The sequence below is a fragment of the Impatiens glandulifera genome, chromosome 8 (assembly GCF_907164915.1).
Source record: "Impatiens glandulifera chromosome 8, dImpGla2.1, whole genome shotgun sequence".
NCBI lineage: Eukaryota > Viridiplantae > Streptophyta > Magnoliopsida > Ericales > Balsaminaceae > Impatiens > Impatiens glandulifera.
In genome coordinates this window covers 20,641,944-20,714,032 of record NC_061869.1, presented here as the reverse complement: position 1 = coordinate 20,714,032, position 72,089 = coordinate 20,641,944, and the positions used below count along the sequence as shown (strand labels likewise).

The 72,089-nt window shown below is 30.7% G+C and overlaps 3 protein-coding genes across 5 annotated transcripts; 2 read left to right on the top strand and 1 right to left on the bottom strand.

Moving 5' to 3' along the window:
• The first annotated feature begins 18,072 nt into the window (after positions 1-18,072).
• Positions 18,073-20,033, top strand: LOC124912530 (formin-like protein 8). The gene is made up of 2 exons (XM_047453166.1): positions 18,073-18,831; positions 18,902-20,033. The coding sequence occupies exons 1-2, from the start codon at positions 18,239-18,241 to the stop codon at positions 20,031-20,033; spliced, it is 1,725 nt and encodes a 574-aa protein (XP_047309122.1). The 5' UTR covers positions 18,073-18,238.
• A 6,767-nt stretch (positions 20,034-26,800) lies between these two features.
• LOC124912659 (paired amphipathic helix protein Sin3-like 4) lies at positions 26,801-42,237 on the bottom strand. Of its 3 annotated transcripts, none has more exons than XM_047453307.1 (23): positions 42,000-42,237; positions 41,682-41,799; positions 41,121-41,329; positions 40,850-41,036; positions 40,672-40,770; positions 40,421-40,549; positions 40,021-40,321; positions 38,882-39,018; positions 38,015-38,090; positions 37,881-37,916; positions 37,475-37,743; positions 37,233-37,387; positions 36,743-36,870; positions 36,410-36,664; positions 30,333-30,950; positions 30,157-30,248; positions 28,797-29,417; positions 28,611-28,711; positions 28,393-28,531; positions 27,775-27,927; positions 27,508-27,671; positions 27,306-27,417; positions 26,801-27,125 (listed from the first exon to the last, which is right to left on the bottom strand). In XM_047453307.1, the coding sequence occupies exons 3-23, from the start codon at positions 41,255-41,257 to the stop codon at positions 27,000-27,002; spliced, it is 4,035 nt and encodes a 1,344-aa protein (XP_047309263.1). In that variant the 5' UTR covers positions 41,258-41,329; positions 41,682-41,799; positions 42,000-42,237; the 3' UTR covers positions 26,801-26,999. The 3 variants fall into 3 exon arrangements, with proteins under 3 accessions (XP_047309263.1, XP_047309261.1, XP_047309262.1); XM_047453305.1 differs by having other exon boundaries at positions 41,121-41,276; XM_047453306.1 differs by having other exon boundaries at positions 28,797-29,414; positions 41,121-41,276.
• A 22,293-nt stretch (positions 42,238-64,530) lies between these two features.
• LOC124911734 (probable inactive receptor kinase At1g27190) lies at positions 64,531-66,681 on the top strand. The gene has a single exon (XM_047452241.1). It carries the CDS (start codon positions 64,654-64,656, stop codon positions 66,472-66,474), a length of 1,821 nt encoding a protein of 606 aa, XP_047308197.1. The 5' UTR covers positions 64,531-64,653; the 3' UTR covers positions 66,475-66,681.
• Positions 66,682-72,089: the final 5,408 nt, after the last annotated feature.

The following is a 72,089-nucleotide window of genomic DNA, read 5'->3' as shown; positions in this document are numbered from 1 at the left end:
TTGAAAAATATAATTATTTGCTAAATAATATATTTAGCATCACCTAAAAAACATCAATAATCTATAAAATTAAAACACACACAAAACCTAAGAAAAGTGTTATGCATAAAACATCTTTTTTATTTTTAATGAAACATTATTGGAAATTATTTGCTTACGTGTTAAGAAATAAAAAGATATGTCGTTAAAGTATAACGACAAAAACATTTACATTGAAAGAAACTTAAATGAAAAAATCATGTCGTTAAAGTATAACGACAAAAACATTTACATTGAAAGAAACTTAAATGAAAAAATCGACCTAGTCCATCATTTTAGAAAGAAAACCAAATAAGATAAAGAAAGCCCCATAAAATTACCGTCTAAATCTTACAAACTTTTGATATGCATAGAACTATACATCTAAAACCATACATCAAATGCCAGACAAAACCGACATCACATTAAAAATTATAAGTCAACAAAAAATTTATAATTTTGTTTCCTCTCCTTAAGAACACTATCTAATTAACATTCCTTGATTTTCTTCCTTTATCTTAATTATGATAACTTCTCTAATATTTTCTTAAACAGTATCCAGATTCAATATTCCTTTAATATAATTTCTCTTGTCTTTATCTATTGTATTCGTTCATACTTAGAATCTTAGATGATTTAAAGCAATCTCATGATATTTGCCTAAAACCTATCTCAAGATAATTGCCTAAAATACCTACAATTTAACTTTTTTAGCACATGCAAAAAGATTAAAATATCTTGATCAACAAGTGAACCATACATTAAGTAAAAGTTACAACCTTTTCTAGGGTTCAACATGTCCAAAACGTCCCACAAATTCTTCCATCTACTCCCAGTCTGGTCTGAAAAACTCGACCTAACTCGTGACTAATAAATTAGCTGAAACTGTAAATTAAGGCGTAACTAGTTTACAACCCTAAAATTCAGCTATAAATAAAACATGACTTTATAACAAATATGCACTTAAATCCAAGTCAATTCAATCATCGAATTGTTATCAATCAACATGTAAATCTATCACAACATTACTTAAATTGACCATAAATGTCATCTCAACTTTTCCTATATATTATGCATTCATAACCAATCCAAATCTGAGAGCAAGGAAAATCAACATTCACTTAGATTTAAGATTTATTCATTACTTATAATCAGATAAACCAAGATAGAAATCAAGCATTCCTTTTTATTAAGATTCCAAAAATAAGAAACAACATTAATTCAAAATAAAACTCATTGAAAAAGGAAATACAAGGATGTTATAATCTCGATGAAACTTTGTCCTATAATCATTAGTTCATCAATATGTTTTTTTATAAGAAATTAAATCAAATAAGGTGTTACATATAGAACATTAATTTGTAAATAAAAGAAAATAACATCTAAAAAATCAAATCTAGATACTACATAATATAAATTTACAAAGATTAAGATTCTAATGAAACTGATACTGGAATTGGGAAACCCCTAGAAGTCAAAGAGATAAGATCAAATTAATGAAGTGTGGTGGAATTCAAATAGTCACTTTTGGAAATCGACCATCATAATATTTAATTATCTAGTATTAAAGTTTATTTACTTCTTTTTGGGGAGTTGTTCCAAATTCCTAGTATTAAAGTTTATTTACGTTTTTTTGGAGAGTTGTTCCAACTTCTTAGTTTTGCCAGGCCTTTTTGTAATCGTGAAAGACAACTCATTTTTTAATAATAATTACTTTGAGCTCTTAATCTTGTTTAGAATTTTATCTTTTATTTATCTTTCTCTAAACTCTTTTGGTGGATTCCTAGAGTGAAGAGTGTCGAGTGACTTCTTGGGTTATTTCATATCTCTCTAATTTCTCAGTGTCAAAGTGGTATCAAAGCTTTGGTCTATAATGGCTGGTCGGAGAAGAAGAGGACCAAACGATGATGATCCTAAACCTCATCAAAGAGACCTTCATGATATTGAGTTAGAAGATTTAAGGAGACAAGTGCAGCAACTCGAGCAACGCCTTGCGCGTGGCGAACATCGTGAACATGATGTTGATGGTCATGATTCAGATGATGATTCTAGAAATAATGATGAGAATTTCAACTAATTTTATGATGATAATGACACAAGTGACCGTGTATCTCGTGGTCAACGGTTCCAAAGAAACAATGTCCGCCATAGGTTTTTGGATTTTAAAGTTGATATTCCAGATTTTGAAGGAAGAAATAATCCTGACGAATTCATTGACTGGCTCAATACCGTTGATAGAATTTTTGAGTTCAAAGATGTTCAAGAAGATAACAATGTGAAGTTAGTGGTTATCAAATTAAAAAAAATATGCGTCCATTTGGTGGGAACACCTTAAGAAGCAATGTGTGCGTGATGGCAAGAAAAAGATCAGAACATGGGACAAAATGAAGAAAGAGTTAAGGAGGAAATTTTTGCCGAATAATTATCGCTAAGATGCTTTTCTCAAATATCACAACTTCAGGCAGAAGGATCTATCTGTGGAAGACTACGTGGCTGAATTTGAAAATCTTATGATGCGATGCAATGTTTTGGAGCCGGAAGAACAAACTATTGCTCGTTTTCTTGGAGGGCTACGATATGAAATTGAAAATGTGGTCCAATTGCAGTAATATTTGACATATAATCATGTATGTCATTTGTCTATCAAAGTTGAAAAACAAAAAAAAATCGAGTCATTTTGGGGGATGTTTCTCATCGGGTGGTGGTGCCTATAACCGAGGAAGTGTTTCTACTTCCAAGAACAGTCCAACTGTAAAAGACATAGAATAGAAATCCTTTACAAGTAAGGATGGTGGTGCTAGTTTTGAAAAATCAAGTGGTCCGACTAATCAAAAAACTTGTTTCAAGTGCAAAGGGTTCGGACATTTTTCCGTTGATTGTCCAAATCGAAGAATCATTACTCTCGTTGAGGAAGAGTATGAAGAAGAGAATGAGGAGACAACACCAATTTACGATGAATGTAACGAGAAGGGAGATATCACTTATGAAGATCATGGGGAAGCTTTAGTAATACGGTGTATCCTCAACACCACTTATGTTCCAGATGATTCATGGCTTCGTAATAATATTTTTCACACTATATGCACGTCAAATGGTAAGGTGTGTGACATCATTGTCAATGGAGGAAGCTGCGAAAATGTTGTGGCTACAGCTATGGTGGAGAAGCTGCAATTAAAAACCGAAAATCATCCTCGACCTTACAAATTATCATGGCTTTGGAAAGGTAATGAAGTAAATGAAAATAATCGATGTCTCGTTCAATTTTCTATTGGAGACAAGTACAAAGATGAAGTTTGGTGTGATATTATCCCTATGGATGTTTGTCATTTTCTTCTTGTAAGACCTTGGAAATTTGATAGGAAAACACAACATGATGGATTCAAAAATACCTATACTTTTGTAAAAGATGGCGAGAAAATAATTTTGGAACCTTCAGGAATGAAGGACATTGTTAAACCATCAAAGGAAGAAGGAAATAATTTGCTCGCCAAATCACAATTTGAGGATGTAATGAATGAATCCTTGGGGGCGTTTGCATTGGTGGTTTTGGAAGAAAACAAGGAAGATGATATCATTCCTCTACAAGTGCGGCCTCTTTTACAAGAATTTGTTGATGTCGTACCTGAAGAGATTCCTACGGGCCTTCCTCTCATGCGAAACATTCAACATTGTGTTGATCTAATCCCTGGTGTGTCAATCCCAAATAAAGCTGCTTATAGAATGAATCCTAAGGAATATGAAGAGTTGCAGTGACAAGTTGAAGACTTGCTGGAAAGAGGTCTTATACAAGAAAGTAAGAGTCCTTGTGTCATACCAGCATTTCTTGTGCCAAAAAAAGATGGTTCGTGGAGTATGTGTGTTGATAGTAGGGTGGTGAATAAAATCATGATCAAATACCGTTTTCATATTCCTCGCCTCGATGATCTCTTTGATTAACTTCACGGCTTCAAAATTGGTTTTAAAATTGATTTATGGAGTGACTATCATCAAATTCGAATGCGGACTGAAGATGAGTGGAAAACCGTTTTCAAGACCAGAGATGGTCTTTACGAGTGGCTGGTTATGTCATTTAGACTTTCTAATGCACCCTCTACATTTATGCGACATATTAATCACATGTTTAAACCATTTATTGGGAATTTTGTTGTTGTCTATTTTGACGGTATTCTTGTGTACAGCTCCAGTCCAGAAGAGCATTTAAATCATCTTTGACAAGTTTTCAGGGTTCTAAGAGAATAGAATTTATATGCCAATTTAAAGAAATGTCACTTCTTCACTAACAGCCTCGTCTTTTTGGGCTACAATATTTCTTCTGATGGTATGAAGATGGATCAAGACAAGATTGAAGTTATCTTAAGTTGGCCAATTCCTAAGACTATTCATGATATTCGGAGTTTTCATGGCTTGGCTTCATTTTACTGCAGGTTTATCAAAAAATTTAGCACTATCATTGCTCCTATAACTGAATGTTTGAAAGGTGGCAGTTTCAAATGGACGGAGGAAGCATTAATAATCTTTGAACTTCTCAAGAAAAAATCACAGAAGCTCCAATTTTGCAACTTCCAAATTTCGGAAGGGTATTCGAAGTAGATTGTGATGCTTCTAACGTGGGGATCGGAGGAGTTCTTAGCCAAGAAGGTAGACCCATTGCTTTCTTTAGTGAGATGATGAATAACTCTCGACGCAATTATTATACATACGACAAGGAGTTCTTTGCCCTTGTTCGTACCTTGGATCATTGGCAACATTATCTACTACATAAGGAGTTTGTTCTCTTCTCAGATCATGAAGCTTTTAAGTACTTGAACTCACAACAAAAGTTGAACCCGCGACATGGAAAATGGGTCGAGTTTCTGCAAGTATTCAATTTTGTGATCAAGCACAAGTCTGGCGTGCTAAATTGAGTGGCAGATGCTCTTAGTAGAAGACATTCTTTGTTGTCTACATTGCGATTACAAGTGCTTGGATTTGAGGTGATAAAAGATCTCTACAAAGATGATTTGTACTTCGGTAGAATTATGGAGGAATCTTCAAAAGCTCCATTCAAGTTTTTCTTGATTGATGATGATTATCTCTTTAAAGGTACATTATTATGTATTCCAGATTGTTCATTAAGGCTAACAATTATCGACGAGGCACATAACGGAGGTCTTGCGGGACACTTTGGAAGAGAAAAGACTCTTACACTCGTACAAGAAAATTTGTATTGGCCACGTATGGATCGAGATGTCAAGAAGTACGTGGAGAGGTGTAGAGTGTGTCATATTACTAAAAGTCTTGAGAAAAATACGGGTTTGTACACTCCTTTACCAGTACCATTATGTCCATGGGAAAATGTGAGTATGGACTTTGTTGTTAGGCTTCCACGCACTCAAAGGAATGAATATTTGATTATGGTGGTCGTTGATCGGTTTTCAAAAATGGCGCACTTTATTCCTTGCATCAAAACAAAGGATGCCACTCACGTGGTTGTTCTTTATTTTAAATAGATTGTGAGGCTTCATGGCATTCCAAAGACAATAACCTCTGATCGGGATTCTAAATTTATGAGTCATTTATGAGGAACGCTTTGGAAGAAACTTGGAACTAAACTTCAATTTAGTTCTTCTCACCATCCACAAACTGATGGACAGACAGAGGTTGTGAATCGGAGCTTGGGAAACTTTTTGAGAAGTTTGATTGGAAAGAATCCTCGCCAATGGGATGAGGTTTTGGCTCAAGCAGAGTTTGCTTACAATCGATCATCGAGTCAAACTATCGGGTCAAGTCCGTTCGAGGTTGTTTATGGTAAGAATCTCATCACTCCCGTAGATCTAGCTCCAATACCTATTACTCATCATATAAGCAAGGATGGAGAAGATCGTGCTAAGGATATTAAGCAATTGCATGCGAAAGTTCGTCAAGAATGTATATAGCACAATGAGAAATATCAAAGGGTGGCGAACAAGCATAGAAAGCATTATGTTTTCAATGAAGGAGACTTGGTCTGGATTCACTTAAGAAAGGAGTGTTTTCCCCGAGGTCGGCATGGAAAATTACAGCCTAGAGATGATGGTCCTTTTAGGATTTTGAAGAAGATTGGTGATAATGCTTACAAGGTGGAGTTACTAGGAAACTATGATGTCTCAACTACGTTCAATATTTCTGATCTTTCACCATACATTGACGACGAACATGTTCCAGATTCGATGTCGAATCTTCTCCAACCCGGGGAGAATGATGCTGGAATTGGGAAACCCCTAGAAGTCAAAGAGATAAGATCAAATTAATGAAGTGTGGTGGAATTCAAATAGTCACTTTTGGAGATCGATCGTCATAATATTTAATTATCTAGTATTAAAGTTTATTTACTTCTTTTTGGGGAGTTCTTCCAACTTCCTAGTATTAAAGCTTATTTACGTTTTTTTGGAGAGTTGTTCCAACTTCTTAGTTTTGCCTATTTATAGGCCTTTTTGTAATCGTGAAAGACAACTCATTTTTTAATAATAATTACTTTGAGCTCTTAAGCTTGTTTAGAAGTTTATCTTCTATTTATCTTGCTCTAAACTCTTTTGGTGGATTCCTAAAGTGAAGAGTGTCGAGTGACTTCTTGTGTTACTTCATATCTCTCTAATTTCTCGGTGTTAGAAACTAATCCACCAATCACACGTTTTTTCAGAGAAACTTTAAAGACGAACTTATTTAAATTCAATAACAATGAGTAATGAAGGAGAGCAAATCGAACAAACCAATTAAGCGGTATCGAAAGAATCTTTACCCGAAATTCTGAACGGCAGTAAAATTTATCTTTGTCCGAGGTTGGTAACCAACGCTGAAAAAAGTTCTGCCAAATGATAACTGACAATTTATACAAATATGGTTAAAATAATGAGAAACCTATCGAAATCATTATAAGATACTTGTAAAGGGGTCTTCAGATGAAAGATTAATTCCAAAAACTGCTTAAAAAAATAAAAAAGAATTCCAGATCTGACAACACCATCTCCTTTGCTGCAAAGAAGGAGATGAGTATAGACTATAGAAATGGTAATTAACACAATTTGAGGGTACGAGCAGCAAACGACCCACCAAAGATTTTGAGTATTATTCGGATTACAAAAATCTGAGTTGACAAATCTGATCCGGATAAATAGATTGTTATACCAAACAAAACATAACACCAACTCAAATTTGAGTGGTGGAAATAAAAACAAGGCACCTTGCAATGTTAAAAAAGCCACATGAGGAATCATGAGTAACATAACTTTTCAACTTTCTAAGAAACAAAATTTCTAACTATCAAGATGCTATGCAACTTAAGTTAAAAGTTATATCAATGTCAATCATGTTTCCGTAGTATGGACGTGACACTTTATAAAAATATATAAATTATCAGCATAATTCCATAAACACACGCTCCAAATGTTAGATAATTCGTTATTTTAATAGGTTTATGTCAAAAAAAGTGTATAAATTTCACTATACTTAAATCACTACAACAAAAATAACTTTTATTGACACATAAAATAGTATTTTTAAGTGCATATATGTGACACTAAAGTTTTTACCGGTACATAATTAGCGCACTAGTAAAAGAATAGTACTCAATAACAACGAAATTAACGACAATATGTTGTTACGGTCGATGTTGGTCTAATAATATTGAATAATGCCAATTTTTTATTATCTAAACTTATAATATTAAATCTTAAATTTCATAAACTTAAAAGTGTTCTTAAATTCATTACCTAGTTATCAAATTTGATAGTTAGGAGAGGGGAGTACTAAAATAACTAAAACTTAAAATTAATAAAATAGCTAAAAAAAATTAAATATGTTCCAATTACCAATTTCAACTTGTAAAAAAAAACTATACCAAACACAAAAATTGAACAAAAATTCATTACCCACTTCAACAAATCAAAATGAAACCATACCGATTTTAATTTTTCAATAATTGAACAAAAAAATCCAGTTAACAAACATCAATTAAACTAAAAAATAAAAATATTAAAATTAAAACAAGCACTATAAAACTGTTATCAAATAATAGATAATATTAAATAGAAATAGAGTTGATAAAATGATGAAAGTATTACTGAATCTATTATTATCAAATTATTAAACTTGAGACTTTGTGAAGCTCACTTTTCTGAAAACCCAGAAAATTACAGAAGCCAAATGAGAGAAATAAATAGACGGAGATTCGATGAAGAGATTATAGTGAGATCGAGAGAGGAAAATAGAGGAGGAGATAGAAGATATTAAGAACGCAAAAGAAGGAACTCCGTAGATCTCCATTAGAGATAAAACTTAATTAAACTCCGACACAGCAACTAATGAATATATATTATCTTTCTCTTTACATAGTATTTGAAAACTTTTCTGCCTTAATAGAGCAATCCACGAAGAAGAAGGTGACGAGTTTCTTTGTCATTTTCGAAGAGTTTATCCTTAAAATGAATGAAGAAGGAGAGGCCCTCTACTAGACTGCTACTATTTTAGTGCTTTTCTCTCATCTTATTGGATAAAAAAATGAATCATAAACCCAAATTATAATATTCCGGTTCGGTCAGTGGTCTTGTTTAGCTAGAAGAAGATGGTAGAGACTCAAACCGAGAAGAAGGTTAAAAATCTCCGAACAGATAACGATTTAGATTACCTAGGAGAGGAGTTCAATTAGTTTATCAAGGAAGAAGGGATGGTTCGTCACAGAACTGTCTGACAGACACCGCAATAGAATGGCTTGGTGGAGAGAATGAACAAAATGTTATTTGAGTGTGTCTGGTGTGTGTTATTTGAGATCGGTCTATTGGAGCGGTTTTTGGGTGAGGTGGTTAACATTGTGGCTTATCTTATCAATTGTTGTCCATCGACGATATTGGAATGCAAGACATTGGAAGAAGTTTGGAATGACACTCCTCCAAAACTCGACAACCTGAAGGTATTTGGGTGTGTGACTTACATGCACCAATGGGATAGAAAGATTGATCCGAGAGTGAAGACGTGTATGTTCATTGGATACCCTGAGAGTAAAGGGATAGTAACTGTTTTACAATGATGGAGAGACGACCAAGTGCATCATTAGTCATGATGTGGTCTTTAGGAAAACTGAATCCTATTATGGAGCAACACAGTCAGTCAAAGTTGACAAAATCGCTAAAGAGAAAACCGAATTTAAGGAGGAGTTCTTAGGAGGGATTACTAAAGAATTGGTAGACACTAGGGAGGCTAGTGAAGAGGATGAAACAGACAAACATGTAGAGAAGGAAGGTACATATCTATAAAAGAACCTTAGCTCCTACCAAATAGCGCGAGAGACTGTAAGACAACCCGAGCTCCGGAGAGATTTGGTTACTCCGATTTGGAGGCATTTTCATTTATTGTGGTAGATGAGGTATAAGATTCAGAACCGAGATCGTTAGGAGAAGCGATGAAGAACAATGAGAGAACCGAATGGAAGCGTGATGGCATTGCTTGACAAAAACAAGGCGTGGGAATTGGTGGACAAACTCAAGAATCAGTGGGTGGTTAGTTTTAAGTGGGTATTCAAGTGCAAAGAATGTGTAACAAGACAAGGTTTAAGGTGATATTGGTATATAAGGGCTTCACACAACGCGAAGGGGTCAACTTTAACGAGATTTACTCCCCGATATGAATCACACGTCCATTCGTGTGTTTCTCACTCTAGTGAATCAGTTTGACTTGGACCTCTAGCAAATGGACGTGAAGACGATATATCTTCATGGGAACTTGAAGGAGAAGATCTTCACATGACACAACCCAAGGGGTTCGTCAAACCCGGAGATGAAGGCAATGTATATCTCCTTCAAAGCTCTATTTATGGTTTATAACAATCCTTAAACAATGGTATTTGTGCTTTGATGAGTTCATGGTTCGTAATGATTTCGTGAGGATTAATTTTGATAGTTGTGTCTATGTCAAGTGGGTTGATGGTTGTGGGGTCTTCTTATTGTTATACGAGGATGATATGTTGATTGCATTGGGAAACAAGAAAAGAGATTCGCAAGGTTAATAGTTTTCTAGGGAGTGAGTTCGAGATGAAGAATATGAGACCAAAAAAGTTTATTTTGGGGATGGTGATTGAGCGGAATCGAGAGAAAGACTCTTTGTTCGTATCTCAAAGAGACTACCTCCGAAAAGTGGTCTCCAAGTTTGGAATGTCTAACGCTAAGGCAGTTTAAAGACCATTAGCTACTCAATTCAAGCTCTCCTCAAAGATGTCACTGAATACCGAGGAGGAAAATGTAATAATGATAAACACCCCATATGTGAGTGTCATCAGGAGCCTAATATATTCCATAATATGTACGTGACCCGATCTTGCTCACACGGTCAGTCTTGTTAGTCGCTTTATGGTGAACCCGAGAAAAGAATATTGGGAGGCGACGAAGTGGGTTCTCTGTTACGTTGGGAGATCCTTAGATTTCAGTCTTTATTTTAAACGGTCGAGTATATGTGATGATAAGTTGAGAGGATGTGTTGATGCTTATTTTGCAGGTGAATTGGACAAGAAAATGTCCCTAATGGGATATGTGTTTATCCTATTTGGATGCTCGGTAAGTTGGAAGGCACAATTACAATCCGTAATTGCCCTTTAAACAACAAAGGCCGAGTATATTAATGTGATAGAGGGCGTTAAGAAGGCCCTTTGTTTGAAAGGTCTCGTGGGTGAATTTAAGGCAAAGTACGATAAAATGGAGTTGTTTTGCGATAATCAAAGCGACATACACTTGTCCAAGAACTTGAAGTTTTGCTAGTACACAAAGCACATCGACATTCGACTTCACTGCATTCGAGATGTCATAGCAAGTGAAGCAGTAGTTGTGGAGAAGGTTCACACAGATGAAAATCCTATAGATATAACCACGAAGGTAGTGACGGGAATCAAGTTTCAGAAATTTTGTGACTTGATTTACGTCACAAAGGTTGGAACGTAATCGAAGAAGTAAGAGGATCAGTTTTAGGATTTCTTTGATTGCACAACCGTGAATGATTTGTTGCTAGTTTTGTGCTCAAATTTCATAACTAAACTTTTAAAGTTTCACTTATATTAATCTTGCAATTATGTCAAATTCAGAATATATCGTACTTTAATTAGTTTTCTAATTATTGTGTAAATCGTAGTCAATTTTTACGAGTTCAAAGTTCGCAGTCTTCAATGCAATGGTTGGTTGGAAGTTCGCAGTCTTCAATGCAATGGTCAAGTAATTAGACTACGATATATATATATATATATATACTGAATTTGACATAACAGTAAGATTAATAGATCAATAGCATTTTTAGTAAAAACTAACTTCAACTTTTAATGTCTAATTCAAGATTTTTTCCAATATTAAATTATTTGAATTGTTATAATAAATTTTATGTAAAATATTTATGAGATAAATTGATTATGAGAATATTTATAATAATAAGTATACTCAAGCCTTTGAAGTCCATTAGTTTATCATTTTCTTTGATAAAATAACTGTATAAAAAAACTTATGAACAAAAATTCATAAATATAACCACTTAGGCACTTAATATATAAAACAAAAACAACAGTAATTCACAATATTTTTAATCCTGAACTTATTTAACTCTAAAGAATTTAATAAAGAAGTGAGAGAATTCAAGAACAAGAAGAATCGTGTATTCATTGTAATTCAATATTAAATAGGTTAGAAAAGGAAAGATAATCCTAATTATAAGGAATATAATAACTATCTCCTAATTATAAGAAATATATTAACTATATCCTAATTATAAAGAATATAATAACTATATCCTATTTATTTTAATTATTGATGTAGATATTATTTAATATCTTTAATATCCTCCCACAAGCGAAACGGGATGGCACACACTATGAGCTTATCACGAAGGGAAGCAAACCTTGATGACAACAAACCCTTAGTAAGAATATCTGCAATTTAATCTTCAGTTGCGACGTACTGAATGATAAGAAATTTCTTAGCGACTCGTTCCCGAACAAAATGAAAGTCATTTTCAATATGTTTTGTACGAGCATGAAAGATTGGGTTGGCAGCAAGAAATATTGCACCGATGTTATCGCACCATAAGATAGGTGGAGTAGAAAGAGAAATCCGAAGTTCACCAAGAAGTGATTGAAGCCAACCAAGTTCAGCAGTAGCATTAGCAAGTGCCTATATTCTAATTCGGTGCTTGGTCTTACAACAACGTGCTGTTTTTTGGAATTCCATGGTATGAGGTTGTTACCTAAGAAAACACAATAACCGGTAGTGGAACGACGATCGTATGGACATCCGGCCCAATCAACATCAGAATACGCAGTTAGTGTAAAGTTTGTGATTGGACATATTTGTAGACCATGACGAGGAGTGTGACGAAGATAGCATAAGATACGTTTGACAGCTGCCCAATGTATGGTAGTTGGTGTTTGCATAAATTGACAGGCTCGATTGATAACAAAAACTAGTTCTGGACGTGTGAGTGTAAAAAAATGAAGAGCGCCAACAATACTACAATAAATAATGGGATCACTTAGAGGGTCACCATCATGGCGAGATAAAGAAGACCCCGAAGCTACTGGAGTGTGTAAGGGTTTGGATTGATGCATGTCAGCACGTGTGAGTATTTCTTCTATATATTTGTTTTGAGAAAGAAAGAGACCACTTGATGTACGAGTAGCTTCCAAGCCGAGAAAATAGTGTAGTGGATGTCCCAAGTCTTTGATCGAAAAAGTATCCTTGAGGCATGTGATTGTTTTAGATATAAAAGATGAAGAATTGCTAGTAAAAATAATATCATCAACATAGACCAAAATATAGGCAGTAACATTTTCCAAGTGATATAAGAATAGAGAAGTATCAGACTTAAATTTCGAAAAACCTAGAGAGTGGAGTGATGCTTGAAGTGTAGAATGTCATGCATGTGGGGCTTGTTTAAGACCATAAATTGTTTTATGAAGATGACATACATGATCTGGAAATTTAGAATGCACGAACCCAGAAGGTTGTTCCATGTATACTTCCTCATTAAGATGTCCATGAAGGAAAGCATTGCTAACAACGAGTTGATGTATAGACCATTTATAAGTAATAACTAATGATAGAATGATGCGGATTGTAGTTGGTTTGACTACTAGACTAAAAGTATCACTATAATTAATGTCAGATTGTTGATGAAACCTTTAGCAACAAGGCGAGCTTTATATATTTCAATTGAATCGTCTGCTTTTCGTTTGATCCAACAATATTGCGTTGAGATGATCTCAGGACAAGTGACCATGTATGATTATCTATGAGAGAATTAAATTCCGAAGGCATAGCCTAACGCCAATTATAATCTTTATGGGATGAGGAAAAACATGTTGGTTCAATAGCGGAAGCAATAATAGAGTTGGTCACTAGTGCCTCAGATCGCGCTCGAGAACGTGTTAACATATGGTTTGTTAAGCATGTCGGAGCACTTTGTAGAGAATTCGATACAATGTATATTCCTGTCGATAGAGGTGTATGTGTTATGTTATCTGGTGATGATGCAGGGGGTGGTACCATTGAAGTAAGATGTGTCATCACTTGAGAAGGGGGTATTATTATTGGAGTAGGATTTGGTACTACCGGATGATTCACCTCAAGTGGTATTTGTGAATGATTCTTTATATTAGAGAATGATGAAGCAAATATTGGAGTAAATAATGTAGATGGTGGTGTTGATCTAGTTGATGAAGCAAATGGGTATACAGATTCATTGAATGTAACATGAAGAGAAATATATACGCGACCTGAAGGAATATGTAAGCACTTGTATCCTTTGTGAACAAGGTTATAACCCAAGAAAATGCATAATGTAGATCCGAAATCCAACTTGTGTTGATTATAAGGACGTGTGAGTGGATAACACGCACATCCAAACGTCTTAAGAGGTGCATAATCCGGTAGCTTATTAAATAAAACCTCAAAAGGTGATTGTTTATTTAAAACAGGAGTGGGAATCCTATTAATAAGATAAGTTGCTGTCAAAAATGCATCATCCCAATAAGTGCAAGGTATGCTCGCATGAGCTAAAAGGGTAAGAATTGTTTCAGTTATATGACGAATTTTGCGTTCAGCAACACCATTTTGTTCACTTGTGTGTGGACATGAAAAATGATGGTGAATTCTATAAAGTTCTGTCAAATTAGTGAGATTCCGATATTCACCACCTCCATCTGTTTGTAATGTTTTAATTTTTCGATTAAACTGATTTTCAACTAAATTTTTAAATTTAGTAAAACTATTTAGTACATAAGATTTTCTAGCTATTGGATAAATCCACGTATATATACTGTAATCATCCACAAAATGAACAAAAAATCGATAACCCAATTAAGTAGTTACCGGGGCAGGTCCCCAAACATCAGAATATATCAATTCAAGAGGAGACGTAGTTTTGGAAAATGATGTAGAAAATGGTAATTTGTGAGCTTTTCTAACATGATAAACTTCACAAAACGTAAATGTATTACTACCAAATAAAGGTAAATAAAAACGATAAATAACGTAAGAAGATGTCATAGATGAAGGATGTCCCAAGCGTTGGTGCCAAATAGTAGTTGGTGAACGAACACTTGTGAAAACTTGAATTTGATGATGAGAATATGATGGTGGTACAAGACAATATAGACCTCCTCTTAATGTCCCACGAATTAACTCATTCTTCGTATCACGGTCCTTAACAACACAATAAGTTGGGTAAAACTCAAAAATTATATTATTATCAGCCAAAAAACGAGAAATATTTAACAGTTTCTTAGTGGTGCCAGGTACATGAAGAATATTTTGAAGTTTTAGTGTTCTCACATTACTAGGAATGAAAGATTCTCCAATATTATAAATAGATAAGGTCATACCATTTCCAAAAGTAATATTTTTCATACCTTGATAAGGAGAATGAGTATGAAGATTGTTTAAGTCAGCTATCAAATGCTTCGATGCACCAGAGTCTGGATACTATGAGGTCTAATATAGTGGCAGACGACGCTATCATTGCTAATGGAGTAGATTGTTTTGGTTCATACCGATGATAACAATCATTTGCTTGATGGCCATGACGATTGCAAATTTGATAAATAAGATAATATCTGCAGTTTTTAGCTATATGACCTGTTTTTTCACAATTCGTACACTTTGATCGATTTCCACCATTTCGGTTTCCTTGAAAATTTCCATCAGATTTTTGTTTGTTATTTATTTGGGTTAAATTATGTGACCCAAATGAGTTCTGATATTCTTTGGCCAACTGTTACCATATGACCCATTACTAACATTTGGCCCATTGCCATTAGGTTTATCTTTCTCAAAAGAGGAAGAGATATTATGAATCTTACCTCCAAAAGAAGATTATGTGGATGAAAGATGTGGAGCATGGAAACTAGTAGGTGTTTGATTATTGTTTTGATTCCTATTACCGTGATTTTGAAGATCATGTGCTACGTTAGCCACTGGAGCACCAAACGATGTGGACTCAATGTATCTTTGTTCGTGAGTCAATAGGTGGCCAATGAATTCATCAACCTATATTGGTTCAATTCGAGTGGTTAGGGCGACAATCAGGTTTTCATATTCAGGTCCTAGTCCTCCGAGAATATGGGCTACAAGATGATGATCTGGAATCGTTTCACCAGTTAATGCAAGAGAATCTACAGTATTCTTCTTCATCTGTAGATAATCGTTCATCCCATTGTTTCCTTTCTTTCCTGTCTGTAATTGCATTCTTAATTGCATAAGTCTCGCTTGAGATTGAGAAGCCTACCTTTTCTCTAACGTTATCCACAATTTGTGCGTTGTGTCTATATTGGGGCCGACGATTTGTGTGAGAATTGAATCTGATAGTGTTGATTGAAGCCAAGAGAGTATTCTCTGATCTTGTTCTTCCCAACCTTCAAATTCAGGATTGTCAATTTGTTCACCATTGCTGTCAAAGATTTTCTTCATCGGAATCTTTGATTCTTGAATAAATTTGCAAAATTTATAACCTTGATTATTGGCATGATTTGAGATCGCCATATCATGTAGTTTTGTTGATCCAACTTTAACGATGCAATCTGCGGAAAGTTAATAATAGTTGGAGGATTCGCTATAGAATCGATTCAGAGAGTTTTCCCTTTTTATTTACTCTGATACCATGAAGAATTTAATAAAGAAGTGGGAGTATTCAAAAACAAGAAGAATAGTTTATTCATTATATTTAATATTAAAAGAAATATATTAATTATATCCTAATTATAAAAAATATAATAACTATATCCTATTTATTTTAATTATTGATGTAGATATTATTTAATATCTTTAATAAACCCCGATAATAGATAGATAAATAAATAAAAAGGTTGAACGTAATTATTATTGAATTAAAACATGTTGAAACAAACCAATGTCCCTTTTCTGACCGTATTGATTGAATTAAAACATGCTTTTAAAATTGAGATAAATGGGGTAATCAAATCACGTTATTCACATAGAAAAATGAATGTGTTCTCTAGTCTTCCAGGCCGCAAGAGTGTAGAATCTATAGCCGGAGGTGGGCAAGCGACTGGCTGACGAAGACGAATGTTGAGAGAAAAACTCTAGCCTTTCAGGTCGCGAGAGAGTAGAAACGTAGAGAAGACAATTTTGTAGACGAAGACGACTATTGTTGAGATTTCTTGTAACCCTAACTTTGAGGCTCTTTTAGCATAAATGTATTATGTTCTTTCCAGGTTTTGTGGGATTGTTTTAGATGGAGAGAAGAAATAGAGGGTCGTGCAAAAATATTTTCTTTTATAATTAAACTTATTAAAAGATATCGTTTTAAAATGACACAGATACATCTAAAGAAACATATCAAATAAATCTTGTCACTCACCGCCTTCTAAACTAATCACTTTCGAATTTTTACTCACTTGTATATTATGCAATTACAAGTGTTTTTCTTACTATTGGATAACTTACTTCTGATTATTGTTATAGGTTGAGTTTAATACACTAAAATCAATCATTATTATTTACATCTAATTATATAGTTTCAAGGTCTAAGACTCCAAACCAATGAAATAGTGTTAAAAAAATCCTTATCAAAATATTTTGAACGACATTTAAATTTATCCTTAATCGATGGTTGAAACGAAAAATACTATATCAAATGAATCATCTACATATATATTCGAAATAGTGAAAAACTCATACAAATCATGAAATAACACATGTAAGAGAGCGACTATAAGATTTGTTCAATAACTTTTTATTAAAAAAAAGAAAAAAAAATATCTCCAAATCCGATAATTTCTTATCTTTTTCGATTAAAAACTAAACGTACACAGACTTTTGAAGGATTACCAACACAATTAAAGAGTATGAACAGTAAACGACCCATTAATGGTTCAAATAGGACCGCCCGAGTAAGGCAACATACGAAGTTGCATAGAGCTTCACCTTTATATGTCCCTAATTTTTAATATTTAATAGTATTATATTTATTAATCTTTTTTTTCTTTAATATTAAATATATATTATACAATATATATATATATATATATATATTTCTATTTTAATCTCTTATTTCCATATTATAATATATTAATTATTTATATTTTATTTTTTCAATATTTTAGGGTCCCAAAATTTAAATTTGCATTGACCCCAAATTCTCAAGAAATTTGCATTGATCCAAATTACAAGACCGACCCTGGATTCTACGACAAAATATTCTATCACTAAATAATACTTCGAACCAAACAAAATTAATACAAACTTAAATCTCAATTATGTAAATAAGCCACCCTAATTTTTTTTATTAATTTTTTTTTAGAGAGGCAATTATCTTACCTTATATTAGTATACATTACTATTAATCAATATATATCTTAATTTTGACTAAGTGTACAGCTCCGATATTAATTAATATCAAGGCTGAATTAATATATTACCCAACTCCCTATTTTATACCTCAACCAAATTCCAATATAATTTTATAACATGTTCAATGTTTATCTCTTGCCGTTCCACCATTGCCAAGCAAAAAGACAACAATACTGTCGAAATCCCAGAATACCCTTAGGTTGTCCTGTACAGACGCCGGCCGGTGACCGGTCCGAGGGTATTATAGTCATTACGCAACCATCTCTCTCTTCCTCATCATATCCCTTCCATTCCCAATCCGCCATGGCTGCAAAACCTCGGTTTTTGTAACTCTCTTCTCCATCATTTTGCCCATTTCCATCTCCATTTCTGATATGGGTTGGCCTCAAAACATCGAAACTTCTTATCCATTCATACTTCCAATTTCTCTATCTCCTCCGGCGCCGGAACCAGCTGTGAATCATCTATCTTCAGTAAATACAAAAGTTGTAAAAGTTCTATCAATGGCTTCAGCCATAATATTCGCAGTAATCATGACTCTATTTTTCATCAAGTTATACAACAATAGGAAAAAACAGAAACTTTCTACCGATAAGTATCCCCGTCTCCGGCGAGTCCCAAGGGAGCTAAACATTGCTAAATTCAATGACAATGATGAAGAAAAACAACGGATCAAGATGATTAACAATCCTCCAATTCAAGAATGTCCTTTAATTAGATCAAGATCTTCAATTTCCTTCTCTTCGGAAGAGATAGAATTGCAGCCGCCACCGCCGCCGAAGTCTCAGGCGCCGCCACCACCTCCACCGTCCAAGGTAGTTGCTCCGACATTATCGTTAAAGCCACCGCCTTCAATGAGATCAACGGGAGAACAAATTAAGTTGAAGCCTCTTCATTGGGACAAGGTGAATCCAAACAATGTTGATTATTCAATGGTCTGGCATAGAATGAACAACGGATCTTTCGAGTAAGAAAATGATTTCTCTTTTTCATTAAATTTCACAAAAGCTAACATCTTTGTCTGAATCTTGATACAGAGTTAATGACGAACTAATGGGAGCTCTATTTGGATATGTAGCAACCAACAAAAGATCATTTGAAAAAGATCAAGACATAATGAATAAGAAATCAAATCAAATCTTGATTCTAGACCCACGTAAATCCCAAAACATAGCAATCGTTCTCCGATCACTCCCCGTTTCTAGAGAACAAATCATCACATCCCTCATCGCCGGTCATGGTTTAAACGCAGAAACTCTTGAAAGTCTAAAAAGAATTACACCCACAATTGAAGAACAATCTAAAATCCTTTCATTTAACGGCGACCCAAAAACTCTAGCAGATTCAGAATCATTTCTATACCATGTTCTAAATTCAATCCCATCAGCTTTTCCCCGTATAAACGTCATGCTTTTCCGATCAACTTTCCCGTTGGAAGTTCATTTCTTGAGAGAATCATTACAAACGATTGAACTAGCATGTGGGGAACTAAGAAACCGTGGTCTTTTCTCAAAGCTTCTAGAAGCAATCTTAAAAGCAGGGAATCGAATGAACTTGGGTACATCAAGAGGAAATGCTCAAGCTTTCAGCTTAACTTCACTTAAGAAGCTTTCTGATGTTAAAAGTATTGATGGAAAAACAACTCTTCTTTATTTCGTTGTTGAAGAAGTCATTCGTGGAGAAGGAAAACGGCTTCGTATTAACACAAACCAATGGTCAAATGAAGACATTATGCTTGGACTTCCGGTTGTTATCGAAGGCCTTAAAACCGGGCTTGAGAGTGTGAAGAAATCAGCTTGCATGGATTTCAACGGCATAACCAAAACGTGGCCGGCTCTGGCTGCCGGACTTGATGAGGTCCAGAGGGTTATAGAAAATAGTGAAGAGGGAGTGTTTGAAAAGGAGATGAGAAGTTTTGTTGAATCTGGTGAAGAAGAACTTAGAAGGGTAAAAGATGATCAAGAGAAAGTGATGGAGCTTGTGAAGATGACAACAAATTATTACCAAGATGGAAGATTGGATTCAAGGGGGAAATTAGAGGATAACCCACTTCAGATTTTTGGGATTGTTAGAGATTTCTTGAATATGGTTGATCAAACTTGCATTAATATTTCCATGAATATGCAAAAGAGGAAGAAAAGTAATTTGTATATTAATGTTGGTGAATAAAAGAAGTAGAGTTCATAATAGTTTTAACTATCCTTAATATTTAGTTACAAGTACTTAGGAGTAGGTTTAATAAAAATAACCAAATTTTGAATAAGGGGTTGATCAGGAGAAGAATTGGGGATATTAAAATACACAATGCTGGAAAGAGTGCTACAAGAAAAAGAAAATTTTATTGATTTAAAAAATTATTTTTTATTATTTATTTTTTACTTTAAAATATTTTATCTAATTCAATCACATCTTTTATGTTACATTTAAAATAAAATCACTTACATTTGAATTAACAATTTTCAAAATGATTAAGATTGTGAAGTTGAAGATGACAAAATACTAGTTTTACTTGAAAATTAGAATTATGTCATCCTCTCTTCTAATTTACTTTTTTTTGTGAAAATTTGATAAATAAGAATTTTTGATAAATTTTTAATCAAAAATAAAAAACAAAAAAAAAAAAAAAGAAAAAAAAGTTGATCACAATCATTTCAAACAAATATGATTATTATGACAAAATGGATTTTTTTTTTCTTTTAACAAATAAGTATAATTGATTTTACAATTGTTCTTGATAAAGAAGGATTGTTATGTGAAATGAGAATATTTTGGAAAATTTTATTCTTTAAAATTTAACATTTTTCCAACTAATTGAGTATAAGAGATGAGTAAAATATAATGAAATTGAAATGACAATGCAAGACAAATTTAGTATGGAAAAACATCTCTTCAAATCGAAAGTAAAAACCCACGGGACCTTAATAAGTCACTTAACAATCGACTATCATCAACAAGATTATATGTAAGGGTTCACTAGATATAACCAAACTAGAGTCTAATCAATTGCATCAAGATCACACAACAATATTGGAAAATAACAACAAAGACAAGAAAGAGAAAGATCAACCAACCTTATTAATTCTAGAATTCTAGTTTCTTTTAGATTGACTTAGAAACTTTAGAAAATAGATTTTCACCGTTCAGAACGTAGTCCCAGAAATAACCAATAGGCTATCAACGTTTGAAGTCGATCAAACGGTGCAAACTCCGACAAACGAAAATCTTCTTTAGTTGCTACCTCAAACTCCTAAATTTGTTTTTGTTCTACTCTCTCTCTCTATTGTTGTTCTGTAAAACTCATTGAAAATCTAAGTAAAAAATAATGTGCATTCACATTATATACTCTATGATTAAATAAAGTCCACACCAAAATTGGTCTCTCTAACTAGGAGGACAAAGCCAACAAACGCTATCTAGAATTACTGGAAAGGTAGAAACAAGACCCCGATCAACTAGTTGGAGGGCAATGTCAACTCGACAACCGAGCAACATAACTCAAACTTGTTTCGTGACAACACATTTGTCATCATATCTGATTCATTATCATATTTTCTTTGCAACAAACTTTTACAACCAACCAAGCATTATATCTAGGATATCAATTATGTTCACCTTGCTTCAACCGATAAAATTATTGATTTTTCAAAGCCTTATTGGCTTAGACAGTTTTGTTAGCTTAAAAGTTTTATTTACACGAAGATATTGCATTTAATCTTCACTAGCATTCATCCATTCCTTTCTATTTTCACTTTTCAATTCTTCTTCAAAAACTCTCAAGTTCTCCTTCATTAGTGAAAAGCACATACTTATTTTTTAGGTATTTAACTAAAAAAGGACGTCTCTCTCAAGTTGACCGTCTTGGTTCATTAGAAGAAATTGACTCATCAACATTTTCTTGTTGATTGTCAATATCAGCATTAGCTTCACTTTTAAAAGTCGACATTAAAAAATTATTAGTATTTAAAGGATTACCATCATGTAAATTCATACCTTAATTTTTAGTTTAATCGTTGTTGGTGCTTATTGAGTTAGGAGCAACTAGAATTGAATTCATTTCAAACATCTACTCATTACTTAAGTGAGAACAACATCATCTACCCTGTCGATATCTTCAATGGTATAATCTTCCATAAATACAGCATCGTGATTACGAATAAACTTCTTATTAATCGGCTCAAAGAACCGATATTGAAACTCATCTAGTCCATAACCGACAAACACACACTTTTTGGTATTGTCTTTCAACTTTGACCTCTCATATTTTAGAACATGCACGAAAATCATACACCCAAATACTCGAAGATGATCATAAGAGACATTTTACCACTCCAAACATGGTTCAACACATCAAAGTTCACAGGAACATATGGTATGTACCAATATACTCAATCCTTCACCCCAAAAGTATTTTGGCAATTTTTATTGTGAAAGCACACATCTCACCATTTCCAATTATTCATTCTTCCAGTCAACTCATTCAACTGCGGTGTTTTTAGAGGAGATTTTTTTGTGACGAATACCTTGTTGTCGGCAATAGTCATCAATAGTCCCAATGTAATCTCCCCGTTATTTGTTCGAGTACACTTCATTTTTTTCTAGTTTCCCACTCAACGGAGGCTTGAAACACTTTGAATGTATCTAACACTTGATCTTTCGTCTTTAATGTATATGCCCAAACCTTTCGAGAATGGTCATCAATGAATGTTTCAAAGTAGTATGCATCACCAAGTGATCTTGACTTCATTGGCCCATACATCAGAATGCACCAAGTCTAGTAATTTTGACTTTTTTTCGATTTAGATGATCTAAATGACACTCGTCTTTGTTTTCCAGCAAAACAATTTGGACATCTCTTCAATTGCACATTTGAAACCTCACATATCACATTCTTCTTAGACAACATAGCTAAGCATTTTTTCTAATATGAGCCAAACATTTGTGTCACAACTCAGAAGAATAATCAGTTTCATAAGTGTTGATGTAACATTTAGATATTCCAGAACGAACAATTTATAAATTCGAAAGTCTCTTACCTTTAGCAACAACCATTGATCATTTTTTAAGCTTCCATTCACCACTAGAAAATGAATTACAAAGTCCTTCACCATCCAATCTTCAAATCGATAAAAGATTGAAACTAATATCAGGAATATGTTTAACTTCTTTTAGAATAACAGTAGTGTCATTGGTCATCTCAATACAAATATTACCGATTTCAACCACTTTAACTTTACTAGTATTTCTCATACGAACAATACCAAAATCATCAGCCTCATATGTTGAGAAAAAATATCGTCGTGATGTAACATGAGTAGAAGCACAATTGTCTACAATTCAATCCATCTCATCACAAAATACATTAACATTATCAACATCATTATAACAAACAGTAAGAAAATCATCAACAATAACAGCATCATCATGATTTTTACCTTTTTTATAGTTGGAAGTAGTGATTGTATTATAGTTTTTCTTCTTGTTCTCCTTCTTCAATTTAAAATAATTTTCTTTATATGGTCCTTCAGGCCACAATGATGATACTCAACATTTGCCCACTTATTAGAACTCTCACGAGATTTATTATGATTACTTTCTCGTCATTTACTTCTCCTCCTAGCTAGATTATGTAACCAAGACCTCAGATTGTAAAGAATAGTCTTATGTTTTTTGTCTCACTTTATTCAACACTACTTTTTACTAAATCTATTGAGACAACACTATCTAGAGCATAATTGAACAAAGTTGTTCTAAAAGTCTCTCATTAGTTAGGTAGAGTACCAAGTAAACATAAGTCTTATATCTCGTCATCAAAACTGAGTTTCATCGCCTCAATTGATTAATAATTTCTACAAAAGTATTAATGTGGACAGTTATCGAAGAACCAACTTGATAACTTAAGGACATCAATTGCTTTATCAAAAACAACTTATTATTACATGTCTTTCTTTCATACAATTTTTTCAAGTTTATCCCAAAGGGTGCGAGCATCAGTAATAGAAATCATATGGTTCAGAACATTGTCATTAATACATTGACGAATATAACCACATATTTGTCTATGTAAAAATTTGTAATTATCCACACTTTTTTTTGGAGGCTTAACTGAAGAGAACACAGGTAAATGCAATTTTTTCACATACAACAAATCTTCTATTTTAGCCTTCCAAATATTATAATTATAACCATTTAAACTCATAATTCTGGATGTGATAGTCTTCATCCTTATACTCAAATAAAACCAAGCTCTGATACCACTTTGTTGGGAAAATATATTTTCAAAATAGAACACTATTCCAACTAACTAAGTATAAGAGATGAGCAAAACACAATGGAATTGAAACGACAATGCAAGACAAGTTTTAGCGTGAAAAAATATTTCTTCAAATTGAGAGTAAAAAGTACGAGACCTGAACATGCCACTTAAAAATTCACTATAATCAACAAGGTTACAAGTAAGAATTCATTTTAGATATTACAAACTAGAGTCTAATAAATTGCATTAAAATCACACAACAATCTTGACAAATAATAACAAAGACAAGAAAGAGAACGATCAACAAATCTTATCAATTCTGGAATTCTGGTTTCTCTTAAATTGACTTAGAAACTTCAGAAAACAGATTTTCACTGTTAAGAACATAACCTATAAATAACTAACAAGTTATCAACGTTTGAAGTCGATCAAACAGTGCAACAACCTCCGACAAACGGAAATCTTCCTCAGCTGCTACCTCAAATTTCTGAATCTGTTTTTGCCCTGCTATCTCTTTTTTATTATTTTGTAAAACTCATCGTAAACCTAAATAAAAAATAATGTCCATTCACAATATATACTTTTGGTCTAAATAAATTTCACACTAAGTTCGGTCTCTATAACTATGAGGACAAAATCAACACTTTTATATCTAGTTGTAAATATATGAGAATGTCAATGTATCAATATTTAATAATTTTATTAAAATCTTATAAGTTTCGTTGCCTAGATTTGTAATAATTTGATAAAATTAATATACTCATAAGTTTGATATTCCATTTATAATTTTATCTGAAAGTCTAAGGACTATTGTAAACCTTTCCCATTTAACTTCTATAAACGTGACCCATATGAGTACTTTTTGGGGCATTTCATTTTTCTTGCTTCCTCTGGTTAAACTTAACTCTTTTCATAAAAGGGAGTTCACTTTTGGGCCTTTTTTTTCTTGTTTCTTCTCATAAAAGAGTCTCACATATCAATTGCAAAGTTAAAACTAAGAATGAATAGAACATGATTAATTTTTCTTACATAAAAAGGGTCATAGCTCCAATGTTGTAGACAAAGCTTGGTATTTGATTTCAGAAATTGAGATCATTTATATATGTGTTTACTAAAAGTCTCTACACAAAAAAAATTAAGTGGCTATTACCTCTAATATATGTGCATTGAAAATTTGAAAGCATGAAAATAAAGACAACATGTGGAATAAGTGAATGGGTAGGTAGGCATTGGTAAATTTTGTTTTTTTGAAAGGTCTCAAAAAAAATTATAAACTTTGTGTGGTTGTCTTTTTAGAAAAACTATCATCAACACTCAATTTAAATTAACGGAATATTGTTTCTTTCCTTTCATTTATTGTTCCTTCAATTCTTAAATGTGGTCTATGAGACATGAGAAAGAAGACAAATTCTTTGTTCTATATTTTATTGTAATTTTTGGTATTTTATTTTATTTTTCTATTTTATTGTATACATATAGTTAATTAAAATTAATTATGTTGGTTAGAAAAAATTAATATATATTTTTTTTAGATTGATTAAAATTATTTATCAAAAAATTATTTTTTTATCACATTTTTTCATACTAAATGAAAAAAAAAAATTAGTTTGACAATTTTGAAAAATAATTATAATTGTGATGAAAATGAAAAGGATTAGTTTCCAAATTAATATTCTTTTGATTAAGTTAAATATTGTCCCTGTTTGGAAACATCTTGAGCTGGATGGAGTAAGTTGGAGTTGAACAATTTTATTTATTTTTTTCAAACTCAATTCTAAATTCGGAGCGAGAGTTTCCAAATAGGGACGGTTTATGTAACCTAAGTATTTTATTTTTTAAAAAATATAGGAAGCAACACCCACAATTATGTCATTCAAAATATTTTAAGTTAGAATCAAATCATAACTTTTGATCTCTTATAAGATTAATCTCGACACTTAAACAACTTTAGTGAAGTAACTGAAGTTTAAATAAACTTATGATTGAAATGTGACCAAAGAATACAAACAATTTATCCAAGTTATCCCAAATGAAATTGTGATAGAATCTATAACTATTATATTTCAAACAAGTCATTTGAAAACACTTTTTAAACATAAATAAAAAAAAATTAATATGCCATCTAACTTAATTTAATATTAAATCTTTATTTAAATTCAGATACATAAATAAAAAGAATGTTGTTACTAGAATAGAGTAAGGGCTCAAGGTCCCATTTGAATATCTTTTTATTTTAATTATTTAAACTTGACAAATCATTTACATTTGAGCATGTTTTTTTAATTTTTTGATAAACAAAAATGGGAGAATGCCATTTTTCAAATGGGTAAAAAAATTATAATGGGTAGTAGAAAGAATCCCCTTTTAAAAAAGAAAATCAATAAAATTAAAAATTATTTTACTACTAAATTTAATACAAGATTACAAGAAATCAAGAAAATTAAAACTTGAGTACTTACAAATATTAAAAATTTACTTTAAAAGAGTATTAATTATATATATATGATTAAATATAATATTAATTATATAAAAAATTATATTGACTAAATCAATTATGAATTAATTTATTTAAAACTAAAAAAAAAATGAAACATTTTTCCCATAAAATTAAAATTATTCATAAATTCATAAAACAAAACTATCAATCCACATAAAATAATAAAATTATCTAACTAATTAAAATAGTCAGCAACAAATAATTTTTTTTATCTGAATGTTTGTATTAAACACCAATCATTCATTTGATTCTAAAAGTAACAAGGATGGGAAGAAGAAATATTTAATCATATATATTGATGATGACCGATTAAAGAATGTTCCATTTTACAGTTGAAAAACCCTATACTTGTTTAAGCTATATTCCAAATATGCTTACATATATCTTATGATGAATTGGCTAGCAACCCGCGAAATCGCGCTATTTTCTCATTTCGCCCACTAAGATTCAACTTTCTTCGCTTCATTCTCCTTCTAAATAAACAATCTTCGGTGTCGAGTACATAAGAAACCTGCAAATCAATAAATATAACATCACAATTCCAATACCTCTTATTAGATTAAAGTCAACTAAAATTGTAACAAGTTCTAAGTCATATGTCCAACTAGACCAAAGCAAATTCACTAATGAGAAGAAGCACCAATTTGACTAACTTTTCGAAAAAACGGAAACTTATGACAAGTAGTAGTACCTTGGAAGAAGTGCAGGCTATCTTGCATTCTAAACCGTTAACAATATGAAGGTTCTCAGTTATTTGAGAACGGCTAGACAAGTCATCACTCCATTCATTTTTCCGCTTATTTCTGGAAACAGATCATCAAAATCAACACAAATGAAAAAGGGTTTTTCAGAAAAGGTAGCAAATTTTGTCAATTGCAAAGAGTTTTTTTTACCTCCTCAAGAAAATGTCTGATTTAACTGTCCTGTTGGGAACTGGATACAACAAGTCATTGTGCAGATAGGCTGCAAAATTGGTGTCCATATAAACACTTGTTGCTTCAGGTTTGTTGTTCCCATTATCCACGAGCTGTATAGACAAAATAGTAGGCCTGTTTGACTGAAGGCCAGGGGAGAGTAAAAACATAAAGGTCAGTCAATTCAGAATATTCCTAAATTTAGACAGTTAAAAAATGCAACTAGAGTAATAATTAATAACCTACAATTTCAATCCGATAGATATTTTCATCGTGAAGGAGAACACCAGCATTTTCGTGATAAACCACGTCAACATATCTCCCCTGCTTTCTAGATGTTTCGTATGTGTATAGATGAACAAGTTTATTGTTCATCTCATCACTTGCAATAATTTGGAGCTGCAGCAATTTTAAATAAGTCAAAGGAACAAATAACAATATGCAAAATATACGAGAGGAGAACACGGATTACATGATTTTTTTAGACCATTTCTTTTTTCGAGTTAGCACATCATCCCACCGTCATTAACCCCATTTAAATCAAGGTGCTTTAAATGGGAATTGAACTTGAGACTTCAACCTCAGAAGCACGTTTGATGAAATCAAAATCTTGTTTGATGAAATTTTGATTTTTTGGGAATTACTAAATTGTCCTGTATTTAAATTCAAATTTTATAAAAAGGTAAAGAGTATTTTAGTTGATGAATTATGTATGTGATTTATAGTTGAAAAGATAAGTGATGTGATAGAGGTTTTTACAGAAAAAAACAAATAACCAAGCGTCAAACAAGCTCCAGACGTTAAAGACTCCTACCAGATGAACTTCAACTACCCTAGGTAGGTTAAGTTAAGTGAAAAAATTACCTGTTTTACAAGCTTGTATATCAACTTGTCTAAAGTAAAGAGAACATATGACTGAGTTCCAATAATAGTCCGGCAATCGTCTTCAAATTTTGTATTATCAGAGGAACCGTCAAGTAAACTGTAAAGTGCACTCATGAATCTAGAAAAAAAAAAGACAAGTTAGCAAGTATGAATCGCACAACCGCAATATCGGGAGCAAAGTCGTAATGCAAACCCACCTGGCATAAAGGTCAGTTGAACTTGTACCGTTTGAGCCCCTCCATTTATTTTCAGCGGATGAAGAATTAACTTTCGCAGATTGTATTCTTGAGTAGAATGTCTGTACAGAAAATGGGACGTGAGACAACAATCATAGAGAAGAAAATCTAAAAGAAAGATAAAATAGTCAAAGAGAGCTCTCTCACATGATGGAGCCTGAAGAGCACATAGAAAGCATCATTTCCATAAAAGATACGAGAAGCACTGTCTTTTCCAGGCAATGCTGGAGAAACATTCTTTGTTAAAGGCTTCACATTTTGCAGTAAACGCTCTGAAAATGTTAACAATGAACCATCGCCTTCAACAACACCATTTCTGTTAGTTATATCTTCAGCCTCACCTTCACTTTCAGCCTTGTTTTCAATCCCATCTTCATCCCGATCCTCATTTGAACAATCCTCACCATCAGCAGATTCATTAGCTGAAAGATCGCCATTCTCGGAAGCATTCTCGCTATCCTCTGATGATCTGTGAGCACTTCTCTCACCTTCATCATCTCCATCCGCATCAATTCCCCCTCTCAAAGCTGCACAAGTTTTTTCATGTCCCTGCCCATTTTGAGCCTTTGGTCTTTGTACAACTTCTGGTTCAAGAGCCCCATATGAAGTAAAATTTTCTTCCTCAAAATCTCCATTTGGAGACAATTCTCCCTCCTCTTTTTCAGATCTTAAGTGCCGCAAAGATTCTTCTGACGATTTATTAGCTTTAGAGTGTTCCACAGTTGGGCTATTTGAAGAAAAAAGTGGTCTTGCACAACCGGCATCCTGCTGCAGAAATGATTACATTGTTTCCTTGATGTTCATGAAAGTCTCAACTTCGAAAAAGTAAAATAGAACAAAACTTTATAACAATTAGAGATGTTCTGAAGTTGGCCATATTAATCCTTAATGTTTCTATTACAGACTAAACTTCTTTGATGTAGGACTTTTGTTTTACAATAATTCGATATTTAGGAGAAAAAAAATCTTAATGTGATGAAAAAGTGGATTATTTGGGGTTTTCTTGGGTTAAATGACTAAATACCTTTTGGAAGAAGAAGACGTATTCTATACAGAAAGGGGGCTTAATACATGGTTCCTTTTTTTTAAGTAAGAAATTCTATATTTGGAAAATTGACTCAGAAAGGTCTGTGAGCATGATATTTAAGTATTTTAGTTGATGATTTGAATGATGAATTATTAAATTTAAATAACCCTTTATCAAACAAGGCCTAAAACATTATGAGAATACACTTTTACTACCACAAATAGGATCATAAGTGCAATCTTTACAAGAAGACTTGTGTATTTTGTAACGATGATGTTTTCCAAAATCAAAGTTGACTGCATGTGTGGTGGTGACAGATAAGCATTATATCTATATATAAGTGTGAAGTAGCAACTTTATCCAATTTCCAAAAAAATAGAAACCCAAATTGTATCTATCTTTCTATTTTTGAAGTCACAAGTAATATAGATATGACAATAAGACCAACTCGATTAAAAAGATGAAAGTTATTAAACATACCTCTGGAAATGTTGAAATGCTCGTCTTATTCCCTTCTTCAGAAGAAGGATTCCCATACTGTCCATATCTGCTAGATGTAGTACCACAGAGCCCTGGCAGTAAATTGGCTCTCTATCAGAATCACAGCATAAAGAAAACAAAAAAGAAAATATAAAGATTTTCTATTCAGGCATAACCTGATGCATTATCCCCATCTTCTCTCCTAAAGCTTTGGTCTATCCTTTTAAAAGGACGCAAATTTGAGTTGGTTAACTGTTCAGTTGATGTAACTTGCTTGATTGCCACAGAGGCTGCATCTTTTTGAGCATTACTACTCTGTGCATTTGCAAGCATAAGATTGCTACTGCATAAAGCATCAGTCTTTTGCAAAATAGTAATATCTTTCAAGCCATTGTGTGACGACTTCACTTGGCAGAAGCTCGACTTTTCCATTTCACCTGAATTTCTGCAATGGTTTGGTTCCTTAATATTCACGACAGAACTGGTACTTGCCTGATCCTTAGAATTTATTACATCTCCATTAGCCTCAGTATCCTTAGGGCGAGAAGGAACTCCAAACAATTGTTCTAGGAATGTTGTCCAGATCTTCATAATTTTGTCAATTTGATCATTTGAACAAACTTCACCACAGGAATACTTGATAAGATTATATAATTCTTCATGTATGGTAGGATCAGAATATTCAAACTCCATATGTGGTACAGTCGTTTGTCTATTTCCGGCAGAAACGGAAAGCAACACATCATCCTCCTTGTCCTTGGTGTCACATATCTCTTTGATCTCATTTAATACAGCTACAAAACATAAGCAAGGAGAAGCATGAGAAAATAATGTAAAGTATATTTTGCACTGTTATAGCTTGTCAACTCTACTGGTTCTAGCCTGAGAAGAGAAAATTACATCAAATCCAATCTTATTCATTATTTTTATTTTATATAGTTACTTTTTACTTTTGTAAGTATTTTCCTAAACAAGTAATTCCATGATCTTGTAAATCAATAAATTTTCGAAATAAAATAATAGTTAATACATAAAATTAAGATCGATAAGGTGGTCCCATTAATTTATTGTATTGTATATATATATTATATAAAAGAAAATATATGTGCTCATAGTTGAGATGGTAAATTGGATAATACTCTGCACATTGGATTTATACATTATATACTTTTACTTATACTAATGAGGCAAAATATGGAGCAAAACAAGAAAATCCCCGCAAGGAAATTTTCAGCAGCACAAAATTTAATTGCAGATTTAGAGGAAGTTAGATGATTCTATCTTTTTATTTTATTTGATCCTATTTATTTTGTTAACTTATTAGAAGTAAAAGTGTATATAATGTAGAACACCAATGTACAGATTATTCATTCAATAATACAAAATGTCGATAAGATAGTTCAAGTGGTAAGAAGGGTTCCTAAGAGACCAAATGTCACAGGTTCGATTCCTACTTAGAACGCCTTAAGTTGAAGTGGAGGTCATGGTTGTGAGGATCATGCTAGCATCCTACATTAAAAAAAAAAAGACAAAATGCTGATAATTAGGCTACTTAAAAAATCTCTTGATTTGATCCTCACGGAAGCACTTCTCCTTCATTAAGCAACTTTGCTAAACAACATGGTATTAGAGCAGGTTCGTCACGTCTTCAATAATGAACCTTCACGAAAGGATATTTCATGGATAAACTTGACAAAAGACGCACTCAACGCCAACTCAAGAGTTGGAGTCATCACCCGGCTCCTAAAGACTCACATAGGTATGTTTCTCCTTCGATTGATGACCTTCATTTTTCATTTCTAAATCGCAAAACACTTCAATTCCATCTTCATCTGATATGAAAGATTATCCATAAAATACCATGCATTTCCACATTTGAGGTATCCAAGTTACATGGTAGACAGGGCCACCTTGGGATCAAGTGAACTAGGCGGTCGCTTAGGGCATCATCAAGTAAAAAGACTTAGGCAGAATGGAGTGTTGATTGCATAACACTGCAACGCTAGTCACATCGATAAAACTGTTGGACGAAGCCTCTTCTCCTATATTCTTAAATGTGTTTTTGGAGCTACCATATACGAAATCTGGAGTGAATTGAATGCCCGTACATTCAGCAGTTTTCGCTGTCTAAAGGAATAAGTTTTCTAACTCCTACCCTAATTGTCTCCTTTTACAAAAAACTGGGGTCTTGATTACATACTAAGCTCGCAACGTAACTAAAATAGGATCAAAGATTGGAGCATTGATAAAACTGTTGAACGAAGTCTCTTCTCCTATATTCTTAAATGCATTTTGGAGCTACCATATAAGGAATCTAGAGTAAAATAAATGCCCGCACATACAGCAGACTTTGATGTAGCCAAGCTTCGACAAGCTTTGATTGTGCTCGCCTTCAGAGAGTTATCGCCTTTCCTTTTGGTAGTATTCAAAGAAATAATTACTAGATTTGGAAGGTCATTTACATATTGCATTTCACAGAGTAGGTTATGGAATAAGTTTACTAACTCCTTCCCTAATTGTCTCCTTTACAAAAGAATGGGGTCTTGATTGCATAACAATGCAACACTCGCCATGTAACTAGAGAAAGATCAAACATTGGAGCATTGATAAAACTGTTGGACGAAGCATCTTCTCTTATATTCTTAAATGTATTGGTGGAGCTACCATATACGAAATCTGGAGTGAAAGGAATGCCTGTACAATCAACAGACTTCGTTGTAGCCAAGCTTCGACCGTGCTCGCCTTCACCGGGGTATTGTCTTTTCTTTTGATTGTATTCATAGAAAGATGACTAGATTTGGAAGGTCATTCACATGTTGCATTACACATAGTAGGTTATGGAATAAGTTTCTATCCTACCTTAATTGTCTCCTACAAAAAAATAGGGTCTTGATACATACTAAGCTCACAACATAACTAGAGAAGGATCAAAGATTAGAGCATTGATAAAACTGTTGATTGAAGCCTCTTCTCATGTATTCTTAAATGCACTTTTGGAACTATCATATATGGAATCTATAGTGAAATGAATGCACACACATACAATAGACTTTGTTGTAGCCAAGCTTCGACTGTGCTCGCCTTCAGAGGGTTATCGCCTTTCCTTTTGGTAGTATTCATAGAAATGATGACTAAATTTGGAAGGTCATTAACAGGTTGCATTTCACAGAATAGGTTATGAAATAGGTTTACTAACTCCTTCCCTAATTGTCTCCTTTACAAAAGAATTGGGTCTTGATTGCATGACAATGCGACGCTCGCCATGTAACTAGAGAAAGATCAAACATTGGGGCATTGATAAAACTGTTTGGAAGATGCCTCTTCTCTTGTATTCTTAAATGTCCTGGTGGAGCAACCATATACGAAATCCGGAGTGAAAGGAAATCTGGATTGAAAGGAATGCCCGTACATTTAGCAGACTTCGCTGTAGTCAAGCTCCGGTCGTGCTCGCCTTCAGCGTGGTATCGCCTTTCCTTTTGATAGTATTCATAGAAAGATTACTAGATTTGGAAGGTCATTCACATGTTGCATTACACATAGTAGGTTATGGAATTGTCCCCTTTTACAAAAAACGGTGTCTTGATTACATACTAAGTTCGCAACGTAACTAGAGATGGATCAAAGATTGGAGCATTGATAAAATTGTTGAACAAAGTCTCTTCTCCTGTATTCTTAAATGCACTTTTGGAGCTACCATATATGGAATCTAGAGTAAAATGAATGTCCGCACATACAACAGACTTTGTTGTAGCCAAGCTTCGACTATGCTCGCCTCTGAGTTATCGCCTTTCTTTTTGGTAGTATTCAAAGAAATGATGACTAGATTTGGAAGGTCATTTACATGTTGCATTTCACGGAGTAGGTTATGGAATAAGTTTACTAACTCCTTCCCTAGTTGTCTCCTTTACAAAAGAATGGGGTCTTGATTGCATGACAATGCGACGCTCGCCATGTAACTAGAAAAAGATCAAACATTGAAGCATTGATAAAGTTGTTGGACGAAGCATCTTCTCTTGTATTATTACATTTTTTGTATTCTTAAATGACCTTCCAAATCTAGTCATCATTTCTATGAATACTACCAAAAGGAAAGTCTCATTTTACAAAGAATGGGGTCTTGATTACATACTAAGCTCGCAACGTAACTAGAGAAGGATCAAAGATTGGAGCATTGATAAAACTGTTGAACAAAGCCTCTTCTACTGTATTCTTAAATGCACCTTTGGAGCTGCCATATATGGAATCTAGAGTGAAATGAATGCCCGTACATACCGCAGACTTCGCTATAGCCAAGCTTCGACTGTGCTCCCCTTCAAATGGTTATTGCATTTCTTTTTGGTAGTATTCATAGAAATAATGACTAGATTTGGAAGGTCATTTACATGTTGAAGCCTCTTCTCTTGTATTATAAAATGTACTGGTGGAGCTACCATATATGAAATCTGGATTAAAAGGAATGCCCGTACATTCAACAAACTTCACTGTAGCCAAACTTTGACTGTGCTCGCCTTGGTATCACCTTTTCTTTTTGGTAGTATTCCCCTAAAAATAATGACTAGATTTAGAAGGTCATTTACATGTTGCATTTCAAAGAGTAGGTTAGGGAATAAGTTTTCTAACTCCTACCCTAATTGTCTCATTTACTAAAGAATGGGTTCTTGATTGCACACGACTTCAGCTTAATCCGCCTTGACGAGGATTTTTCATTGCCATTAAATGGTACATAGGATCCTTACTATATGTATATCTTATCATGTAGACACTTTTGATTGTCTTTTTGTTGATAGCTTACACATATTATTTGGCATTTGGGATTAAGTAATGTTGAGTTTCTTCCCATTTTCACTTTCTCTTTTGTAAGTATCGTTGGACTATTTATTTATTAAAAAAGGCAATGTCTTACCAAAAGAAAATATTAATGAAGCATTGAATCACAAAAAATGGAAGAAGGTAGTCGACAAGGAGAAAATCGCACTAACATCGTCCATATGTGAGTTACCACAAAAGGCTAAAATGTGATTGTATGTAAGTGGATATTGGAGTGAAACATATATTGATAGGACAATCAAAAGACTGAAGGGCTCTCAACTAGTGGCCAAAGATTTCTCCCAGTCTTGGGTTTAATCCTTGTTTTAGGCACATTTTAAGTTGCTAAAACATATGAAAAGTAAAAATTTATTTAATTAAATTCTGAATTTTCATATTGATGTTTTGTTATTGATAGAAATTTGTGAAAAATAATTATGTGTACCACTATTCAGAATTACTTAAAATGTTGTTTAATTCATGGTGTTTTAAGGTTTAATTAGAATAAGATTTAATTAAATCTGATTCAAGTAATTTTCTTTAATGAAGAATGTTTTGGGTAACTCAAGATATAGAGGATGTTTTGGGTAAATTAAAATATATAGGCTAATCCATTTACAGACATTTATATACAGATTTAGTACAGTCATCATGAGAATTCTAAGGAACCTGCAAAGAGAAGACACTTTCTTGAAAAATCATCTATTTATGAAAATCAGGATTCACTCAAATTTCAACTACTCAATTGAAGTAAATCAATTTGACAAAAAATTAAATGATTGATCTATATGATATCAAGGAATTCCGCATGTCCTAGACCTAGAAAATGGTTAGGAGAGGATTGAGAGATAACTGAATGAAGACTCGTACACACTGAATCATAAATTGACTTGGTATTGGACAAGAAGTAAAAGCATTGTAAGGAGGTTCCAGATCAATACATTGCTTGATGGTCAAGAGCAAGCTCACATCAATGAGCAACTTGCTAAATTGATGGGTAAGGCGAGATTGAACATTGATCAATCTTATTTGAGAACATATATTTGGCCCTTTCAAGAAAAAGGAGAATAACCAAACATTAATTTGGTACAGATTAGGAAATAAGATTTGAGGAAATGATATGGAGTTGAACCTTCATTGCATATCTTTCATGCATCTCCCCTTGAACCTTAGTTCCACCATCATATGAAAAATATTTATAGATGAAACACTACAATGAAACCTAATTTGGAAAATTAACAGAGGATCAACATACTTCTCCTACGAGGATACATATACCACTAATACAGTGAGGGCAAGTAGAGATGCATGATCTACAGAAGTATTTCACCAACAAAAAAAATAAAGTTAAAACATCTGCTATCAGGTTACAACAGTTTAAGTAAAATTCATTAGAAGATACTCGACCTTAATCTAAAATGACAATAAAATTGCGATTGCAGTGTACCTTTTGTGCTCAAGCTCTTAGAGTCCTGCTGCTTGAAGTAAAAACTACGATGATCAAGTGACTTATGATAGTTCTTCGAATAGATTTCTGCCCAAACTTTATTAAAATCAGCACGGCACCTTGCCCACTCCTCTTGTTTCTGCTTCAAGCGCGTTAATATAACTGGTAAAGCAAGAGGAGCATTCTTTTTCAATACGTCCATGACATCGAGACCATGATCACCGTATAAGCGTTCAATACACCTTAGATTAAGAGCTGCATTAACATTATAAATAAATAAATGGACATGTAAATGTATATTTAACAAAGTCATGTGAAGTGTTCCCTCAGTACCTGTACAGTGATCCTCTATTCGAAAATGACTTTCTGATTTTATTGTGTTGTCATTAATTTTCTCGAGAAGTTCTTCAACGCGCTTAATTGTGGCAGTCACGGATTCCAATAACATATCCAGTTCAAACCTGACATCAAATAGTTTAGAACAATTAATAATCACTACTCTTATCTTTATCTCCCTTATTCAAAAGGTAACAAATGCAAAATGAAATAAGGAAAAATAATCTTATGCATATCATCGATCACATCATCGACTAAAATACTAAAAGACCTTACTTTATATTTTTATTATATTTTAAAATATTAAATACTTTTAGTCATTTAACCCAAATAATCCATTTTTTCATCAAACAATATATTTTTTTTAAATAATAGGATTATTAGAAGAAAAAAAACTACATCAAACAAGCTCCAAGTGTTGACATCCTCCTCAAAGAGGAAATATCCCCTCTAATCTAAAAGGCATAGCTCTCAAACTAACTCTCACCTGTCATCTTCACATCGGAACAAACTTTCTTCATACTGGTTTTTGCGCATGTGTTTGAAAGAGTAATCCTCACTTCCTGAAGTAACAGATACCCAATGATCATTCAATACTTCAGTGCTGATTTTTGTTCTGTTACTTGCAGCAGGAATTGGATACTGCAAATCAAGGAAACATGTCACATGAAAAATATGCTAATAAAGAGAACTATGTTAAGGCAAAGCTCAAATAAAGGCTTTGCTTACATCCGGTGGTAGAAGTCGATAACTAGGAGTGCAACGCTCGCAGTTGGAGAGATCAAGTTCTTGGATGGGCTTTCCTATATACTTATCCTTGCTGGGAAAAGATGATCTGTGGCCAGCTCCTCCATCCCTAATGGAAAAGACTTTCTCAGATCGATCCTTTTCTTGGTTCTCATGATCTTTATCCCTATCATCTCGTCCATGGTCCCGATCTCTACCCTTTTCTTCTATTTTTGCTGGTCTAGGTAAATTTCCTTCATTCCACAAGGATCCTGCAATAGTCAACCCATTCACCTTAGAATCCTACTAACAAATCTTTTTCATACAAGAATCTTTCTAGCAAATGCAACATGTTGAAACTGCATGTACAAGCTTAAATTTTCTGGCCACATGGTCTTCAACAACTTACTCTTGCTCACAGCACCAGCAACAGCAAGAAATCCATCTGCAATCAATGTAAAAGAGCCAGAAGTGCTTTCAGATGATCAATATTCTAGAAAAAAAAATGAAACAATGTCGATAAATGCATTTGTTAGCAGTTACCTATCTTCTCACAACGTGATAAGAAATCATTAAATCCCTCAATAAGGTCTGGATGTGCACAGAGTAAATCACCAACCTGTAAAAAAACAAAAGATTTCGCAATAACAATTACGAACACGCCTAAATCCATGTGCAAACAGCTAATGTGTTTCATATCCTTTTCTAGGAGGGGAAGTTGATGCAAAAGATCAAGCACCTTGAATCAAGGACATGACTATGGTGTAAATATATATTCTCAATCTGAGACTGATGTAAATACCCTTAAATCCAAAACAAAATACCTCGTACCATTTCTAAAGTTAAAGTAAATACAAAATGGGAAATTATAATGAACATGTAATCCAGCAAACCCTCTGAAAGGTTAACCAGGTCTAGAAACCATTAATAATTAGCATTGAGGGCCCTTATGCTTGCATAACTGATCTAAGGAAAATATAACTGAATCCCTCTTCAATAAGACAACATGTTGCACAAATAAATTTGTCTGATCAAATATGGGGTACTCATTTTCATTTTTACATATGTACATGATCATAGGAAGTAGAGCCACAATATGCACTAAAATATGATGCAATTGACCAAACATCTAAGCACAAGATACACAAACCTCTCTTAATGGAAAAGCTTCTCTTTCTCTTACTGTTGGAAAAGTTACTCAGTATAAGCAGTTACTAAATGAGAGGACTTTAATATTCAATAACATTCCTTATCCAGATGGGTACTGTAACTTGTAATACAAAATTCATAAATAGGCATACTAAATTAAGCAGACATGGCAAGTATTAAAGATGAATTAGAACATATGATTGAAGAAGACGTGAATATATTCAATAACTTAAAAGCTATAGCAAAAATGGGGGGTCATACCAGATTTTTCAATTCTGATCGTGTAATTATTTCTTTGCTATAAATGTGAAGGCACTTCAAAAATTCCTGGTAGCCATCATTTTGATGTAATCTTTCTTTGACTTTCTCACAGAAAGTAAACTCTTGGTTGTAAATACCTGCCATGAATTCAATTACACTGCAGACTAAATTGGATGCTCAAAACTGACAGCTCAGAAGTAGTTTAGCAAGGTAATGAATCATAATTAAGCTATAAATATTAGGCTATGTTTGGATATGCATAATTGAAAAATTATAATTATTTTCAATTTCATAAGAAATGGAATTGAACTACAATTCAATTATTATGTTTGGAGAAATCATAGAGAATTCCAAAGTGTGCAAAAAAAAGAAGAAAGTTATAAAACCATATATATTCATTACATTGGAACTATAACTCCCATTCCTTATTTTAAGTCATCAAACAAACAAAGATAATATTTGGTAACATGCAACAACCAACCCATACAGTTAGAAAGGGAAAATCACAAAAACAACACCATGGGAAAAGTAAAGGAAAATTCAGACAGTACACATGAACAAAGGTTGGAAATACGTAGCTATGTAAAGTCTAATTAGTAAAAGAAACAGAGGGTTACCTCATAATAAATGGAATATGGAAGGACAAAATGTCATTGTTTCTTGACATTTAATAACATAAATTACAGCTTCATTATCAAATGACAAGTTGATTAGCTGGAAATAGCTAAATATACATAATGAGTATCTCAATATATTTCTTCTAAGTTCAAACTATATTATCTTACTATGTCCAGGTCTGCCACAACATCATCTATATTGATGTAAATGAAAGCATTCAAATCTAGCAGAGAAAATAAAAATAGAACTCAGGTATTGACCAAGCAAATATGGATCTCACAGCAATATATAGACCAAGGTATCCCCAAAAGAAGCAAAGCCCTAAAAAAATACATAACCACTGCAAATAATTCACATTGAAAATATCTCTTTTTTTTTGCACATGCACAATAAAAATAAGATTTTCTTCACAAGTGGAAGAAGTCAATTTCTACTTCCACAGGGACTCAAATTGTTTTGTTAAGAAATAATCGCATGGATCCAATATTTCCTACATATGCGCAGTGTCAAAGATTACTTACTTTTCAATGCATTTTTTTCATCAAAAGATCCTGTACAGTTACGAATGCCGAAATTATCATTGCTTTCTCCACTATGTTGCAATTGTTCAGCCATGGTGTCATCAGTCCTACCAGATTTGTGCTTAGGTGGAAAAAAAGATCCATCATCCTGATCTCTATCCCTACCATCTCCATCATCCGTTCTATCCTTCTCTTTTTCACAAGGCATCCGATGCTCTTTCTCAGCATTCAAGACTGCCTTGTCATTGCCTATCTCAGGACGATCAACACTGATATCACATTCGGCAAGTGGAGCAGTAGGCTGGACAAGTTCACATAACGAGATATAAACTTGTCATCAGCAAGTCAAAAGGAAGAAACAGCAAGGAAACAAAGGAAAAGTTTTAGAAAATGACAGTACTCTTTCTACATTCATGTGCTTCCTTGTGGCCAATAGTGAGCTCCTACCAGAGGCTACTGAAGAAGAATCAGGTAGAAAATGTGTAAACTCAACAATTAGATCATGATGTTCACAGAAAAGGGCAGCAACCTGCAATTAAACATAAATGGAGACAAAAACCTCTCAATCCCTCAAGCTATAGGATGTCTGACACAAACTAAAAATTGTTTCTTAGGCATACAAAATTGAAGCCAGAATAGGCACAGGATTACCTCCTTGTAGACCTCAGTAATTAATTTGTTTTCTTTACGATACATGTTTAAAATGTCAAGAAAGTTTTTATACACGCGATCATCACCTTGAAATCTTGTCTGCAACCATGAACTACCACGTGTAAATATATAGAATGGAAAACTGATTCATACCAGAGGTTTTGAGGCACAATGATACCTTAATTTTGTTCACAAAACTAATTGCCTCTTCAAATTCAACAGGTTTTTTTGGGGGTGTCGGTTCATCATCGGGTGGAAGGGTGATTTTGAAACCCTTGGGTAGGAAAGTATTGAATCCCAAAATTAGGTCACGATGACCTTTAAACAAATCCTTCACTCTTTCTATGACACCACTTGTATCAGTTCTGTAAATTGCATGCCAAAAAGGTATCAATCAATTAGTCCAATAAAACTCCTTGTCCATAACATAAACCCAAAAAAGATTAAACCTTTGAGCCTTGAAATCTTTCATAACATCAAGAAACAGATCATATTTCCCTCTATTATCTTGGAAAATGTCCTTGACAGCCTTCAGATACGTCAGTGCATCGTTTGTTGTCAGCTTTTGTGTACCTCCCTCTCCCATAATTTGAGGTTGAACAGAGCTTTATTTCAAGAGAAAATAATCCAAGTAGGTCGACTCAAACAACGTTAGTAACTATATTCCACATAAAAGGAAGATATTAGAGCTGTACACAAAAATCAACATTCAAATTCTCAGATCCAACAATACAGAGAAATTCAAGCTCTAACCAAGATTATCAAGAGTACTAGATACAAATTATGTTCTTTTATCACACTTTCTATAAGCAGTAACGATTTTTAACACACTAAAACCTAAACTAAACTTCTTAGCATTTCTTACACGAACTCAAGATTTCCTAGGTCAAGATAAGCATAAGGTTAAAAGAAGATAGAGATAAAGATCAAAGGTTAAAAGAAAAGATCAATTTACTACCTAAAAAGTCAAAATCATTGAAAGAAAACAAACAAAAAGCGTTTAAACTTACGGTTCTGCAGGAGATGGCATAATAGGTCGTTTCAGTTGAGAAGGCAAGTAAACATCATCTTTCGACTTCTTCATCTCCATAAATACCTCTCAATCTTCAAATCACAATCATCAAAATCCTGTAAAAAGAAAGAAAAAAACTTCATTTAACAAAAACAAGCAAAAACGATAAACATCAGATCTGAGAAGACAAAAAGTAAAATCAATTTTAATAAAACTATCAATAAAGATCATCAGTTACATTTGTTGAATGTAAATGAAGATAAATAAGGTTAATACATAAACTACAATGTGTTGAAGTCAGAGATTCGAGAATTACAATGGAGAAAGTGGAAATCTCTACAACAGAGCTTCTCATATAAGCATAGTAAACCTCTTGTTAAAGATCACTGTTGAAACAAATTCTTGTTTGTGAATATCAGAAGGTATAACGCCTGTAGTGTGTTGCAGAGAGAGATTTGAGAAGAAAACAAAGAAGGAATATGATAATCAATAATCACTAGATAGAAAGGTGAAAAAAAAAACAGAGAACGGCGACGAACTAGAGAGAGAAAGTTGTGTGATGTAATTCTGATGATATATTAGAGTTTGGAGAGAGATGGAAAAATTGATAATATAAAAGAGGGTTAAAATTGTAATTTCCTTATTCAATGAATTGTGATAGGTTAAAGTCTTAATTTGGTAATTGACAAATGTTTTCAAATTTTTAATTAAATATTTTAGTTTATTTGAGATTTATTAAATATATATTTTTTTTTTAGAAAAAATGATATATATTGCACTTACTTTATTTGATAAAATAGAGAAAATATTTTTTTTTATATTTTTTTAAGATATATTTTTCTTTTTTTTTGTTGTAAAGAATGTTGTATATATTATTTCTTTTTTATTTAAGTCTGAGTTGAATAAAAATTCTTTATAATCTAACATTAAAATAACTTAATTGAGAGGAATGTTGTTTAAAAGTTAGATAAAGTTTTAACTTTAATAATTATTTGAATTATACAATAATTTTGACCAAAATAAATCAATAAAGTTAGGTGATGATTGTGTCAATAACAAATTTTAAATAGATTATTTTTAATCATTTTTAAATGTAATTTAACATATTTTAAAAATAGTTATAATCTAAATATATTTATGAGTAAAATCATAAATTTATCAAAACAAATATTTGTTACTTACATTTTTTATCTAATAATTTGATCTAATTTTTTTTACTTAATAATTTATATCAAATATAAATAAAATTAATTTTTATTTTTATTTTGAAAAGTGATATGAAGATGTGATCAAAAACCCTAATTAACATCTCAGGTTTTTTACTCAAAATTTTAATAAAATGATAATTTATTAATGACTAAATTTTATGTTGGTTGCTAAACAAAAATCTAAATTACATGGTTATTCAATTAAAATTTTGTAGAAAATTTAAAATTAGCCAATTTTGTTTTCTCAGTTTTTTAAACTAAATAAGTTGGGTTGAATTATTGAAATTTTTTAAAAGATGTTGTCACCTTCACTTAATGTTTTTTAATATATTTATTCATTTTTTATGGAGGTCATATAAAAAGTAAATTTATTTGAAATATGAAAAAAAAATGTGAACTTATAACTATAAGTTTTACAACTTAAACATGATTTCACCATTGTTTGATTACTCTACCTTATTTTAAACTGTTGTTTCTATTTTGTATTTGATTCTTTCTAGATATAAAATATTTGAAGACTAAAATTGATGAGATACATATTTACAAATTTATTTTTATATTTGTATCTATAAATGGATGAAGATCAAAAACTAAAACAATAGGGACTCTTGTGAATATTTGGAAAAAAAAATATTGTGAAAAAATCTTATTTGATATAAGTTTATTTGGTCTTCTTTAATTATTTATCAAAATTAAAATATTTTGCACTCAGTTCTATAAAAAAAAAAAAAAAAAGTGTTGAATAGAATGATTCAACTGTTTAAAAAGAGGTTGCCAACTTCACTTTCTTCAATATAATTTTTTTTCTATTTCTTTTTAGTGTTTATTAAAACTTGAACTTATTAATATATGATTATAAGTTTTGCTTTAAGTTAATATTATTTTTCACCCTCATTCAATATACCATACCTTATTTCAAACTTATTGTTTTTATTTTTGTCTTTGGATTATTTTCTATCTACAAAATATTTGAAAACTAAAATTGATTAAATAGTAATTTTTTAATCTTTATTTTGGTATATGGAAGTAGAACAACATACAAAAATAATAAGGCCTCATGTGATTTAAGATTATATTTTGAAAGAAAAACTAATTTATTTTACATATTTAATCTAGTTTATAGGAAAAAAAAATATTTAAGCTTTTTTAAGATTTGTCAAAATTAGTAAGTATATATACATCCTGAGTTTATTAAAAACCAAATAAGTGTTTAAGTCAAACTGAACAGTTTCAAAAGAGGTTGAACAATTTCAAATTTGTCATGCTTTTGTGGTAGTCATGAAAATTCAAACTCATTAATTTATAATTTTAAGTTTTGTGTTCTATCCCTACTTAAATTAAAATGGTTACTCTTGTTCAATATATCATACACTATTTCAAATACTTATTATTTTAATTTTGTATTTGGATTGGGTTTTAGATACAAAAGTAATAAAAACTAAAATAATTTATTTTTATTTTTGTATCTGGAAATGAATCAAAGCTATGAAAAAACTAAGGTCATATATGATCTAGGATTGTATTTGAAAATCAAATTAGTTTATTGAAAAAATATTTATTTAATAAAAAACATTTATTTATTTTCTTCTTAATTTATTGAAATTATCCAAGTTTGCATCATCTCAACTTTTGAAACCATGTAAGTGTTAAATAATAATTGAACAATGTAAAAGAAGTTTATTATCTTCAACTTTTTGATATAATTTTGTTATAATAGTAAAAAAAACTCAAATTTATTAAACTATAACTTTAAGTAATGCATAACACTAAGATAAATGTGATTCCATTCTTGTTTAATATTTACCATATTCTATTACAAATACTAAATACTTGTTTTTTTTCTTCTAATTTTGTATTTTAATTTGTTTTTATTTATATTGATAAATTTATTTTTATTTTATCTAAAAATGGATAAAGCTACACATACACACGTGCGTGTATATATATTTAAGTTTATATATATATATATATATATATATATATATATATATATATATATATAATATAATAAAAGTATAATTAGTGTCATTACATCACTATCTAAAAAAAAATTAAAAAAAAATTATTATTTATTCAACGTGAGTAATATAAAAATTTCATATATATATAAAAAATGACTATAATAATATGATAATAATATTATATATATATTATATATATATATATATATAAAAGAAAATGACTATAATAATATGATAATAATATCTCAATATTTTAATAATATTCTTAACATAAAAGCAATATATATGAAATCTTTCAAGTTGACAAATAAAAAGTATAAATATTATATTCTTATCTATTTTTTCAACATAAAAGTTTATATATAATAAAATATTATATATATATATATATCAATCTTTTTTATTTCTTTATATATATATATAATTATAAAATTTTATAAATTATTCCATATTTTTATTTAAATAAAAAATAAAAAAGTTATAACTTTATTAAAATATATATATATTATATTTTATCTCTCATAATAAATATTTATATTTATATAATAATTTTTCTCTTACTTTATTTTATTTTATATAATATATATAAAATAATATTACAAATTATATAAAACTTAATTTTTATATATATATTCACTTTTATTTATATTTTTTACTTAATTTTATTATACATAAAAATTTATATAATATATAATAAGATTTTTTACTTATAAATTATTTATTAGTTCACCAACATTAAATCACATAAAATATATAATTTTTCTCCTTATTTATTTATATATAATTAATATTTTCTCATTATATATATATATATATATATTCTCTCATTGTCAAAATATATATAAACAAAAATTATATATATTATTTTCGTTTTTTCATTTATTTTTATTTATATAATAATTTTAATTTTTTTTAATATATATATATATAATATTTTTATAAATTATATTTCCAAATTAATTTAATTTTTATAATTATATATTTCTATATTCTCTCACCTTAATAATTTATATATTTTTTCAAATTTATTTACTTATTAATAAATAAGAAATTTTATATTTATATATATAATATATAATATGCTATTTTTTAAAAATGGCTTTCTTTTTTAAATTAAATTATATTTAATCTTCTCTTTATTTTATATATATATCCTCCCTGTATTTATATATATATATATATATATATATATATATATATTTATTTGTATTTAATGAAAATCCAAACTCATTAATTTATAATTTTAAGTTTTGTGTTCTACCCTACTTAAATTAAAATGTCCACTCTTGTTCAATATATCATACACAATTTCAAATACTTATTATTTTAATTTTGTATTTTGATTGGGTTTTAGATACAAAAGTAATAAAAACTAAAATAATTTATTTTTATTTTTGTATCTGGAAATGAATCAAAGCTATGAAAACTAAGGTCATATATGATCTAGGATTGTATTTGAAACTCAAACTAGTTTATTGAAAAAAAGATTTATTTAATAAAAAATATTTATTTATTTTCTTCTTAATTTAATGAAATTAACGAATCATTGGTCCTCGACTTTTGAAACTAGGTGTTAAATAATAATTGAACAATTTAAAAGAAGTTTATAATCTTCAACTTTTTGATATAATTTTTGTTATAATAGTAAAAAAAACCCTCAAATTCATTAAATTATAACTTAAAATGCATAATACTAAGATAAATGTGATTCCATTCTTGTTTAATATACCATATTCTATTATAAATACTTGTTTTTTTTTCTAATTTTGTATTTTAATTTTTTTTTCTAATTTTGTATTTTAATTTGTTTTTATATATATTGATAAATTTATTTTTATTTTATCTAAAAATGAATAAAGCTACCAAACGTGTGTATATATATATTTAAGTTTTTAATTTTAATATATATATATATATATGGGAGAAAATGAGTGTATAATTAGTGTCACTAAAGCGAGTAATATAAAATTTTCATATATATATATATAAAAATTACTATAATAATATAGTAATAATATTATATATATATATATATATATATAAAAATGACTATAATAATATGGTAATAATATCTCTATGTTTTAATAAATATCTATGAAATCTTTCAAATACATATTATGGTTGACAAATAAAAAGTATATATATTATATTCTTATCTATTTTTCAACATAAAAGTTTATATATAAAATAATATTTTATATAAATATATATATATATATATATATAATTATTCCATATTTTTATTTAAATAAAAAATAAAAAAGTTATAACTTTATTAAAATATATATATATATTATATTTTATCTCTCATAATAAATATTTGTATTTATATAATAATTTTTCTTTTCTTTTATATAATATATATAAAATAATATTACAAATTATATAAAACTTAATTTATATATATATATATATATATATACACACTTTTGTTTATATTTTACTTAATTTTATTATACATAAAAATTTATATAATATATAATAAGATTTTTTACTTATAAATTATTTATTAGTTCACCAACATTAAATCACATAAAATATATAATTTTTCTCCTTATTTATTTATATATAGTTAATATTTTCTCATAATATATATATATATATATATTCTTTAATTATCAAAATATATATATAAACAAAAATTATATATATTATTTTAGTTTTTTCATTTATTTTTATTTATATAATAAATTTAAATTTTTTTAATATATATATAATATTTTTATAAGTTATATTTCCATATTGATTTAATTTTTATAATTATATATTTCTATATTCTGTCACCTTATTAATTTATATAATTTTAAAATTTATTTACTTATTAAAAAATAAGAAATTTTATATTTATATATAAATATGCTATTTTTTTTAAATCGCTCTCTTTTTTAAATTAAATTATATTTAATCTTCTCTTTACTCTCTCTTCGACAAATAAGCCGAGCCTAGCTCAAGCTTGTTGGAGCTCGAGCTCGATTCGATTAAGTATTTATTAGCTCGACTTGAATTCTCGAACGAGCTTATAAATTTGAGCTCGAGTATTATATTACCCAAAAGCTCGACTCGAAAGCTTGAACCAAAATTGAATTATATATAATAAATTAATTTTTTTTTATATTTTTTAATATTATATATATTATATACTTTTATTATATATAATATATTAACATTTTTTTTATCTTTTTTAATATTATATACAATATACTCATTATTACTTTAGTATTTACTTTTATTATATATATAATATATTAATATATTTTTTTATGTTTTTAATATTATATATAACATATTAGTTATTATATCTATAATATTTATTTTTATTATATATAATATATTAATATTTATTTATTTCTTTCTTTCATTATTATTTATAATATACTTTTATTATATATATAATATATTAATCTTTTTTTATCATTAACTCTATCTATATAAACATAAATATATAAGTTTCTCATAATTCATGAAGAAATTATCTAAAAGCAAAAACAATAACTATAAAATAAGTTAAAATAAATTTAATTATCAATTGTAAATTAATGAGACGTGAAGATTGAAGATTGAAGATGTGAAGATGTGAAGATTGAAGATTGAAGATTGAAGAAAGAAAAAGAAAAAGAAGAGAAATTGTGAAAACTAATCTTCTTCAATAAATATTCATTTATTGTGTTTTATAACTTATTTTTATTTTTGTAATAATTATTCTAATACTATTTATTAATGATTTGTTTAATAATGACTTATTTAATAATAATTTATTTGTTTTTTTTAAATGTATTAACATTTATGTTGGTAAAATTATTTCTTAAAAATGTTTAAAATTATTTTTACAACATGATTTACATTAATAATTTATTTATTTATATTTTTTTTAATATAATTAGGCAAATGTTTTACAGACAGTTTGTTTGCAATAATTTCATATATCTTAATAATAAATATAATAATTTCATAACATATTTTACTATACATAAAAATGTATATATTTTAATTATCCGCAATTAATTTACAAACTTCTTTTTGCAATCATTTATAAATAATATATATTTTTTAATAATTTATGCATTTAATTTACTGCTATATATTTTATAATATATATAATTTATTTCTTAAATTTTAACAATAACTTTAGTAATTTAATCTACAACCTGATTTGTAATAACTTTATAGTCTATATTTAAGATTTTTCTCAATTAATTTATTAATCAGTACTAGTACTACAGTATCTTTTGCAAATCATATAAATGTATTCATAAAATTTTATCAATTACTTTAACTATTTATTCAGTAATATAGTTGGCCATCAATATATATTTGTAAGGATTTAAATAATTAATTATTGCAATATACTTTGTAATATATATAAAATTAATATATTTAATTAAATTATAAATTTAAAAATATTTACAATTAGTTTACCAATTTGTACTTCTAATATATTTTGCAAATAATATGTTTGGTTCACAATTATCAAAAATGATTTAGTATAACATATTTTTGTGATCTTTATAAATTTATTTATAAAAATTTATCAATACTTTTAAACATATATTATACAGCATAATTGGTATAATTTTAAAGTTTATACTTTTAGATTCCACAGAATATTTCTCAAAATCTTTTGCAATTAATATATATATTTTATAATTCTTATTTATAATATTTAGTGCAACATATTTTTTTGTAACTTATACAAAATTTATTTATAAATTTTACTAATATCGACATTTCTTAATATATTGTGGGATTGTAGTTTTCAATATTTAGATGACATATTTCTAATTTACGGAGTTAATTTACTAATTCGTTTGACATCTTTTGCAATTAATTTTTTTATAATTCCCACAAATAATTCAATATTTAAAAAAAAATATATTTATAAAATTTAATCAATATATTTACTAATTTGTGTGTAAAGATTATTTTTTATTTTAATTTATTCTAATTATTTAATTTTATGTTAAATATTTATTTATATTTAAATGTTCCTATATATATATATAATAATAATAATAATTTATATAAAATTATATTTTTAACCTTCAGGAATTCCCTTATGTAGCTTAGCACGTGTTGGAACGACACATGACAAGACATGAAATTACGGGGTGACTCAAGGTTCAATGCGTTTCAACTTTGGTTTACGTTTCAGACATCTTTTTAAAATAAAATATTATTTTAAATGATTTTGAAAGTATCTTTAAACTTTTAAAATTAATTAGGTAAAAATAATTAATTTTATTCAAATTTTAATAATTTAGGGATTTGACTTGAAATCCAGTTTAAACTAATTAAACATAATTAATTTAAAAAAATATTATTTATTTGAAAACAGAGTCGCAAAATAATTTTAGAAAAATCAGTAAAAATACGTGTATACATACTTTATACTAGAGTTTCTAAGACCATCTTCCCATTATGCGTGCCCTTTTCTCCTCCAACCGGACTCCATTCGCAAGCTCATTTTGCGTTCATTCCCCCATTTAAAATGACCCTTAATCTATTTTTTTTATATAATCTTAAATATGCAAATTTATTCTTTAACTTTTTTTTTTTACTTTTAAGATCAAAATTATAATATTTTTTAAATATATAATTAAATTATTAAATTATATAATTTATCTAATTTATTTTATATTTTATAAATTTATATTTTATGTTACGAATAAAAATAGAAATTTTTTATTTTTTATTAATAATATTTGTTTTAATATAGTATTTTTTGTTTATTTAAATGTATTATAAAATTATTTGGTTTATTAAATTATTTGGTTGAATATGAATTATTGATACTTAATAAATTTTATTTTTATTTTATTAAATGAATAAAAAAATATTGTAGTTAAATATGTAAAGTTGATAAATATATAGATAATATTAACAAGGTTAAAAAGTTAATGTAAGAAAAGAATATTTTAAGAATATTCTTTTGAATTTGAAAATGAATTTTTTGGTTGGAGAAGAATTACTGTTTAATGTGAAATAGGTTTGTGGGTTGGAGATGGTTTAAGACCATTTCCAACCGAACCCCAAACTCCAAACCCATACCTAAATCCATATTTTTCCTCCAATCGAACTCCAAACCCAAAATGGGATTTTCCTATTTTACTATAGCCAATCTCAAAGCTTTTATTTTTTATTTTTTAATTTAACCCCTAGACTTAATTTATGTACATTTTATAAATTAAACTTATTATATAATTTGTTATTTTAATTTATTTATATAATATTTTTTATATAACATAAATTTATAATAATGTTAAAAAAGTTATAATAGTGTTAAAAAAATTATAATAATGTTAAAAAAATTATAATAATGTTCATAAGATAATTATAATAATGTTAAAAAATTATAATAATGAACAATATTTAATGATATTTTTTTTTTTAATAATGTTTGTTTTATTATTATTTTGCACAATGTTTTTTTATAATGTTTATTTTGTGTATTATCTTATTTTATTTTGTATTTAAATATAATTATAAATTATAAAAATTAAAAAATACATTACAATAATACACAAAAATACGCATAATTTTTATTTTGAAAATTTATCTTCTTTTTATTTGTACGAATAATTTTTATTTTAATTTCAGGTGTATATTTTTTAGTACGTGTATTGTAAATTTTGAATCTTTAATGAATCTTTATAATTAATTTACAATCAAATTTAAAATAATGGATTAATATTAAAATATTGTGGTGTAATTTATAACAATATAAAATATATGGGGTAATATTAAAAAGTTATAAGAGTTGATGTAAGGAAGAATATTATAAGAATATTTTTTTGGGTTTTAGAATGAGTTTTTCGGTTGGAAAAAAATTACTGGTTGATGTGACATTTACACCAAAATGAGTTTAAAAATTAGTTTTCGGTTGGAGATGGTCTAAGGGGTTCATCTTTTAGTTACGTTCGGGAAAGAACTTTCACGCTATGTCTTTTGCGCCCGTCAAATGACGGTTTTATTCATAAAGTAAAAGTCTGGCTATCAATAGTTTTATTTATAACATTTATTTATTTTAATTAGTAGTTTCCTAAATAAAGATATGTTTATATTACGTAAATAATTATACAAAATTATTTAAAAGGGCGTACCTGCGATTGCGTTGATATAAGATTGAGTGATAACCCTAAAAAAATTAAAAAAAAAACTATTAAAATTTTAAAATAAATTCCAAACGGGGTCTTAGTCAAAATATTTGTTTGGGAAATATCTCAAAAATATCAAATATCATTTCTGACCTTTTGGAATATTTGAAAATGGATTGGGTCTCCAAAATTACAAAAATAATTTTGAATTTTAAAAAGTGGAACCAAACAGGCATCTACTAAAGTCCTAAGGCTTGGGTCCGTTTTTGTTGATATAGGCTCGGACGGGCTCGGTCTAGACCGAGGTGGTCTAGATCGGGGTTCGGGATGCTCGGTTAAGAGACCGAAGGGTTCGGTCTTGGGGTTTAGGAGACTCGGTCATGAACTTAGGTTGTTCAGTCCTAAGTCTAGGAGGCTCGGTCCCAGGTTTAGCTTCCTCGATCTTGGACCTAGGAGTCTCGGTCCTAGGTCAGACCTTTCGGTCCTATGTTAGAATCCTTGGTCGGATTCCTCAGTCCTTTCTCAAGAACACTAGTCCTAAGTCTCGATCCTAACTCAAGAACAATGGTCATTGGTCTCGGTCCTAGATCAATTTTCTCAGTCCTTGGTCTCGGTCAAGACCGAGAGTTCTCGGTCCTATTTCTCGATCCCAGTTCTACAAGACTCGGTCGTCGGGGACCGAGTGTTCTTCATTTGATATGAAAAATTGCAGGTTTGTATCTTTTGATACAAATCATCAAATCATGATCTACAAGTTAGATAAATGCTTTCAATTGTTAATGTGTTGTGTAATTCATTTGTTTCAGACTATTGCGAACTAAATTTTTCTAGGCTTGTCTAGGAAAATACATAAACTCATTTGTTTCTTTTTTTTTCCTTTTTGAGAATTTTTAATTAAATAACGTTAAGTCGTTTTTCCTAAAAAAAAAGTTGCAAACAACTCATATGAATCTAGGGATCATAACTCCTAACCCTAAACACGATCAATCGAACTCTATAACAATTGATTTCTCAAAATCGTTTTTAGGGCAAAATTTGAGAACTTTTGATTTAGGTTATCTCATGGTCTAATTCTTGTTCAAAGTCAAACACAACAAAAATAAGAACATCATACACGCTCTGTAACAAATTTTAAAACTGAAATTCAAACTTATTTTTTTTAAATTTCAGTTGGATCAAACATGATCGGGATGTTGTTATTATGATTTGGAAATCATCCTAACATGTTAGACAACTATTTGAATCAAAATTTTAAATCCAAAAAGCTCAAGAACACGATTTTCAAAATTTCCAGACTTTCAAATCAAATTTGGGTTTTTTCAATTTAGGTTGAATTGATTAAATCTCTTTCGACAGAAAACTTATAAAGCATTTAGGGATTGGTTTCAAACAAATAAAGCATAAAATTGAACCCTAAATATGATCAATCCGATCAAACTTTTAAAAATCAAAATTCAAATCACAAATTGAATTAAAGTAGGTCTGAAAGCTTACTAACGATTGGAGAACACTCCAATGATGTGTAGAAGCTTTCCCAAGCCTTGGATAGAAGCTTTGATCGCCGGAGAAGATTTTACAAAAGTCTAGTTCGCCAGAGTTCTTTATTTCTTCGATTTAGGCTGTAATGTTTGGTGATTGTTTAATGGATTGGAAGAAGAACTCCTAGAGGCTATTTATACCAAACTAGTTCGACTGTCATGGACAAATTCAACTTCAATTTCTCTTTTGAAATCCTTTGTCTCCATTTCTGTTTTTTCTTCGACAACCTAACTAGGGCGTAGGTTTTGGCTTCAAAGGCTAAGAAATTGAAGGCGAGGTAGAGACATGCACATTGGTGAAAGAATAGAGGGATAAGATTGAGTAATGACGAAGATAGCCCTTTTAGAAGATCGTAGGCGTCGAGCACTGCCTCCGGAGTTTGTGAAGGAGACGAACAAAATGACGTCATTTTGTTTAATCAAAACACGTCATTGCGTTCCGTTGGCGCATGAGCGATTGAGCTAATGGGGCTAGCGTCATTCTTAGTTGATTCTGTGTGGATCGGGCGCACGCGTGATTCCTCTACAACAAGGTGCGTGGCGTCTTCCTGGGCTCTGGATGAAAATCATACGCTGATTCGATGACCCATAATTCTGCTGCAATAATTAAACATAATTTTAGCCACACAAAATTATTAGTTTTTATTTTTATTAAAAGAGTTATTTGAAATCAAATTTGTACCCCTTTCTTGCATTTTTCTTCACCAAATTAATACAAAAAATATTTTTGACAACATAATAAAAATTATGTTTATTTATTTTATTTTTGGGTATTTGTTTTTGGTATTTTGGGGTATTTTTTTAATTATTTTAAGCCATAAAATTTATATAATTTATGTTTAAAATTATAATTAAATAATTTCAACCCATGTTTTGGGTTTAATTTGGGTAAAATAAATACAATATTTTAACCTCAAATTATTTTTAAATTTTTATATAATTTTTCTAACTAGGATTTAATTATCACAAACATTAACCCTAATTTGAAATCTTTTTTTTTTGTTATTTTGAATTTAAAAATTCAAAATATTATTTTAATATTATTATAAATTAATAATATTATTTATAAATTAGGGTATGCCAAATTTTTATACTTACAGAATGTCTCTTTAGAACCGAGTTTGAATAAAACAAACTTAGTTTTTGGAAAACGTGGGATCGAGATTTGAACATTTTATAAATTTGTACCATAATTTATAATAAGGTAGAAGGATAGAACCTAGATAATTACAGTGTTGGGGATGAATCATGTCAATGACTCATATTTGGGATAACCACACGATCATTCGTTGGTTGAATCTTGTTTGGGGATAGACTATCACAATAATCTTACGCATGCTGTGAAGTAAATAGAACTCTAGTTGGGGAATATTCTTTTGGGAATAGACAAAACTCTCCTAGAAAATATTTTCCTGGGAAATAGTGATAATAATCACACTATGTCCATTACGAGATATAATTTTTTGTTGGAGAATTGTCATAATAATGACTTCTATGGATTCCTATCATGAGATATGACTCACTCTTTGGGGAATGATGATAACAGTTACTCTAAGGGATATGTTATAACAATGACCTATACAGATGCCTACTATAATAAGGCTTTACGAATCATAACAATGATCTATTGTGCATATTAACAGATATGGCTTATAAAAAGGTTTTATCCAAAGTGACCTTCATAGCTAGTTGAAAAATTATAAATCAGCTGGGGATTATTTATGATAGGAGCTGTTCTGATTGACAACTTATCTCTTCTGGTTTTGACAAAGTGTCATTCGCAACTAGGTGGAATATCAATTGGTTTGTGTCGAGGGGAGCTTTGGTTTTGATGTGACAAAATGTCCTTTACAACTGGATTAAAATCGTTGACTCTCGATGGACTTTATCACTTAGGGAGTATTTCAACATAACCTTTTCCCTTTTGTTTTACGAAGTGACCTTCACAACTGGGTGAAACATCGACTGTTGTCTTGTCATTTATAGGGAAATGGACTGTTCTCAATTCTGTTTCAAATAATGTTTGAAAGCAGAAAAAACATTGATTCTATCCAAAAATCATAGAAACTTGGATTCGAAATGTGTTTGGGGCTAAGTTATGAGCATTCTGTAATTGGTAGAGATTATTTCTCTTAATGAACCTGAATTCCTTTTTCTCCTATGTTAAGATGTAGATGATAAATTCAATCTCATGTAGTTGATTATCCAAACTTTTAACTCACAAGGAAGGTGACTGAGACATAAAGTCTCGTTCAATTATATTTTTGATTGCTTTTTGTCATGGACCGCAATCCTTCTAAAGTTCGATTATTCCTAGTATAGTTTAGAGAGAGTTTCAACTTTCTGTCTTCGAGAATTCTCTTTTTATTTTTAATTTTTTTAGGCTTTCGGGGTGTATCTGGGGGAATCGATATGTTTTTCTCTTACGATAGTCATCAGGACAACCGTCTGAGTGAGCATAAACGGTGATTTCAACACCTCAACCTACACGAGAGCGTTTATATTTTTGGTTCCCGAGGTATATCTAGGGGAGTCGATACGTTTTGCTCTTGCGATAGTCATAAACGATGATTTCTAGCTTAATGTCATTTCATTAAGAACCCAAAAGTGGGAAAAATGATCAATTATCAAAGTTAGACAAACTCAACTTTGATTAAAAGAATCAAACGACCCTAGAGTATCTGATTATAAACAAACAAAAAACAGAGATTACAGACAACTAAAGCATACCAATCATTTTATTTAACATTCTTGTTCAAAGTAGCCAATATCAATTTCGCTACTTTCGGATCCCAATCTACTGCTCTCGCAGCCCACCTACTTTTTCTAATCACCTATTTAGCTATATGCTTCTTTATTAGTGATTGAACTATTGCATTTGATGATGACTATTTGTGAGCATTGACTTCATTCCCTTGGATCAACTTTGCTTTATAGTAGTCAGCATTAATCTGATAAAAGGAATAATGTTTCAGTATTTTAGGAATTTTATATTTACCTTCACAATCCTTTGCTTCATTTTTGTCTAACTTGCTTCGGTCTACTTTCAAAGTTTTCTCTTCACTATCATCCACTTCATTCTTATCACTTCCTTCCTCTAACTCTTCATCTTCTTCTTTCTCTAATTTTTTATCTTTCATTTCCTTTGATTCTTCATAATTCCCATCATCTACATCTCCATCTTTAGTTTCCTCATTCTGATTGTCTGATTCTTCAATGCTTATCTTAACATATATGATTTGTTCGCTTTCCTCCATTATTGGGTCCATATATAATGACTTTCCCAAGAGACTAGCGAAATGACTAAGTGCTTCTACGTTATACATATGAGCTGAAATGTTCCTTAGTTTAAACTAAATTTGAGCTGTTTCCTTCGGTTTGCTGAGTAGGTTCATACCTTCAGACCATTTTTTCAGCTTCATACAGTTTGACCCAACATATGTGTGTCCTAGCTTCAGAATATTTTCCAGATTTGTTCCCTACTTGAATTTCAAGAAATAAAGATCATGGATATTTGCTGATACCTTTTCTAGTCCCATATGATCCCATTGTTTTAGCAAAACATCTTTAGTAACTGGGAAAAATACACGATTCATACCTATGTAGTTCCCAACAACTATATTTTCCCATTCTTTAATGCATTTTCCCTCCACTATAAACGATGATTTCACCTCAACCTACGGGAGTACTTACTATTCAAATATGTATATATTTTGTTTGAAGCCTTGAGTCTAGTTTTCTCTATTCTCTTGTACAAAGGGGAATGAGATGTCCTTTCTCAAATTGCGATTTTGGCTTGGCTTTTGTGGTTTATTCCAATTCTTTTTTCAAAAGTCTTCCATAGAGGGTTAACTTATTGGATAATCGCGTAGCACGAAAACGAACTTATGAAGGATATACATCGATTAAAGTATTTTGGAAACTCTGAGTCATATTCGAGAGATTAATCACTATTTGATTAACAAAGTAGCTCTTAGCCTTTGCCCCTACTTATTTCATAAAATCCTTGTCACTTGTTGGTGGAAAGAACCAAGGTTTCTATTGTCTTTTGACTTTATGTAAGACAGAACTAGGAATAACTATTCCTCTATTTATTTATATTTTGTTGAGATCGGACCTATATATAAGTTGCCTATGTATCTTTTTATTTGTCATTGATATATTTTATTTTTATTTCTTTAGAAGAATTAGCTCTCACATTGTTCTCCCTTATAATGACATAGTTATACAAACTAGAGGTCAAATAGTCCATTCGAGGCTGTGGACTAAACCCATTTTAATCTTGGTAAGGCCGGATTGCGAGCCGTTATAGTCTTGGTAAGGCTGGATTGTGAGTCGTTGTTTGCATAGGCCGATATTATACATAATATCGTTTAAGTGCGTCTAGATTGCTTGGAGAAATAAATTTTTTGCCTTCAACTGTGGATTTATACATGATTGTTATATATTACTTGTTAGTAATTTCCATGAATAGTTTATTAACATTCATATCAAGATTAAACATATATGTTGATAGTACCTCGATCATTTATACATGATTGTCATACGTTACTTGTTAGTAACTCACATGAATAGTTTGTTAAAATTCATGTCAAAATTAAACCTATTTGTGTATAGTACCTCAATTATTTATACATGATCATCATATATTATTTGTTAGTAACTTCCGTAAATAAGTTTGTCAACTTACATGTCCAATTATATCTTGTCTATTTACACTAACTATGACCATTTGTATATGATCATCCCAACAAACATTTACCGGCCAACAGTTCTAAAAATTGCATCTAATGTGAATAATTTATTGATGTTCACGTCTATTAAGGATAAAAATTGATTTCTCAACAATATTTTTGGTCAATACTGAACCATAATCTATACGAATACTTTGTTAAGATCTGTAAACGAAGTCAAAAGTCAAAATGACCCTTGGTCAAAAACTAATCCTTGTTAGGATAATTATCAAAGAGAGATTAATAATCATACATGAATGCTCGGGAAAAATCAACAAATGTTACAACAACAATGTGAAGACCACACCGACATCCACTACTGCGAGGTTCTATATTTCTATTAGTCTTATAAAAGATTAAAAATTTAACAGGAAAATATAGTGTTCCTATGTCGGACTCAAACCCACGTTTTCAAACACCTGTTTGTTATAATCAAACTTGGTTCGAGGGGGCATTTTGTAAGCACTAGAATTTGGCATACCCAATTTATGAATATTAAAATAATTATTTTGAATAAATAAATTCAAAATAATCAAAATCAAGGCCAAACCAAAAGTTAAGAATTAATTTGATTTATTATTATATTAATTAAATCTTAATTAATTAAAACAAAGGCCAATAAAAATAAAATAATTCTAGATAAATATATTTTTTGGGGCAAAAATTCTAGATAAATGTTATCCCAAACTAATTTTAAAAGGAGCTCAAATTAATCAAATAAATAATTTGAGATCAATAATATACACATTTTATCCCAAATTAATTATTTATAAATCCCTAAACATATATAAATAAAATAAAATAATTGAGAAAAATTAATATTTATGTCTATTTAAATATTTTATGTATTTTATATAAGTTGAAAATAAATCTAAAAGGAGTGAAGAAAAAATCAAATTCAAACAAGCTCCAATACGGGAAAAATGTTATGAACTAGTACAACCGAAAATAAGAAAAACGGATGTAGCAGACTGCATGGTCATCTGATGAGCGTTTGAGTCTCATCCAATGCACATCAATAAGTTACGTCGCCCACTACAAAAAAAGGAATGCGCTTCCGCACAACACATGATCAACTAACGCGCGCCTCAACTCCGTTAGCCCAAACGTGGACATAAAGCCCAAACATAATGGACCATTGATAGAATGCTGGGCCCAAATGCACATTTGCATTTTGGCTCGAAATGACAAACTTTCAATCACGGATTGTCGTCTTCCTCGTGAAGAACTTAATGAACATCGACCGAAATTTTTGATTTTTCAAAAGTGAAATTCGACCAATATTTAACCAAATTTAATGATTCAAATTCTAAAATTATTGCCCTAACATGGTGATTATTTCGTCTACGATCATAGGTGCAATGATGCTCTAATTAAATGAGAACAATTGAATACAAAAAAAAGCCATTAATGACATTTTGTCTCGAATTCGATCAACTTGCTCAACCAACCGACCTTAGTTTTCTATAAATAGCCGCCTCAGGCAAAATGAAACCAAGGATTACAACCCTAACCCTCCAATCAAAACTTCATAGAATCCACCATTAAAATTTTCTCAAGCTTTTGAAAATTTTGTGTAAGTCTCTAAGGTTTATTTCTAGATCATCACAAAGCTTCCTAAAGAGTTCATGAGTGTTCCCCAACTCACATTAAGCTTTAATTTGCATTGTAATTTGAATTTAATATTTAAAATTAAATTTTTACATTTCAGTTCAAGTCGTCTCAAATACTACTTGATTATCTATTTCTTTATTTGAATTAGATCTTAAGAACATTTCAAAGTGTTTTTTATTGAATTCAACGTGAACAAATCAAGCTAAATCAAAAACACCTAAATTTGATTTTGAAAAATTTCAAAATCGGGTTTTTGTTCTTGAGCTCTAACTCAAGAATTACGGTTTAAAAAGCTCCCTAACATCTTTTAAAAGATGTTAGGAGTAATTTTTGATCAATTCCAATCATTTTTAATCATGTTTTGTAAATACGAAGAATTTTAAAAATCTAAACAAAATCAAGTTCTATAATTGGTCAATGGCCCTTTTCTTGACAAAAATGTAGGGATAGCTAGTAATCTTCAATTCCCATTTGAATATGAGGAAATAAATTTCATCACAACATAAGAAAGTAAAGTTTGAAAAATCTAAAAGTAGCACATCCGTCTGCATCCTCGGTGGCCCGATCGTGTCTCGCACACTACTGCATTCCCAAAAGGCGACGCTAATTGCTAATTCCTCTACTAGTCTACTCGTCGTCAAACTACGCCCGACATAATTTGCAAATCCCTGCAAACAACATCAAGTTCCTTCTTTCTTGTAGATCATTTACAATAGAATCAGATTAGTTCGGATTCATCCCGCTTACATTGTCAAAGAACAATTAGGGATTTACAACTTGCTATCTCCATTTAGCTGCTTAAATTATATCCTGTAACTTGTTACATCATGACAATTTGTTAGCTTTTCATTATTATTCGAATTTCAAATTCTAATAGATGGATTTTGGATAGTCTTTATTTAATTACTCAGATATTTTGTGTGTTGATTGTAACTTCACATTGTTGTGAGGTCTTGTCTTCACACCTTCTCTTAGAGGCTCTCCTATTTGAGAGCTAGCATTTCTCATGTCTAGTACCCGTTCGTCTAGTGTTCAAAATCGAACAAGAGGATCATCAAAGGAAATCCCTATTGAATTGAATAATAACTTTATTGAACCGGTCCATGCATCTAAAGTTGGGAAGGAGAAGCACACAGTCAAAATCGGGAAATCGAGACTAGAGAACAATGTCTCTACTTCACTTATGGTTAACAATGTTCTGTTGAAACCCACTTCAGGAATTGCTTCTCTCCTTAACCCTTTAAAAATTCTTAGTAAGTCTAGATTTTATGAGGTTGAAAATGTTAATATTGTGCTTGATGATTGCTATAGGAACTTAAGTAATGATAATATAAATATGCTTGATCACGATGAAACTGTTGTGATAAATGACAACTTTTCTGGATTAAATACTACTTCTATTGGGACTATAGCTGCATAGGGAATCTTGAATCCTTTGAGGGTGAGTTCTAGAATTACAAATGAAGCCTAACATGATGACATAATGAGTAATGTATTAGAAGATAAAATTGCATTACAGGGGACATCTAAGAATGATACTTATGGAAGAAATAATGATAAATTGAATTCTGAGATAGAAATGAATGTTGGGATTCGATATATGGCAAGGTTGCTTATAGAATTAATGAATCCTGATGTTGAAAAGACGATTGAAGTGAGCAACCAGACTAGTGAACTATTACACAGGAAGATTCTAAATAATGGTGACGAAGTTAATCACCCTCTCGAGAAAGGTCTAGATGGAAAGTCAAAAACATTTGCTGATGTGAATCCGAAGTTAGGTAATGAAGAATTCTTCGAGTATGATGTTGATCTAACTTCGCAATGTATAAGATGATCAAACTTCAGATTGAATGGGAACGGAACTCTATTTTGGCATGACACCTGATTCGAGGATCACCCTATTATTCATAATAGTGTCTTCTCTCTTATTCAAATAAGACGGAAATGTTAAATAGCTACTATCCAACAAGTCAAAAACGGGAAATAGAATAACCTTCTTAGGAGAATTCTAGAAGGTACGAGAATCATCAATACTTTTTTTTCTTGTCACTTTAATAATTGTGAGGATTCTCGAGTTTATAGTGTTGAAAACAAAGGCAGGCTTGACTCGGGATCAGCATGGAATATTGTTCGCAATAGAGGAGAGGTGGTTATATGGTCCCATTTGGTGTGGTCCACGAAAGTTGTTCCTAGACACCAATTCATTTTGTGGTTGGTGTTCTGTGAAAGACTTAACACACACGATCGAATTAAGAAATATATGAATATCATGGATCCCAACTTCCTTCTTTATATGGGAAATGAGGAGACCATTGACTATCTCTTAGGGACTATTTATTTGCTTTCTTGCTTTGGGGTAAGTTCTATATATCAATGAGTCTCTTTAGATTCTCAAAAGAATAGACTGATATCAATGAAATGACAATTATCAAGACGAAGGGTTATGAGTTTAGTTCAAATGTTTTCAAGTGCTTCTTTACAAACAATGTTTATCATATTTGGATGGAGAGGAACACAAGAACATTTTCAAATATTCGAAATGATGTGGAGTTTGTTTGAAATGAAATTATCTTTGATAGAAACTCACTCATTCATTCGAACGTGGATGCGATTCCCACTTGTTAAAAAATTGGTTGATTTGTCAAAAATGGAGCATTGTATACGATGAAGTCACTATTACTTCTAATTTCAAGGTGCTCTAAACTATGTTGTTTGTGTCCTTCACTTTTATTCTTATTCGGGTTGTTTTTTTTTTATTTTCATTTGGTTGATTCATTCATTTTTGGCAAAGGTTTATTCTGCTTGAATCCTGAACTCTTGTAAATTTTCACCATTTTTTAGTCTTTTATTTAATGACATTTTATCGTTTTCTCAAAAAAATGGATAGATAATGTTCAAGTTTTTGTTTTGTTTGATCATAATATGTATAAGACATATTAGGAAGTTATTGTTAAGCTCCTTATACCCAATTGAATCTTAAAAACCAAAATCTTATTTTCCAAAAAACTATTCAGATCAAATGGAACGTCTTTCCAATTGATTGATACATCAAGATGATGTTAAAAATGATCATTGGGATTAGATGAAGCTTCATATGCCTTCAGATCGAAGGATGGAAATCCCAATCAAAATGCCAAAACATGTAGATGGTGTTTTTGACGTCTGGCCGAGGATTTTGCCTAGGTCTGGTTTTCAACTAAGAAAACAAACCATTCCATACACCCGACCGAGAAATCTCACATCCGATTAAGAAATCTCGACCTCGACAAAAGAATTACGCGTCCGACCGAGGATCAGCGTGCGCGACCGAAGCTCGGCCTCCATGTTGACTAAGTGCCCAAACTCGTTGACTTCGAGTTAAAAGCAACTCAAACTCGCGTATTTTGACTCGATTCGCGACATGGACACCTGCCTAAGGGATTGTTTGTTTAGGGCTTTTAATTTTTAATTTTTATTTACAATTTGAGGCACTAAACTATTTTTTTTAAATTTCAAAAAAATATTAAACGTGTTTAAAATATTTTTAAAATATTTTATATTTTTTTATAAAAAATTTTAAATTTATTTTTAAATTTTAATGCCTTAAACTAATATGTTTAAGGTGTTTTCCTCAATAATTTTGACACCAATCGCAAGTACAAATATTTAAATATTATTTTATAATTTTAAATGTATGAAAATCCATATATGTCTAGAATTTGAAAAATAATTAGTTAAATAAAACGTAATAAAAAATAAACTTTTAAATAAATGGCCAAAATTTTATGAATTAGAGACCGTTATTTACGGGTATAAAGAATATAGTAGGAAAATTCTTTCTCGAGTATCACAAAACATCAAATTTAAAAAAACTTCTGATCAAATATACTTTTATATACGTATATAAAATATTTTATTGATTTTAAACTAAAATTAATTGACGAATCTTTATCAAATAAATATTTTTTTTTAATTAACTTAATATATAGACTTCTTATAATCAAATTGTTATTTAATTATTTGAAATTAAAAATATTATTTAGAATTGATCATAAAAATTAATTATTATAAATAATTTTAAAATGTCAAAATATTTATTTTTATAAATTTTTTAAATAATGTTTTATTAAAAAAAAAATTTCAAACTTAAAACTTTTTTTTTGGAATAAGTGATTTATGGTAATACAATATATATTTATTAAGAAAAAGAAAAGTATGCATATGCATTCATTAAGTGTGTTTGTAATAAGTTTTAAAATGAATCTCCTTAGTTTCTAATGGATATGATGTTACAATGTATATTTTTATGGTGAGACTAATGAGTTTGAAAATGTTTTCTAGATATAGTTTGAAAATGTTTTCATGATGTAATATAATTATGTAATCTGTTTTTGTAGGGTGCTTTAACTATTATTATTCAGAAAATTTTGAGTTTTTGTCTAGTTTTGATTAATGACTCTCCCAATTTTTTGAGTGTGTTATTTTTTATTTTATTATGATCTTTAATTTTTTTATTTTTTTTATTTTTTATTAATATATTATAACCCCAATGGTCAATGACAAACTTGTCTTAGAATTGAAGTTTGATTATAATAAGGAAGAAAATAAAATTTGATTATAAAAAAAAATAGTATAAACAAGTTAAAGAGTTACAAAAGTCATTTTATTTCTTTTGAAAATAGTAAACATTTATAACAAAAAGTCCATTCATCTTCTCTTTCTCTCTCTAAACACAGTCAATGGCGACCAATCCACCCCTCTTCCCATCATCATACATTTTCTCTATATCTCAACTTCCCAAATCACATAATATCTACTCCTCAATAACAACATCTCTTCAACAATGATCGAGATCAATTCCACTATGATCAATCCAATTCTCATCTTATCTCTAACCTTTCTCATCCTCACAGTAGGAATTTCCGCCATTGAAGACGATGTAAAATGTCTCGAAGGCGTCAAGAATTCCCTCAACGATCCACAAGGAAAACTCACCTCTTGGACCTTCACCAACATCTCCGTCGAATACATCTGTAAACAGCTTGTTGGCGTTTCTTGCTGGAACGAGAAGGAAAGTCGCATCATCAGCCTTCAACTCCCTTCTATGGGTCTAACTGGTCAACTTCCGGATTCACTTCAATTCTGTAGTAGTCTCCAAAACCTAGATCTCTCAGGAAACGATCTCTCCGGTCCTATTCCTTCACGTATCTGTAATTGGTTGCCTTATCTCACAACCCTAGATCTTTCTTCTAATACCTTTTCCAGCTCGATCCCACCGGAAATCGCAAATTGCAGATTCGTTAATAATCTGATCCTCGGTAATAATCGGTTGACAGGGAGGATACCGTATGGTCTCGGCCAGCTTGATCGAATAAGGAAGTTCTCAGTTGTGAACAATAAACTATCCGGTTCGATTCCTTCCGATATATCCAGTTTTCCAGCTGATGACTTCGCTGGCAACAATGATCTCTGTGGGAAGCCGCTGAGTAGGAAGTGTGGAAAATTAAGCTCCAAGAATCTCGCGATTATTATTGCTGCCGGTGTTCTGGGTGCGGTTGGTTCTCTTCTTCTAGCGTTATTGCTCTGGCGATGGTGCTTACTGCCATCATTGAAGAAGAAGAAAGACAGTAGCAAATTGGAAAGTAGCTGGGTTAAGAAATTGAAAGTGCACAAGCTTGAACAGGTATCTTTATTTCAGAAACCATTAGTGAAAATCAGATTGAATGATTTAATGGCAGCTACTAGTAATTTCGATTCCAAGAACATAATCATGACCACGAAAACTGGAGTAACATTCAAAGCAGTTTTACATGATGGATCAGCATTGGCGATAAAGCGTTTAAGTTCTTGTAAACATAGCGAAAAAATGTTTGGACAGGAAATGAATAACCTTGGACAACTCAGGCACCCAAATCTAGTTCCATTGTTGGGTTTTTGCATAGTGGAAGACGAGAGACTTTTAGTGTATAAACATATGCCTAATGCATCATTATTCGAAGCCTTACATGGAACAAGAACAGCAACAACTAATGCAGGTCCATTAGACTGGCAAAGTAGACTTCGAATAGCTATAGGTACATCAAGAGGACTTGCTTGGCTTCACCATGGATGCAAACCTCCATACATTCACCAATACATAAGCTCAAGTGTGATTCTGATCGACGATGATTTCGAAAGCAGGATAACTGATTTCGGGTTAGCGAGACTAGTTGGTTCAGATTATTCTAACAGGCAAAACATGGATTTGGGTGAGTTTGGATATGTTGCGCCTGAATATGCAAGCACAATGGTTTCGACGAAGAAAGGTGATGTTTATGCTTTTGGTGTTGTGCTTGTTGAATTGGTGACTTGTCAAAAGTCTCTTGAAGTGGTTAATGGTGGTGGTGAAGATGGGTTTAAAGGGAGTCTTGTGGATTGGATCAATCAGCTTATTGTTTCTGAAAGGATTAAAGAAGGTATTGATAAGTCTATTGTTGGTAGAGGAAATGATGATGAAATCTTGCAAGTGATTAAGATTGGAAGAAGATGTTTGGTTAATGAACCTAAAGATAGACCTTCTATGGTTAGTGTTTATCAGTCTTTAAAGACAATTGGCATTAAACATGGATTTTCTCAACAGTTTGATGATGAATTTCCCATTGGGGAAGAAGATGATCAAGAGTAGTAATGTTAATGAATTGTATTAACCCTAAAAAAACTTGTAAGTTATATATAGGATGTGACGACGATTTCGATATGTTTATGGTTTCCTTTTTCCTATTGCTTATTATTATTTTCCACTGAATTTAGGAGGCAGATGGAATTATGTTACATATTTTGATCGAATGTGATGGTGGTATGTACAGTTTTTTGTTTTGTTTTGTTTTGGTTATTCATCATTGGAATCTCTATTACTATGGCTAAACATCAGACAATTCTTGTGTTCATAGTTATTTTATTTTTTGAAGCATAAAATCATTTTATTCATCTATTGAACTCCTAATTTTTATTATTAATTTAGTGTATAAAATTATATAATTTAGTGTCTAAAATTAAATTATTAAAATAAAAATTAACTTAAATATTTTTAATCTAAATAAAATATATTATATTATATAAATATTAAAATATAATATAATAAAAAAATATGAAACTTATTAAAATTTGTCAAAATAATATATTATATAAGCATCAGTATAAAATATATTACATAAATATTAAAATTAAATATATTAAATAAAAATTAAAATAAAACATATTAAAAGTATAAAATATATTACATAAATATTAAAATTAAATATATTAAATAAAAATTAAAATAAAACATATTAAAAGATAAGTTAAAGTTTGTTAAAATTATTAAAATAAAATACATATTTTATTTAATTATTTATTTATTTAATAAAATGTGGATAGTATATGAATGAATCCTTATTTGGAGCTCCTCTCATTTCAATTCTCATTTCAATTGGATGCAATTTATTTTCAAACATGATTTACTGGATTGGGTTTTACCGTTTAAAAACATCCCAATTTATATATATATATATATATATATATATATATATATATATATATATATATATATATATATATATATATATATATATATATATATTTAATTACTATTATTTGAATATTTTGGTATTAATGAAAATTTTAAAAAATAATTCGTATTGATAATTTAGATAACATACAGTACCAAATTTTTTCGGTACAATTTTATTTTTAATTTTTTAACCCTAACTAAAATTGTAATTTAATGATATTATTTATTCAAGTAGTTAGGAACAAATTAAACATCTATCAAAAATAAATAAATTGATATCATCGCTTTAATGAAAATTAAATATTAATATTAAAGGAGATGAAATGTTTTCTAAACAAAATATAAATAAATACTTAAAAGAAAAAAAATCAATTATTAATTAATATTTAAAGTAGACTCTCAATAAAATAATAACTCTAAAAAGCTAAAAAATATTCATATTATGAAAATATTATTTAATCCATAAAATAATAATTTATTATTTACATTTATAATAATAAAATATAATTTTATTAAATGTAGTTGAATTTTAAAATTTAAATTATATATAATGGAGTTCATTTATTTTTATAAATTGTTAAAGAATTAATTATAAAATCTTTTATATTTTTAAAATCATTTAATATGTAAATGGTATAATATTGTATGTTGTAAGATGATTTTCTATCTTAAAATATTTATTTTCAAGTACATACAATACATTTTCTATTACTCTTCTATCTTTTTTTTCTTCTTCTCTAATCAATCTTATACTACTCTATTCTGTTTTGTTGTATTAATCTCTAATGGCTTTCCATCTCAAAGGGGTAAAGGAGTATAAAAGCGAGAATTCAGCTTTTTCTAAAAAAAAGCTACAAAAATTGGTTTATGAAAAGTTTAACATCCAGATTAGATATTGTCGAGATTAGTCAAGCAACAATATCTAATCCAATTAAAGAGGTCATCGGAATATCTCTCGGCTGATTTGACGAAACATGATGCCAAACGACACAAATCCGCAAAGTTTCAAAATCTAGAAAAGGCTTTGTATGAATGAATTTTTCAACATCAATAGCGGGTAAATATATTAGGAGAGTCCATTCAAGAGAAGAAAAAATATTTTATGAAAATATTGTATAATGATAATGGTCCGAGTTTGATTACTCTCTTGGTTGAGTGGAAATGTTTAAATCACGGCATGATATCAAGTCCTTTAGGCGTTTTGACAAAAACGGGTCTATCAATATGGGAGATGTGGATAGCAACTTGCCAACAATAAGAGAGAAACTATGACTATTTGCCATGAACGATGTTTTCAATATGGATAAAACTGAGTTGCTTTATAGATTACATGTTGATCATTTATTGGCTACAAAACAACTTGAGGGAAGAAAAAAAGACAAAGAAAGAATGATAGTAGCCATTTGTTGCAATGAAGATGGGTCAGAGAAAATGTCATTATGGATCATCGGTAAGTTTGCAAAACCACGTTGCTTCAAAAATGTTAATTTACAAAGTTTAAATTGTCAATATCGTGCTAATAAACGAGCGTGGATGACTGAAGTATTGTTTGAAGACAAAGTTAGAACAGATAAGTAAGCAAGCACTTGCTGTAGATTAAGAATGTATTTCTGTGTGTTATTACAATTATAAGAGTATGAATTTATACAAAAATAAGGGAAACTAAAAAGTTAGAATATGTAAAGATTTTAAATACACTTAATAGATGGAATATGAAAACCAAAAGACTAAGTGTGTTGCTCTTTAATTGTAGAGTCTTTAATATCTTCCCTCAAACGAAACGGGGAGGCACACACCATGAATTTGTTACGTAATAAAGCAAATCGTTTTGACGCAAGTTCTTTAGTGAAGATGTCGACAATTTGATCATCAGTAGGTATATATCGGATGTAAAGAGATTTCTAAGAAACACGTTCGCAAACGAATTGAAAATCAATCTCTATATGTTTCATACGAGCATGAAAAACTGGATTTGGCCGACAGAAATATAGCACCAATGTTGTCACACCATAGAGTGGGAGGTTGAAGTGGGGAGATGCAAAGTTCACGTAGCAAGGATTGGAGCCAGATGAGTTCAATAGTGACATGAGCTAGAGCACGATACTCAGACTCGAGACTAGACCGAGCAACAACTTGTTGTTTCTTTGAATTTCAAGAGATAAGATTGTCACCAAGAAATATGCAGTAGCCAGTTGTAGAGCGACGATCGTCCATACAACCAGCCTAGTCGGAGTCAGAAAAGGAAGATATATCGAGAGAAGATGATGGACGAATGAGAAGTCCATGATGAGGAGTATGACGAAGGTAACCGAGTATTCTTTTACTGTAGACCAATGAGTGGTGGTAGGAGACTACATGAATTGGCAAGCACGATTGACAGCAAATGCTAGTTCAGGTTGAGTATGCGTCAAATATTAGAGAGCACCAACAATGTTGCGATACAAAAATGGTTCAGGAAGAGTGTCGCCATCATGGCGAGATAAAGATGACCCATAAGAGATTGGAGTATTAAGAGATTTTGAGTCACTCATATTGGATCGGATAAGAATGTCATTAATATATTTTGATTGAGAGAGAAAAATGCCAGAGGTAGATCGATGAACTTCAATCCCGAGAAAATAGTGTAGTGGACCTAAATCTTTAAGGGGGAAAATGTGGTTAAATTGAGAGATGATTGAGGAGATGTGAGAGGAATAATTATTAATGAATATAATATCATCGACGTAGACAAGAAATAACGATGTAATTTATGGAGAGTGGTACATGAATAAAGAAGAATCATTTTTGGATTCTTGAAAACCAATGGAAAGAAGAGCAAACTTCAAGGTAGTATAACATTCATGAGGAGCTTGTTTGAGTACTTTATGAAGTTTGCACACATGATTAGGATAATCAGGATGAGTGAACTCAGGCGGTTGAGACATAAAAACTTCATCGTGTAGAGTTCCATGTAGAAAGGCATTGCTAACATCGAGTTGATGAATAAGCCATTGACAAGTGACAACAAGTGAGAGGATGGTTCGGATGGTAGTATGTTTGACAACTGGCCTTAATGTTTCAAGATAGTCAATATTTTCTTGTTGATGAAATCCCTTTGCAACTAAACGAGCCTTATGACGTTCAATGGAACCATCGGCTCTTTGTTTGATTTTAAAAACCCATTTGCAACTCACGATATTCTACGAGGATCGTGAAACAAGAGACCACGTCTTGTTTTGAATTAGAGCATTAAAATTATTTGCCATAGCAGAACGCCATTGAGTATCTTTATTGGCGGTGGAGAAACATGTGAGTGGAGAGGCGGAGATGGTGGAAATGTTAACATTGTGAAGGGCACGAGTTTTGGCACGTGTGATCATATGATGAGAGGAACATTCAGGAGCATGTATAACGGTGGGAAGTCCACGTATAGGAGTAGGAGGATTGATTAAAGATGAGTTGGTTGCTGATGATGGTTGATAGGAGTTTGATGTTGGTGAGTTGATTGGTGAAGATGGATGGTTGGAGTTTGATGATGATGATGAGTGTTCGGATGTTGGAGAATATGGTACTTCAAGAATTTGTGATGTTAAAATTTGGGAGATTGGTGGTGATGAACGTGGCAGAAAAGGAAAGTGCGGTATTGGAGAGACTGATGGTGTATAAAGATTGGTAAATTTTTATAATGTACTTTTAAATGGAAATGTTTGTTCATCAAAAGTGACGTGACGAGAGATATATTCTTCCGGAAGAAAGGTATAGACAACGATAACCTTTGTGATTTGGACTATAGCCAAGAAAAATACATTTTAGAGTTCGAAAATCAATTTTGTGAGAGTTATGTGATCGAGTGAGCGGAAAGCAAGAACATCCAAAAGTTTTAAGGAATAGATAGTTAGGAGGATGATTAAAAAGAATTTTAAAGGGAGATTGACGAGGTTTATCATTTGAAGGAAGATGATTAATGAGATACGTACTTGTCAGAAACGCATCATCCCAATAAGATAGGGGCATAGAAGAATGAGCAAGAAGAGTGAGACTTGTTTCTGTAAAGTGGCGAATCTTGCGTTCAACAACACCATTTTGTTCACTTGTATGAGGGCATGATAGATGGTGTTGGATGTCATGAGTTTCAAGATAAGATTTCAGACTCCTATATTCGCCTCCCCAATCAGATTGTAGAGTTTTGATAAATGTGTTCAATTGATTTTCAATAAGTGTCTTAAATTTAATAAAAGTTGGCAAGACATCAGATTTTCTATAGATAGGATATAGCCAAGTAAAGTGGTTGTAGTCATCGATAAAATGGACAAAATATCGAAAATCGTTAGTAGAAAAAAGAGGAGCAGGACCCCAAATGTCAGAATGTATTAATTCTAATGGAGAGATACAACGAGATTGAGAAATAGGAAAAGGAATTTGTATGCTTTTCCATATTGACAAGATTCACAAAAACTTAATTTCTTGTTTCCAATAATAGGTAAATGAAAAGAAGACATAATAAAGGTTGATGTTGATAATGAAGTGTGTCCAAGACGATGATGCCAAGAGTTGGCAGATGAACGAGTTCCAATAAGAGCTTGATGAGTGGGCGGAGGGTTGATGATTGAGTTTAGGCGATATAGCCCATTTTTAAGTGTGTCGCAAAGGAGTTCCCTCTTCGTGACCTGATCCTTGACAATACAATAATTTGGATGAAATTCAAAAAAGATATTATTATCGACAGAAAATTTAGAAACACTTAGAAGATTTTTGGTTATTAATGGGACATG

Bases quoted from the DNA above. Each gene is read 5' to 3' on its own strand.
- LOC124912530 (XM_047453166.1), top strand. From the start codon at position 18,239: ATGGGTTGGCCTCAAAACATCGAAACTTCTTATCCATTCATACTTCCA. The intron at 18,832-18,901 runs GTAAGAAAATGA...ATCTTGATACAG, and splicing joins ATGAACAACGGATCTTTCGA to AGTTAATGACGAACTAATGG.
- LOC124912659 (XM_047453305.1), bottom strand. From the start codon at position 41,761: ATGGAGATGAAGAAGTCGAAAGATGATGTTTACTTGCCTTCTCAACTG. The intron at 37,917-38,014 runs GTAACTGCTAAC...CATTGATTGCAG, and splicing joins ATCACGTTGTGAGAAGATAG to ATGGATTTCTTGCTGTTGCT. The intron at 27,126-27,305 runs GTACTACTACTT...ATTGATTTGCAG, and splicing joins TAGCCTGCACTTCTTCCAAG to GTTTCTTATGTACTCGACAC.
- LOC124911734 (XM_047452241.1), top strand. From the start codon at position 64,654: ATGATCGAGATCAATTCCACTATGATCAATCCAATTCTCATCTTATCT.